We start from the raw sequence: 72,089 nt of genomic DNA on the forward strand, positions 1-72,089 counted from the left end.
ATAGCCTTTGGACGAAATTTATGTAGTGGCATCTTGTATATTTCGTCCAAGGCTTCATGCACTCATTATGGTGGGTTCGAAGTCCTGGAATCATCACTGGTAACTCTGTTCTTGTTTCCCTTGCGCATGCCATCATCTCCATGCTTAAACTTGCTCCAAGGTTCATCTTTTGTGTCCAAGTTAGGCCCTTAATTTGTAAGCAAAACAAATGTACCCAATTTAGGCAGCATCATATTCTCAGGAACATTAGAATCGTTACCAAGAAATGAAAGTATTTGGTAATTCAATTGGCGTGCGCGAGCTCTAGTAATTGGTCCAGTATGTATAGCTGCAGGGGCTTGGGGTGTAACAATGGTATTGATGTCCTCATCATCCCACGCATAGGTGCATCCTCCGAGAATGTGCTCAATATTGTCTTCCTCTTGCAAATAAAGGAAGCATGATGATGGTTGCTCATCTAGCCTGTGTCTCGCCCTTCTATCCGAGGTCCATAGCCGATGTTGTGGTGCGAGCCAAACGAACAATTTGCACTTAAGCGGTGCCCAACTCCTCCAGGTGCAAGCCGCCGTGTTAGATTTCTCAAAGTTGATGAACAAGTTGTTGTAGAGTGATTTCGCCGTATAGACTCCCGATTGCGAGCATGGCCAAGAGAACTTGTCTGGCCTGCTCGGGTCACGCTCCACTGTGGCAATAGCTTGTGACAGGTGCATTTGTTGTACCAAGGCTAGGTATGAGTGGTCCACCTCACAATCAACCCTCCATTGATCATTCTTCAACTCCTGCTGCACCGTCTTGGTATTGACTATGCGTTTATGCACCGTGGCCACTAACTCGGGGGGCAATGTCCTTTGCCGAGCAGCCGTGGATCCACTTGTCCCTCCAAAAGAGCACCTTGTCTCCAGAGCCTACATTGATATGCACTAGCGTGTCAAATACCAGGCAGGCATCTTTATCTTTGATCATCGGCGGGCCTTGCCACGACCTTTGTGGATCTGTCCTTCGAAGCCACTCCCACCGCACCCGGAGAGCTAGGCCTTGCGTTTTCAGGTTTATGAGCATAATTGGTTTGGTGCCAAAAATTGGCATGCCAATGTTTGGCATTGTGCCAAATATTGGCTACTAATTGGTTGGTTACCAAGTTGTCTTGCCTATCTCACATAAAGTTGCAAATATTTGGCAAGTCGTGGTATTGCCAATATTTGGCAATGCCAACATTTGGCTAGCCAAATATTGGTAGCAAACCAATCATGCTCTATAACCCCAAGTCCACCCACGCTCTTAGGCCTGCAGATTATGTCCCAGGCCACAAGGCATTGCCCTCCATGAACTCTGTCTTTGCCCGCCCAGAAAAAAGTTGGCATCCATTTGTTGATGTCCTCGAAAACCCAGTCCGGTGCGTCCATGACCATGAAGTGGTGGATAGGTTTAGCTGCTACAACTGACTGCACCAGGACTAAGCGGCCGGGCCTTTGAGTCAGTCCCTGTTGCCATGCAGGGACGAATCTACTGACTTTATCAAGCATCGGCTGCCACTCCGCTCTTGTCAGGCTTCGGATTGCCCGCATGAGCCCCCGATATTTACAGGGGAACTCGGCAATGTTGCATTGAAGCATGCCCGCCACCCTAGCTCTGTCCTCCTCGCTTCCTCTAATCAGGATGGCCGAAGATTTCTGATAGTTAATATGCAATCCTGAAGCTTCACTGAAGTTAAGAATGTTCCTCACTCCATTCAGGTCCTAGCTCGACGGCCTGATGAACATGGCCACGTCATCCGTATAGATAGATAGTCTCTTGATCGTCGAGATGCCCTTCAATTTTCAAGAGGGGTGTATAGCTCTCTCTTCAATTTTCTCTGCGAGAAGGCTCGCCCATGCAGTCGTGATGACTGGCCCACACGAGCGCCTGCCTAGTTAAATCTCTCGATGCAAATATTGTTCCCAGTCCGAGCCCATGGCGCGTACGTTAATGTGTTCGATAGGACAAACAAACAGATGTCATCATGTATAAGAAATTGTTTCGCTTCGCTCTTCTCCTCCCAGTGGAGAAGAGGCAAACTGTTCACTGACGTTGTCTCCAGCGGCTCTCCTCCCCTGATCTGGTAGGGAGGGGGGGTCACTAGACTGTGCGCGTGCTGTGTAGTAGCAGCTTTATAGGGCTAGTTTGCTTAGAATTTCAGCCTTCCATGGTCTCCACTTTGGTGGATTTGCGGCGGGGAATAAACTGTCTCCAGATCCTTCTCTGATGTAGCATCCTCTATACTCGGTGCTGGATCGGGTTGGTACCGTGTTCAAGCAAGTTTGGCGTAAGGGCGGCGACTACTTTGTGGAGGATATGTGTGCTTCAATCCCGCCACCATGAGGACATCTGCTCCAACGATGTGGCCGAGGTCGATGGCCTTGTTCTGGATGCAGCTAATGTCTCGCTCGAGCATGATGGTAACAACCTCATCTAGAAGATTGATGGTTCCGCACATGATGTATGGTTGCTGGATGGCATCTTCTAATCTCCTCTTCGACGGTTTGTTTGAGGGAGGCAAGGCCGTGGGCCAAAGAGCGTGGCGATGATCCCCGACCAACGAGCCACCACCAGGTCTCGGGTCGCGCAGCGGCCCGCTTCATCAACTCGCAACACAACACTGTTTGCTATGGCATTTGTTTGGTTCTAGGCAAGTTGGTGACTCCTCTTTGTTCGGCAAAGCTTCGGCGACAATAAAGTATGACAACGATGGTTGGTTGTCTTGCATTTGGGTTCCCCAAAGTTGTACTAATTTTTCATGGGGTCCTTTCTGCAAGATGTTGTGCAATGCTCTTCTAGTTGTCTTGGGGGTTTAAATATCTCACGGGAGGAGAAAAAGCATAGCTGATGATGAGCCTTTACATAGAACAAATCTCGAGCATAAACCACGGAAATAGTAGGCAGACATACGGTAAAAAACAAAGGAACAACTCGGTTAAACTTTGTCATCCAGAGAAAATGATGGATTTACAAGTGTACCAAAACATCTATTGATGCGAACTACAAGAAAAGGTATAGGCAAGTAATACTAGATCTAAGGATGAAAACGGAGCGAAACGGTCGGAACTAGGTGCCGCCACTTTTGTTTTCATTTTTTACGAAAGCGAAAACTAATACAGAAACCCTGAAAACAAATACAGAAACGAATACTAGCGGAAACAAAAATGGAGTGAATATAGCACGGACATGTCCACAAAAGCGGAGTGTTCATCGGAACTAAAGATCCCTTAAACCAAAGACAAAAAGAAACAAGAAACCATTAATAAGGTGATTACTAAATATTATGAATATATCATTGACTATATAATAGGATATATGTCAGCAAATAAGATGATTACTAAATATTATGAATAAGCCGTATAGAGTAAGAACAGAGATGCAATGAAAAAAGATTTGTTTTTGTCATGAAGAAAGTACAATGGTTAAACGTCAAATGAAAAATGTACAAGATACTACTCCCTCCTTCCCATAATATAATACTCCCTCCGTCCGGAAATACTTGTCATCAAAAAAGATAAAAGGAAATGTATCTACATGTATTTTAGTTCTAGATACATCTATTTTTATTCATTTTGATGACAAGTATTTTTGGACGGAGGGAGTATGTTATTACATCCAATATCATGCCTTGTGAAACATATAAAAAATATATAACTCCAGGGTGACATAATGAATCACAGAGAGGAACATTCTGCACGATTATGATTGCATAACTAACCATTCTGAATAGCCTTAAAAAAACAATTCTGAATAGACAAAGAGGAACATTCCAGAGATAGTAGCATTACAACTTACAATTTTCAAACAGTTAATCTGAATGTCCACAGATGAGCACGAGATCGAAAATCAAGTTCTAGACAAGGGTTTACGCAATAAAATAAATAGATCAGAACATTAGTACACAGAAAATTGGACCAATAAAACTGCAAAAATGAAAGATTCTAACAGGTAAAGGGGGGTAAAGATTGCATCATATGACTGCTGTATCTAGCTCCATGGATCGTCCCATCCTTTGGGTCCCTCCCTCTTAACAAAATCTACAATAACCTCGACAGCCTCTTGCACCCTGTTGGAAAGAGCATGGTTTCCCCATTTTATTTCAACTTTCTCTGAATCTCCAAGTGCACGACAGAGTCTGCAGTGAAACATGTAACTTGATTATGTTACCATATTGGATCTGTATTTGCTCCATTTAGGTTTAGATTTTCACCTGTCTACAAGTGCCTTCTTATCGACGTATTCAGGGACATACTCATCCGCCATTGAAAAAATAACCTGCGGATAAAACACTTACAAGATGTAAAATTCAGCAGCCATAAGAAGTCGGAAACTCGAAACTGAATTCATAATGCAACCATGCACAACACCAACGAAAGTAAGTCATTTTGTGCACTTTGCAGCATACACTTAAATTCACAACATGCATTGAGGCAAAGAATTGAATTTTCAGAACACCGGTTCATAACCATTTAATCCAAATGCAGCTTAATTTCTAGTATCTTTGCATTGTGCCTTCATCTTATCTTAGAAATCAACTGTCATCTTTACATGTACACTGGTACCAATCCCTACAGATTCTAAGCTCCGTACGAAGGGAGGCTTCTGGTGCATTGGGGCTGTGGTTAGCGCTTGTGGACCCACCTGTAAGTGGCTGGCTCATTCTGCTTTGTCAGGTCAGTATGTTGAGCGGTGAAAAATCGAGTACAAATGCCAAACTCCATACAAAGGGAGCTTTGTGGTGCATCAGGGCTGGACGTATCGCATGGCCCTGGCTGTCAATCCGTGGAGAGCTTGTGTACATCTGATGGGCCCACCTGTGGGTATGAGTGGCGTGCATGTAAGGCTTTGTGTATTATGTGTTGTCGCTCGTGGGGTTTCGGTTCCGTGGGGCGTGGGGAATAACCCATGTGGTTGGCTCATGGGCATAGGGCTGCTCTTTGTGGCATTGTGATTGTGCGGGAGGGCTGTAGAGGTGCTTTGTTGCTGAAGGGAGCGGTTTCCGCTACGCCGTTGACCTTCCGTGTGTCAGCACTACCTCTCATGTCCTGCTTGCTGAGGAGAGGGATCCGTTCATCAGCTGGGCAGGCCTAGGGCTGCATCGTCTTCTGACCTGAGGTTTGACAGGTAGAAGCGCAAAAAAAGAAGTGGACCCTATTATCGAAAAGCGGCTCGGCAAAGCGCACGTCCGCTTCTAGTATAAATGCAAGCATCCAACTGTCCATGTCATAAAAGATAAAGCAGGGACGAACATGATGTTCAATACCTGATGAAATATTTTCTTAGCAAATGACTACTTAGTACTAATTTCCAAGATATTCATTTCTTATCTCCACAGAAGTCATGAAGTGCTTAAGAAAAGCACCATGGTATATTTGTGTTGTTTATCTACCAATAAGTCCAGCTATTTGAAGTCCCAGATACTGTCATCGCACATAAAAAGTCAATGACATGCAGAGATTGTGTAACTTCGTATAGGAATACTGATAGGTTCTTTAATGGAAAAAAATCCCCAAAAAATCTTTGGCGATATGGATGGTGAAAACCATTGATCAGCATAAAATTAAGGTCAAAAATCGTGAAAGAATCACAAAGCTCCCTGCCATCAGAAGAGAATGGACAACTTGAATATTATGTTTACTATCATTCTTGGCAATGAGATCACTGAAGAACTTCCTGTTTTTAAGTGATTTAACAAGGTCAAATAGTAAAGAGTAACAATACCAGGCACTGTGTGGTTGACATATGACCAAGTCTCTGCTTCAGCTGATCTTCACTAAGATCAGAACTGAACATATCGTCATCACCCATGTATGCACAAAGGGAGTGGAACCTACAGAATTTGTATGTATAATTAGAATAAAAGTCAATGTAAAAATCCCTATAGAGATCATATTAACTACTGCCAGATAGATCCAAAAAGATAAAAGATATGCAACCAAAATGTTTCGAGTTTGTGTCTCTCTTCCCTCTTCTGCATTGGCTTTTAGGGTCTGTCGCAGGTGATGTTTCTTAAGCTAATTGGCATGTTTCTTGGTCGATGGTTGTGGATTTCTCAAGACATTACCATCGATGAGTCTTGTTGACGTTCAAAAATGAACTTTCAACTAGGGATATCCTTCGCAACGTGGTTACGGATGAGTCGGAGATGGTGCGTATGGCGGCCTTATAGCGAAGATCACCGTACACTCAACAAAGTGACACGACGATGTTTTTTAACTAGGTTCAGTTACCTTGTGGGAGCCCGACCTACGTCCTATGGGAGGGTCGTCGAGAGTGGTGCCGGCCGCACGGAACACTTGTCTCCGCTTTCGAGTCCCACGACTCCTGACTAATGGGACTTTCAACGTCCCTCGAACTCCGCATCTTGGCCTTCCTAACTCTCCTGAGAGAGCTAGACAGGGAGAGTGGCCTTCCTCTTGAGTTTACTCAAGACAGGAGTGACTTTTACATGCTCATGGGAGGCCATATAGAGCCTAGAATCCTTGACAAATGACCAAGGCTACCCTTGAAGTAAGGAGGGTAGAACTACATAATTTTGCATCCTTTGGCCCATATGCCTCTAGTTGGGCTAGGAGGTGGATTGTAGCACACTAAGGAGAGAATCCATACACTATTTGGAGGCTTCCTTGGTGTAACGCCCCGTCCAACCCACGGGTCACCCACCGTTGCCAACCACTACGCGTGGCTACACCTAGGATCTAGAGTGGCCCCACAGACCAACACTAGTCTTTCCTGCGCACTTTGTCCTCACTCGTGCGCACCCCGGATCAACTTCCTAGTCGATCAGCCATCCTCAAATTGCCCCAAGCCAAGCACGCTTGACTTTGAGGTTCCTTTCAGATGGGTTCCCAGAAAAGAAGGTCCACCTTATTGATATTAGTTTATCATTCCTATTAAGCCGAGATGTCACGAATACCCCCACTCAAAGGAATCGACATCCCTGTCGACCCAGTAGGAACATTCGCTCTTGGCACACATCTATGCGTCCAGTCCAGCACATGCGTCATGCCATGTGCCACGACGGCCACACGCACCATGCACCACTGGCCCGCGTAGCTGACCCGCACACGCCCGTGTACCTGAGAGGGTCATCTATGATACCAGTTGTAACACCCCAGTTCCTGGTCGTTGCGCTTGGCTACCACCTAGGATCTAGACTAGCCCCACAAACCAACACTAGTCTTTCCTGCGCACTTTGTCCTTACTCATGCGCACCCGGGATCAACTTCCCAGCTGGTCAGCCATCCTCACATTGCTCCAAGCCAAGCACGCTTAACTTTAAGGTGTTGAAGTCTATATGTGGATTGCCTAGCCCTTTCCATCAGTTCAGACTTTTGGTTGCGTTGGTTAGTGCATTAAGCTTAACATGGTATCAAAGCCTAAGATCTTGAGTTCAAGTCCTGGCTTTCCCAATTTATCAAAAAAATGTTGTTGCCCCTCTCGCTGTCCACGTATAGGCCTCTTGAGCCATACCTCTGAGTCTATTCACGTGTTGACTTCCCCACATCACACGTGAGAGGGGGTGTTGAAGTCTATATGTGGATTGCCTAGCCCTTTCCATTAGTTCGGACTTTCAGTTGCGTTGGCTAGTGCATGAAGCTTAACATAAGGTTCCTTTTAGATGGGCTCCCGGAAGAGAAGGTGCACCTTATTGATATTAGTAGTCAATCATTCCTATTAAGCCGGGATTTTCATGGAGATATATTCGTCCTCAGAAATATTTGTGGGAATGCAGGCCCCTTCCGCAAGTTTTATAGCCATATTTGACTAGAAAATACCTTGCAGGAATTTTACATAATCGGATTGGATTCCCAAAACATCTTGTGGGAATTCGGGGCATCTTGGAAATTTTTATGGAGTCAAGAACAACTCCTAACATACTTTGCAAGAATTATTGACCCATCTACCACATATTCCCATCTTTGAAGAATATGCTATGGGAACATGGAGCTCGACCATGGTGACCCCGCGCTTGGCATAGTCCAGTACTATCAGGTACAGCTTGGTGATTTCCTTGCTGCCGGCCGGGGTGTACTTTGAGCTCCAGGAATTGCGCTTTCTTGGTGGAACCAGGGTGAAGGCCTCGATGAGTCAGGATATTGGCAGATTGCCGAGCTTGATGTGCCACTTCTTGTTGGATTCGACCAACTCTCCGTCGAGGTAACTGGATCCGGCCACCTTGGTGATGGCGGCACCCCCGCACTCGCAGGTCTCTGTCACAATGGTCTGGAGCTTGACCGAGGAGTAGCAGCATCAAAGGCCGAAGGGCGGCTCGCAGCCAAGAAACAACTCGCACAGGGCCATGAAACATGTTATATGGAGGATGCCATTCGAGGTCAAATGGTGGAGTTGGAGGCCGTAGTAAGTGGAGAAAGTTCCCTAAAGAAGGATGAAGAGGGAACACCAAACCGCGAAGAAATGGGATAAAGCATACGTGCTCGCTGCCATGCGGGCGTGGAACAACCTCGGTGACGCCTTCCCCGTTCGCGTTGGTCGTCACAGCAAGCGACACTCAACGACTTCGGACAGCGGCAACTGCCCAGCTCGATGAGGTGTGTGAGATGCCCTTCGGTGGCAGTGGACGTCATTCGCTTGCGCTTGGTGTCAGATGCAACCTTCAACTTCCCCTTGTTGTCTCGACACTCTTTGCCGGCGCTTACCTTGCCCACGGAGGTGCCCCTCGGCCTCTGGGTCTTTCCCTAGCTTGGGAGGCATGGGGGCAAGATTGCGTACGTGGGCGGTGCGAGATGGAATGAGTGGAAAGCTTGGAGATTGAGCAGCAGCAACGACGACAACAATGGAAGCGGAGCGCTTAAAAGCAAGATGGAGAAGAACAAAAAGGGCCAAGTGCAGAAACCCCTTGGTGGTTTTCCCTTATAAACACCAGACGAAAAGGAAGCGGTGCGACCTTGTCGTGACACGCAGCAGATTTAGCCTCCCAATTCCCAATTATCCCACGCTTGATGCGCGCGGGGATTGAGGCATTTAATAACGCCGGCGTCCGAGACGTGTCATCCAATACGAGACGTGTCATCTAGTCACGTCATAATGACTGATGGGACGTGGCTCAGATGGGCACCACGATCCCACACGCATGTCACGTTGACTGACGGCCAACCTGACAATGGTGGTTCGGTTCGCCCTGTTGGACCAGCGCCCGGTCCGGTCCCTCCATAGGACCTGACCTCTGGCTTCAAATAGATTTCACAAGTACTATACAGGAAATCGGCCTACGGAAGCCAGCTTCACGAGAAGACTTCACCGTGGACGGCTACATACACCGACAATTCAAGAATAGGGGAGCTTCATGAACCGACTTCCACTCTGACAAGCTAATAAGGCCAGTGCCAGCAGATCGACCCCAACCAAGAGGCAGTCAGATTTGAAGACTAGTTTCGGGGCTACTTACGATGTTACGGCCTAGGGGTGCCTCACCTTACCGGAAGCTGGCCTGAGTAGGCCAGCCTGGGCCCCCATAGGCCGGTTATGTCATGAGCAGATCATCCCGACCTAGGGCTCTACAATCGTAATGGGCCCAGAAGGCTTGGAGTACAAGACAAGGCAACCGACATCCAGTGGACTCCTTACCGACTTAGATCATGTAACCCTAGACCATGGTACCCATATAAGCTAGGGCTAGGCTAGTCAAATAGACACAACAGAACCCTAGAGCTTTGTTCAATCCCTCGATCTTTGTAACCCCTATACACAGATAATATACGCAAGCAGGAGTACGGTATTACCTCTTCTACGAGGGCCTGGACCTAGGTAAAACTCTGCCCTTGTTACCATCGGATCTACTCTTCTGGCCGAATACCCTATCAAGGAATCTACCAAAAAATACTCCAACAATGCTGCAGTTGCTACTTATGAGCACGGGTCTTGGACTATCAACAGGCTCTTCTCACTTATCATGATGAGTTGTTTGTCTAGACTCGGTGCTTTGATAATGATACTCATGCTGCAATTGTTCTCAGGGCCAGTGCTCTACCTTAGTTTTCCTCTGAGTTTATGGCCTCACTAACGTCTTCAAGATGTGGACCCATCTTCGATAGTGCTATTAGCCCTCTGGTGATGCCCAATACTAGTAGGTGGATCGCCACGAGCATGCTCTTAAGCAGGGTGACTCCACTATTGATGATTTCTACCCGCATTACTGGTTGTGCTTCATGCAAATGCTGCCATGTCGTTAGGTTAGACTTGGAGTTTCAGCCCGTCTACTAGTTTCATAAGGAGTTTGAACCGAGGCACGCTCAACTATTTGCTCATGGTCGTGTTCTCTTATGGGGGCGCTTTCTGAGATTCGTGCTAAGGAGACTCACCTAGATGGTGTTGGTTTACTTGAGCTCCTGCTACGCCGCCTGCTGCACCAGCTCTTTCTCACTCTAGTGCTCCGTCGCTCCTACCCACTCCTCCTGGTGGTGAGGGTCGCTCTCGTACTAATTGCGGCTACTGTAACAGAGATGGTCTCCCTGGGTCAGATTGCTTTAAGAAGCAGTTGCACCTGCGCAATAGGGAGCGCAACTCTTCTTCTGGGATTCGTGTTTTTACTCTGACACCCTCGGTTGTCTCTCTGACTGAGCAAGATATCTTTAATTAGCATCTGTTGCCGCTTCAGGTTCTTCTTCGATGGGTGCTGCAGGTTCTATGGCAAATGTTTCCGACACTAAGGGATCACCATCTACACGGTCAGGTTTATCCCCGTGGGTTCTAGATTCTAGAGCTTCCTTTCATGTCTTTTGATTCTTCCACCTTGTCCTCTATTAGATCTCTCGATTCTCTTGTTCATGTTCTCACAGCTGATGGTACACTTCTTTCTGTTGCTACTCGAGGCACTCTTACCACTTTTTTTTTCCTAATGGCATGTCCTGCCGTATTCTTCATTCTCTGTATGGCCTTAAGCAAACCCCTCATGCCTATTTTGAGCATTTCACCTTTGTGGTGATTGTTGTTGGTTTTCCGGCAAGTGTTCATGATCTTGCACTGTTTGTTCACATTTCTGCTAGTGGTTGGACTCTTTTTCTTCTTCCATATGTTAATGACATGATCATCACCGGTGAGGACTTGAGTACATTGCCTTTGTGAAGACATGTCCTAGTGAGCAGTTTCTTATGTCTGATCTTGGCCCTCTTTCCTACTTTCTTGGGATTGAGGTTTCTTCTACCTTTGATGACTTCTTTATTTCCCAAGAGAAGTATAGAGACTCGGATGGGGCTCAATGTTCACCTCCGTGCTTCCGATGGTGACCCCTTGTCTAATTCGACGTGTTATCGGCATCTTGTTCAAAGTCTTGTCTATCTAGTTGTCACTCATTCGAATATCTCTATCATGTTCATATTTTGAGTCAGTTTGTTTTTGTTCCTACTTCGATTCACTATACTCACCTTCTTCGCATTCTACGATGTGTTCATGGCACGATCTCTCATTGTATTTTCTTTTCCCATTCTAGTTCGTTACAGTTTCAGGCCTATTTATATGCTACATGGGCTAGTGATCCTTTAGATCGCATTCACTTTCTTCTTACTGTGTTTTTCTCAATGGTTCTCTCATTGCCTGGAGAACGAAGAAACAGAGTGCAGTTTCCTGGTCGAGTGCAGAGGCTCAGTTGCAAGCTATGGCTCTTTTGACAGCAGAGGTGTTTCTGTTATTACACCTACTCCCCTCTTGCCAGACAGTACAAGTGATATCAATATTGCATCCGACCATGTGAAGCATGAGCTCACCAAGCATATTAGTGTCTTGATGCTTCTTCCGTGTGCGCTCGTGTGCATGATCAGGTTATTGCTCTTCAATATGTGCCTTTCGAGTTAAAGTTGGCGGATTTTTCTTTATGAAGGCCCAGACTACATCACATCATGGATTTTCCCTCTCTGAACTTAGTGTTGTGGATCCACCTTGAGTTTGGGGGGGGGGGGGGGGGTGTTAAGAGTTATAGTATGTTTCCATGTGTTGAATCAAAGAGGAGCTCACTCAGAGTTGTGCTTAGTGGCTAGGTGGTACGATGTGTGTGTCGCCTTGACTCCAAGCAACGCCGAGCTCATCTTCTAGGTCTACCACATGGGCTGGACCCTATGGGCCTCATCACTGGAGATGGGCAGGGCCCCTAACAGTTCAACACTCCCCTCAAGATGGGTGGTAGATATCTATCAACCCCATCTCATCACATGCCAAGTTACAGTCCTTTGTTCCTAGTCCCTTTATCAAGCAATCTACATTTCTGCTGGCCAAAGCTAATATAAGCAAGGCTGATGATCCCAGCATCAAGTTTCTACTTAATGAAGAAGCGATCAATTTCCACATGTTTTGTTCTATCATGTTATGGGATATTGGCACAAAGATATTCACTTCTCTGTCTAGGCCACCTCTATGCCAAGTAAGTTTTAGATTGCCCAAATCCTTTACCTCAAATTTCTTGCCCGGACACACCTTCATCCTCTTCATTTCCCCATCATCTCCAGTGATGATAATATCGTCAACATACACTGCAAGAATGGTGATCTTATCAGTGTGTCTATAGAACACCGTGTGATCACCATTACGTTGACCATATCCCATATCACAAATTGCTCATCTGGCATGCCCTCAACGATTGCTTCAGTCCATACAAGGATTCCTTTAGCCTGCATACCTTCCCGTAGTTTGTTCCATACCAACACCTGGTGGTATCTCCATGTATACATCTTCATACAAGTCACCATGTAAGAAGGCATTCTTGACATCCAATTGGTGCAATTTCAACCCAAAGTTTGCAGCATAGGAAACCAATATCCTTACCGTGTTCATCTTTGCCACCAGAGCAAATGCCTCATCATAGTCAACTCCAATAGTTTGACTATATCCTCCCGTGACCAATCTAGCCTTATACTGTTCCGCCTTCCCCTCAGGATTATGCTTCACAGTATAAATCCACTTACAACTCACTCCTTTCCTTTCTGCCGAGAATGTGGTTAGCACCCACGTCTTGTTTTTCTTCGGTGCTCCCAACTCCTCTATCATCGCTTCACGCCACCTCGGGGCTTGCTTTGCAGTCATCCAATCCTTTGGGATTGACACGGTTTATAGAGAGGCAACACATGCTCTATAGGAAGGAGACAAAGCCTCATAAGACACAAAATTACCTATGGCATGGTCATCAAAAACATCCTGCAGTAGAGCCTTCCTTGCCACTTTACCCTTCCTTACTACTTCACGTGTCCCCTTTCACAACGCAATAGGCAGTTCCACTGTGTCCTACTCCCCTGCACTTGTGGCTCATGACTGCCTTGTTGCTCCCCCTGCAGTTGTAGTTGTCGTCGTGAGTACACCAGGGGATTCTTCTGCCACCGGTACCAAACAGGCACCTGGAGAGTACCAATCAAAATTGTACCCACTATTGGCTGGACCTGAACATGCACATCATCATCAGTTAGTGCCCACAGAATCACCCTATGAGATGTAGCCTTCTCCCCCTCTTGACCATATTTCACAGAGTGTAGGTAGTCAAGCTCTCCAAACAACAAACCTATCAGCTCACAATAGAATGGCTCAGACTCCCTAAAGGTGACATCAATGCTGACAAATATGCGTTTCTCAGAGGTACAACAGCATTTATACCCACGCTAACTAGAAGAATAGCCTAGAAAAACACACTTCATTGCCCGCGGATCTAGCTTCCCAATAGAAGGTCGGTGATCTCAAACAAAACATATACTACCAAACAACTTTGGGGGAACAACAAACCTTGTTTCTCCAAACATCAACTCACAAACATTTCATGCCTAGTATCCTTGATTGTGTCTGGTTGATCACGTATGTGACTGTCATAACGGCTTCACTCCACAAGAATTTGGGCACATTCATCGTATACAGCAACGACTAAGCAGCCTCAAGAATATGCCGACTCTTCCTTTCTGCCACTCCATTCTGAAGGGGAGATGTCTGGACATGAAGTTTGATGAAGAATAACAAGGAGACCCAAAAGGTGTTGTTCACATACTTTGTGCCATTGTCAATCCTAATCACCTACACCTAAAATTGATTCTTCATAAGGACATGGAAATTCTGAAAACAGCTAAACACCTCATTCTTAGGGCACATCAAATAAATCCAGGTCATACAAGAATAACAATCGATAAAGGTAATACAATATTTTATTCCATTCACTAACACGACTGGGCAAGTCCGTGCATCCGAATGAATAAGCATAAAAGGAGATATGCTCCAAAGCCCCTTACTCACATATGAGGCTTTTGTGTGTTTAGCATATTCGCAAGCATCACATGTCAACTTGCCCTTGCCTATTCCACACATAACATCCGAAAATATTCTAGTCATCTTGTCGAAAGATACATGCCACATCCTACAATGATGGATAATGATCTGCTTCTTCTTGTCATCCATGGTCGCAGCTGACACCCTAGTCCACATACCAGAGCCCCCCAAGCCTGGTGCTAGTCCAGATCGTCTGCCTCATCTATCACTCTTGAATCATGCAACCGAACTTGTTAAGAATCACAAACAATCTGTCTGATCAATCAAAGCACTCATCAAGAACGAATTGACAGGAAAAGATGGCACATGTAACGCCGAGCATAGGGAGATGGTCTTGCACTTTAGTGTTCCAACCCCTACGACCAGTTGTTTTGTACCATCGGCAGTTTGTATAGTGCCTATGTGAGTAGGCAGATGCTTGTTGTAAGACTCAAACACCGAATTTACCCTTGACATACCTAGATGCTCCAGAGCCTAGAACCCACTCCGAATCAGTTATATGAAGCAGCAATTGTGGCCTTTTCAGTGTCACCTTCATTTGTATAGATAAAATGAGCTGAACTTGGTGCTGCTTGGCATTCAGTGGTAGCAACAGTTGTTGTTGTCCCTCTACCAATTTGCTCTACTTCCTTGCTAGCCACAACATTCCTAACCTCCTCAATGACCTCTACATCTTTGACATCCCTGATGAATGTTGTCGTGTTCATCATGCGAGCCACCCATGCCGGCGCAACGTCAAAGGACACTTCAGCGAAGGCCAACGTGTACGCAACATAGCTTCCTCCTTGATGGCAGCAAGCAGGGCATCCTCCAAGTCTCTGCTTGCCGAGGCACGCGGCCCCCAACACCTGCACCGAACTACACCTCCGCCTCCTCTTAGCACTTCATCTCCTACGTGCCTTCCTCCTTCCTCTGCGTCACACGAACATCCATCGTTCGGCCGCATCGAATCCATGACACTGGTCTTCTCCACCAAGTCGTTGAACATTGAACACATACATGACCTCACCAACTGCCATCTTCCTTGATGCGGAGCATCCTAAGGTCATCCCCACGGACATGTCATCATCACCCAAGACACCAAGTGGACCGATGACAAGAGCTCGTGCAAGAGCTATCACAACCGAGGTTAACTCTCTCCTTGTCGAACTTCCCTTCGAATCACATGAGACATGGCTACTATCTCAAATGGAGACACTTTGTGTGCTCAGGTACCAAGGAACCAACCATGGAGAAGCTAAGGAACAAGGCCAAGCAATGGCGGAGGAAGATCGCGAAGGAGAAGAAGGAAACGGGACAAGTCTGCACTTGCCCGGATGATCAGGACCCTGGTTCGGATGATCTGGCCAATGCCCGGACGATCCAGACCTCTGTCCAGACGATCCGGTTACGCGTCCCGAAGACACAGGAAGGCCAAGCCCGAAGTCGGATCATCCAGGACCCCGCATGGATCATCTGGAAGAAGCATGGACGTCCGGACAAGGTCCCAGACATCCAGCCTAACGACTGCTGATTCAACCCTGCCGGACCATCCGGGTGACTACCCAGATCATCCGAGTACCCACCCTGACGTCCGGCCTTGCCCGCGCGCAAACCGGCCATGTGGCCATGCATCTCCCCAACTACCTCTATTCCGTCCTAGACTATAAATAGACCTTCCCCTCCTTTTTCTAGGGTTAGCAAAGCATATGAGATGAACTAGAGAGTTTTGCTCCTTACCATACCTCTCCCATGGAGACCAAGGCCTCCTAGGCGAAGATCCTCCAAGTGGATATCAAGGCCTCCCTTTGTGGAGAAGACTGCCCCCTTCAAGACCTCAACACTCCCAAGCTGGGAAGAACTATCTCCCCTTTTACTTTCCTCTTGTTGGATTTGGATCTTGAACCTTGTATGTGTGTGCATTTAGTGGATGTGTGTAACACCCCGGATATGACTTTCCCAATATGTATTCCAACTCTTGCCGTTTCCGGTCTTTGTCTCCGTGTGTTGTTATCATTGTCATGCTTCTCATATCATGTCATCATGTGCATTGCATTTGCATATGTGTTCATCTCATGCATTCGAACATTTTCCTCGTTGTCCGTTTTGCATTCCGGCGCTTCGTTCTCCTCCGGTGGTCATTTCTACCTTTCTTTCGTGTGTGGGGATTAAACATTTCCGGATTGGACCGAGACTTGCCAAGCAGCCTTGGTTTACTACCGGTAGACCGCCTGTCAAGTTTCGTACCGTTTGGACTTCGTTTGATACTCCAACGATTAACCGAGGGACCGAAAAGGCCTCGTGTGTGTTGCAGCCCAACACCCCTCCAATTTGGCCCAAAACCAACCAAAACCCTCTCCATCATCTAGAGCGTTCGATCACGATCGCGTGGCCGAAAACCGCACCTCATTTGGACTCTCCTAGCTCCTCCTATGTCTATTTAAAGATCCCCCGAAAATCTCCTTCCCCCCCCCCCCCCCCCCCCCGAAACCCTAAACTCCGCGCTCCGCCGACCGAACATGTCTGTTTCCGGCCGGACAAAGCCGCCGCCGCCGTCCGCACCAACCGGCGCTTGACACCTGTCCCGCGGGTCCCCAGTTCGCCGCCGGCCCGCCCGGGCCCAAGGCCGGCCCCCTCCTCCCGCGACCGGGCCCGAGCCGCCGCGCCCCGCCCGCCGCTTCCTTCTCCAACGCCGGCGACAGAGCCACCTCGCCATCCGACGCCTCCGGCCACCACGGCCATCGCTGGAGCAGCGCGCCGCCAGCGCCCGGCGTCTCCTTCGCGACCCCTCGTCGCCCCCTCGCCGCCCGGCGACGGATCCGGCCACCCCGCCGCCGGACCTCGCCGCCTAGACCCGGATCCGGCTGCTCCGCGCCCTTACATCTCGCCGGAGCTACAGTGCGTCGCCGGAGACCTCGGTCCACGCGCCGGCGTGAAACCCTGGATCTGAGAAGGGTTGACCTCTCTTTTCCACTAAGTCTCTAGTGATTTTTGCTCCTGTTCATCGCATCGTAACTTTGCATCCGTAGCTCCGTTTTGGGCATATAGCATATCAAAATGTTCGTCTCAGAAAATACATCATTTCATTCCATTGCATCATTTTCATTTGAGTTCATCTTGATGCCCGAAATGCTGTTAGAAGAGTGCTACTTAAGATAATTGTCAGATCTGCTACTCCATTTAGATATTTGTCATTTTTGCCATGATTATTGTGTGCATGATATGCCCATGAGCTCTACATGTGTTTTGTTAAGGGTTTTGCCATCTTTCCAGAGGTGCAACCCATGTATTTTTGTGATGTGTGTGGTGACTAGCACAAGCTTGCAAAGTGAGGCACTTGGTAATGCTGATTTCAGGGACTTAGCTTTTCAACTAAGTCCTTGACCTGTTTATCCCATATGGCCACATGTTCATGTTGTTTCCTAATGATCCGTGCCTCTTTTGAGGATAATCAGTAAGGATGTTTTGTTAATCTTGTAGTGCTCTATCCATCCATGTCTTTGTTTACAATTATGGAGCACCCTAGCTTGAGTCAATCGAGCTCTACTTTTATTACTTCGTGAATCTGGGCAGATTGTCTACTTGTTAGCGATTTTGCCGATGATGTTGTAGTTGATCCTTGCATGCTATGTTATTGTTCTTGCCATGTCTAGCTTGCATTTTGTGTATTCTTGATGGGTGTATGCTTAGATTGTCATGCCTTGCTCTGTAGTGAGTGCATCGAGCTTGTTAACATGCCTACTTGATATCTGTTTTCAGCATGCTCCAGTTTCACTAAGTCTGAGAACTGATTATGTTTTTGCCATGTTCACATGCTTGCAATTGTATTTTCTGATCCCTTTTGGCTCAAGGTCACTAAGGGACTTTTGTTAAGCTCTTTGAGTAGCTCCATGGCATGTTTTACTTTGCCATGTTCAGGTCCTGTAGCATGTAGTTTTGCTGCTCCGAAGAGTGCTACCTGATCTGAATTTCCAGACAAGTGTTAATTTCACTAAGTCTGAGATCTGTTTACCATATGCATTTTTGCCATGCTTGTTTAAACCTGTTAATGGATGAATTGGCCGTAGCTCAGTGCTAGACTTTTGTTAAGCTTCTTGAATGCATCCCTGCCATGTATTTTGTTGTCATGTTTGAGTGATGTAGCATGTTCATCTCATTGCATTTAGATGGCTACTTGCTGTAAATCGCAGACCGGTATCATATTTGAATCGCTTGCCATTTTCAAACCGTAACTCCGATTCCGGTGTTCTTTATATCGTTTTCAAGCGATTTCATCTCATCTTTCCAGTGGCACACTTGGATTTCCAAGTTGAGGCCAGGTTCATGCATTCCTTGTCACATCTTGCATATGCATCCCGCATCGCATCCCGCATAGCATATCATCCTTGCATCATATTGTTTGAGCTTTGCACGTGGTTGATTGTGTCCTTGTTGCTTGTTTATCTTGTTTGGGTAGAGCCGGGAGACGAGTTCGCTAACGAGGAGCCCGTTGAGTTTGCTTTCGAGGATCCAGTCAACTCTGACAACTTTGCAAGCAAGATGATCATACCCTCAAAATCACTACTATCTTTGCTTTGCTAGATGCTCGCTCTTTTGCTATGCCATGCTACGATGCCTACCACTTGCTTTCAAGCCTCCCAAATTGCCATGTCAAACCTCTAACCCACCATGTCCTAGCAAACCCTTGATTGGCTATGTTACCGCTTTGCTCAGCCCCTCTTATAGCGTTGCTAGTTGCAGGTGAAGATTGGAGACCGTTCCTTGTTGGAACTTTATTTACTTGTTGGGATATCATTATATTGCCATGTTATCTTAATGCATCTATATACTTGGTAAAGGGTGGAAGGCTCGGCCTCTCGCCTAGTGTTTTGTTCCACTCTTGCCGCCCTAGTTTCCGTCATATCGGTGTTATGTTCCCGGATTTTGCGTTCCTTACGCGGTTGGGTTATAATGGGAACCCCTTGATAGTTCGCCTTGATTAAAGCTTTTCCAGCAATGCCCAACCTTGGTTTTACCATTTGCCACCTAGCCTTTTTTTCCCTTGGGTTTCCGGAGCCCGAGGGTCATCTTATTTTAAACCCCCCCGGGCCAATGCTCCTTTAAGTGTTGGTCCACCTCGTCAGCCGCCGGTGGCCACCAGGGGCAACTCTGGGCTGGCCTACCGGAAGTTTGGACAATCTGAGTGTGCCCTGAGAACGAGATATGTGCAGCTCCTATCGGGATTTGTCGGCACATTCGGGCGGTGTTGCTGGTCTTGTTTTAACCTGTCGAAGTGTCTTGAAGAACCGAGATACCGAGTCTGATCGGAACGTCTCGGGAGGAGGTCTATTCCTTCGTTGACCATGAGAGCTTGTCATGGGCTAAGTTGGGACTCCCCTGCAGGGATTTGAACTTTCGAAAGTCGTGCCCGCGGTTATGGGCAAATGAGAATTTGTTAATGTCCGGTTGTAGATAACTTGAACCTTAACTTAATTAAAATGAATCAACGGTGTGAGTTACCGTGATGGCCCCTTCTCGGCGGAGTCCGGGATGTGGACACGGTGTTGGAGTAATGTTTGCGCAGGTTGTCCTCTAGTTTCTCGCTCGCGCTTTGCTTTCTCTTCTCGCTCTTTTTTGCGAACAGGATAGCCACCATATACGCTAGTCGCTTGCTGCAGCTCCACATATTTACATTGCCATACCTATTAAGCTTAAATAGTCTTGACCGCGAGGGTACAAGATTGCTGAGTCCGTGTGGCTCACAGATTACTATTACACCAGATGCAGGGCCTGATGATTCCGCTCCAGGTGACGCGCTCGAGCTCAAGTGGGAGTTCGACGAGGACTCTCAACGATACTATGTTTCCTTTCCTGATGATCAGTAGTGGTGCCCAGTTGGGGGTGATCGGGACCGTGTCGCATGTTGGGTTATCTTTTATTTTGGCGCCGTAGTCGGGCCATGAGTGTTGGCATGATGTAATGTTATTTATGTACTTGATTGACGTGGCGAGTGTAAGCCAGCTATGTTATCTCCCCTTTTATTATCTATATATTACATGGGATGTTGTGAAGATTGCCTAACTTGCGACATATACCCTCAATGCGATTATGTCTCTAAGTCGTGCCTCGACACGTGGGAGCTATAGTCGCATCGAGGGTGTTACAAGTTGGTAATCAGAGCCTTCCCCGACCTTAGGAGCCCCATTGCTTGATCGTTTTTAGCAGCCGAGTTGTGTCTAGGTTGATTCACATCTTGGGAGTCAAATCACCCCCCACACACACTTTGTAGCCTATTTTTGTTGCTTTTTGTCCCAACTCGAAAAACCCACCAAAAATAGCCCTCCCATTTTTTTTGTATTTTGTTAGTTCTTATGAAACTCCGCCTATGTTGACTCCACATAGCCGGTCCCAAGCCCGGGTAAAGGAGGAGGGTTGTGATAGGCTTGGCGAGCCAACGTAAAAACTCAGCCACTCTTATGGAGATGAAACCCAAAAGATTTTCGTTGGGGCGTAACCCTCTCAGCGACGCGCCACATCGGAACCCGGGTGTGGTGGAAAGTGGGCAAGGGCCGGGCTGTCACCCCCCAAGTGGCGCGCCGTATCTTGATCCGAATACGGTGGCAAATGAGCGAGGATCGGGTCGTCGCATCCTTAGTGGCGCGCTAAATCGGCGCCCGGGTGTAGTGGAAAATGAGCAAGGGTCTTCGCATTTGACTCGACGGGTGCGAAGGGTAAGGAAGCTAGCCGAGCCTAGGAGGATTCGCTTAGGTAGCTGGAACGTAGGGTCTCTGACAGGGAAGCTTCGGGAGCTAGTTGATGCAGCGGTGAGGAGAGGTGTTGATATCCTTTGCGTCCAAGAAACCAAATGGAGAGGACAGAAGGCGAAGGAGGTGGAGGATACCGGCTTCAAGCTGTGGTACACGGGGACGGCTGCAAACAGAAATGGCGTAGGCATCTTGATCAACAAGAGCCTCAAGTATGGAGTGGTAGACGTCAAGAGACGTGGGGACCGGATTATCCTGGTCAAGCTGGTAGTTGAGGACTTGGTTCTCAATGTTATCAGCACGTATGCCCCGCAAGTAGGCCACAATGAGAACACCAAGAGGGAGTTCTGGGAAGGCCTGGAAGACATGGTTAGGAGTGTACCGATTGGTGAGAAGCTCTTCATAGGAGGAGACCTCAATGGCCACGTGGGTACATCTAACACAGGTTTTGAAGGGGCGCATGGGGGCTTTGGCCATGGCATCAGGAATCAAGAAGGAGAAGATGTCTTAAGCTTTGCTCTAGCCTACAACATGATTGTAGCTAACACCCTCTTTAGAAAGAGAGAATCACATCTGGTGACTTTTAGTAGTGGCCAACACTCTAGCCAGATTGATTTCATCCTCTCGAGAAGAGAAGATAGGCGTGCGTGCCTAGACTGTAAGGTGATACCTGGAGAGAGTGTTGTACCCCAGCATAAGCTGGTGGTTGCTGACTTCCGCTTTCGGATTCGTGTCCAGCGGGATAAGCGTGCCAAAGTCGCTAGAACGAAGTGGTGGAAGCTCAAGGGGGAGGTAGCTCAGGTGTTCAAGGAGAGGGTCATTAAGGAGGGCCCTTGGGAGGAAGGAGGGGATGCGGACAATGTGTGGATGAAGATGGCGACTTGCATTCGTAAGGTGGCCTCGGAGGAGTTTGGAGTGTCCAGGGGAAGGAGAAGCGAAGATAAGGATACCTGGTGGTGGAATGATGATGTCCAGAAGGCGATTAAAGAGAAGAAAGATTGCTTCAGACGCCTATACCTGGATAGGAGTGCAGACAACATAGAGAAGTACAAGATGGCGAAGAAGGCCGCAAAGCGAGCTGTTGGTGAAGCAAGGGGTCGGGCATATGAGGACCTCTACCAACGGTTAGGCACGAAGGAAGGGGAAAGGGACATCTATAAGATGGCCAAGATCCGAGAGAGGAAGACGAGGGACATTGGCCAAGTCAAATGCATCAAGGACGGAGCAGGCCAACTCTTGGTGAAGGACGAGGAGATTAAGCATAGATGGCGGGAGTACTTCGACAAGCTGTTCAATGGGGAGAATGAGAGTTCTACCATTGAACTGGACGACTCCTTTGATGAGACCAGCATGCGTTTTGTGCGGCGAATCCAGGAGTCTGAGGTGAAGGAGGCTTTAAAAAGGATGAAAGGAGGCAAGGCGATGGGCCCTGATTGTATCCCCATTGAGGTGTGGAAAGGTCTCGGGGACATAGCAATAGTATGGCTAACCAAGCTTTTCAACCTCATTTTTCGGGCAAACAAGATGCCAGAAGAATGGAGACGGAGTATATTAGTACCAATCTTCAAGAACAAGGGGGATGTTCAGAGTTGTACTAATTACCGTGGAATTAAGCTGATGAGCCATACAATGAAGCTATGGGAGAGAGTCATTGAGCACCGCTTAAGAAGAATGACAAGCGTGACCAAAAATCAGTTTGGTTTCATGCCTGGGAGGTCGACCATGGAAGCCATTTTCTTGGTACGACAACTTATGGAGAGATATAGGGAGCAAAAGAAGGACTTGCATATGGTGTTCATTGACTTGGAGAAGGCCTATGATAAGATACCGCGGAATGTCATGTGGTGGGCCTTGGAGAAACACAAAGTCCCAGCAAAGTACATTACCCTCATCAAGGACATGTACGATAATGTTGTGACAAGTGTTCGAACAAGTGATGTCGACACCGATGACTTCCCGATTAAGATAGGACTGCATCAGGGGTCAGCTTTGAGCCCTTATCTTTTTGCATTGGTGATGGATGAGGTCACAAGGGATATACAAGGAGATATCCCATGGTGTATGCTCTTTGCGGATGATGTGGTGCTAGTTGACGATAGTCGGACGGGGGTAAATAGGAAGTTAGAGTTATGGAGACAAACCTTGGAATCGAAAGGGTTTAGGCTTAGTAGAACTAAAACCGAGTACATGATGTGCGGTTTCAGTACTACTAGGTGTGAGGAGGAGGAGGTTAGCCTTGATGGCCAGGTGGTACCTCGGAAGGACACCTTTCGGTATTTGGGGTCAATGTTGCAGGAGGATGGGGGTATTGATGAAGATGTGAACCATCGAATCAAAGCCGGATGGATGAAGTGGCGCCAAGCTTCTGGCATTCTCTGTGACAAGAGAGTGCCACAAAAGCTAAAAGGCAAGTTCTACAGGACGGCGGTTCGACCCGCAATGTTGTATGGCGCGGAGTGTTGGCCGACTAAAAGGCGACATGTTCAACAGTTAGGTGTGGCGGAGATGCGTATGTTGAGATGGATGTGTGGCCACACGAGGAAGGATCGAGTCCAGAATGATGATATACGAGATAGAGTTGGGGTAGCACCAATTGAGGAGAAGCTTGTCCAACATCGTCTGAGATGGTTTGGGCATATTCAGCGCAGGCCTCCAGAAACTCCAGTGCATAGCGAACGGCTAAAGCGTGCGGAGAATGTCAAGAGAGGGCGGGGTAGACCGAATTTGACATGGGAGGAGTCCGTTAAGAGAGACCTGAAGGATTGAAGTATCACCAAAGAGCTAGCTATGGACAGGGGTGCGTGGAAGCTTGCTATCCATGTGCCAGAGCCATGAGTTGATTGCGAGATCTTATGGGTTTCACCTCTAGCCTACCCCAACTTGTTTGGGACTAAAGGCTTTGTTGTTGTTGTTTGTTGTTGTTAGTTCTTATGAGATTTTGTTGTTTTTGATCCATGAATTTGTTGTTTGGCAAGTGGATCTAACCTTCCCTCACCATCCCTCACCATCCCCACCACGAAATCCACCCCAAAATCTGTCCAAAAAATTTGTGTTCATCCCAAGCCCAAATCTACCACGGTTGACCCCGGACTATCCAGACACACTCCCAGACGATCCGGTCATTTACTCGGATGATCCGGAACTCCACCCAGATCATCGGCTTCGGCTGACGAAACTGCATTTAGAAAAAAACAAAGATCAGCCACCACAAATTCTTCCGCATCCTCAGCCACCTTTCCACCACCATTAGCCTTCCGTAAAAGCCCCACTTCGACCACACCAACCACATCTTCCGCTACCAGCCCAATTTGACCCATTTTCTTTGAGATTTTGAGTTGCGTTTCCGTTTCCTAAGATGTTTCGGCTAATTAGGGATGGTTCGACATCAACAACACCGCCACTCATCATCACCACAGATACGACGTTGACAACGACCCCTTCACCACTTGACACAACAATCGTAAGCAATGGCGGTAACTTCGACGACTTCATTGTACATTTTCTTGCCATTGCATTGATAACCCCGAGCCGTTTGCGAAGCTTGCCCACCGGGACTAGCCATTTGAGAATTGTCGGGCCACGTTACTTGGGCACTTTAGTGATACATACGCCGCATAGCTTCCTAGCGTGCTCATATCTTGTTATCATCTCTTGTGTCACAAGTTACTCCCGTGCATATATCATTGCTATCTTGGATCGTGCATTTCGCATAAGTGGCAAAAACACCATACATAAAAAAACAAGCTTTTAAGCAAAAGAAAAACAAAGCAAAGAGCTTCTAAACAATAGCATCGAGCCACATTGCATGCCATTGATCATCACAGACCATATATACATTAGCATACTTGGGATAGAAAGACGACACGTTTTGTTTCTCATAGGTTGTGCACAAGTACGTATCTCGCCCATTTGAGCAATCGTGCTACCGTCTCTTCTAGTATTCATGCAACACAAGCTTTTTCCATGGTAACACATTTTGTGTTCATTCCTTGGTTGTGCAAATCCCATTTACCTTCCGTGTGTTAGTTCTAAGTGATATCATAGGTTTTGATCTATTTGCTTTGCATGTAATTTGTGAATCTTTTTCAACATTATCAATATCTTGACTAACACTTGCTTCAATTTTGTGCCACTCATCCTAATCAAGCTCCTTGATAAGCATTACTTGTGTAGGTGCGAGATTGATAAGATCCGGTACCAATTTTACTATTTCTACATACACACATCCGGTGCTTAAGAGTCCCCGCGTCGCTCATGCCGAGCGACTCGGGGGAAACCCCAGCCGCCGCCGGCTCGGCCCCCACCTCCCGCCCATCCCCGTGTCGCCGTCGCCGGAGGGCCGGCCGGCAAAGCCGCGCCGGGCCCTGGGATGGCAGCGGCGGGGCCTTTCTCCACCAACCCTCCCTCCACCAGCACCCCCACCCCCGGATCTGGTGCCTGCGGCGGCGGCGGCCTCCTCTGGCGATGCGGGCGTCCCCTCCCCCGATGGCTCCGGCTTGCTGGCCGCGCTGGTGCCCACCCCCTGCCCCGCGGGCCGCGACTTCCTGCGGCTGCTCTGTCCGGCCCCAGATCCAATATGGGGATCCACTCCGGCTGGCTGTGGTGCTCTCCGGCCGGGCGCACTCTGCCAACTGCGTACCCCCTCCTCCGACCCCCTCCCTTCGAGCTCCGGGTCGGCCTCCTCGTGAGGCAGTCTTGGAGGCGGCTGGCTGCGCCGGCGGTGCCGGTTTTTTGCTGCGCTTCGTCCAGATTTTGGCTGTGCGCAAGTCCCCCTCGTCTTCCACCCGGCAAGAGCGGCTTCAGCCCGGTGGCCATGGACCTGCGCCTCCTCCTGTGCTCCTGGCAACCGGCGCGGCTTCGGACCCGGCGTGCCCTAGGAGCTGCGCTTTCCGACTCCCTTGGCTCGCTGGCTCCTCGGCGTCTCCGCTTCACCACCACCCTGTCGGTACCTGGTTGGCCGTCCATCCCGGTGCATCTTCGCCTCCGGTTTGCTTCAGGAGCTGCGTCCCCTTCCGGCTCCTTTGGCACGCTGGTGTCCCTGCTGCTCTGGTCCCGGCGGCCTGTATCTGCGCTCCCTTCCAGATCATGGCTCGTCCGGGGCTCCGGCCACCGTCGCATCCCCGCCACCTTTCACTCCGCTCAGCCTCGCAGCCTTGTCCTCCTCCGAAGCTCGCGCGTCCAGCGGCGCCCGGTGCCTCCTTCGTCGTCGGGTGCGGCTCCCCCTCCTGCGGTCGCTGCTCTGGCGTACGCCTGACTGCCTCATTTCCGATATGTGCTCCGACGGCTTGGGATTGCTCGGAATTTGGCCAGGGCGAAATCCCTGCAGGTTATGCTGGCAGCGACGACATCCGTGGATGTCGTGCCCTTCTTGAAGGCGCTGCCATGGCCATCTTCTGCGCCCCTCTTCGAGCTTCAGGGGAAACTCTAGGTCCGTTTTTCCGGACCGGACGACGACAGCGTCTCGGTGTCGTTCTCCTTCGTGAAGGCGTTGTCTTGTTTTGCTCGGTGCGTCCTCGGTGCTAGTTTTGGAGAATTGGTAGTATGGTTATTAGCTGGATAGCTTCTCTAGTCGAAGAGTTTTGCTGTGTTCTTCTTTGTTTGGGTCGAGCATCTCTTGTCTTTACTCATCGGGCACCCATGTTCACGCCCATTGCGTTCGTGTCATGTGTTGTACCACATCATGTACTTATTCTATCTTCTTCTATCAATGAAATGATACGCAATCTTTGCGTGTTCACCAAATTTTTTTTTACTATTTCTATAATACCATATTGAGTGATCATTGATCCATCTTCAACATCGGAAAAGGTAAATTTGGTATTGTTCTTCTCAATTTTTCACTCACATTTGCTCGGGCCTTGTGATGGATAGCCCAAGCACGTCAAACCCGCCCTTCGACGACAACGAAGGCGCTGACAACTTCGTCACCAAAACTCACCACTTTGCTCTACTACAACGAGCCATGCATCAAGCAAATGAAGCCTTGAGTGATCGCATTGATTAATTCGCAACCGACTTGCGCCAATCCGAAGCAAGAAATCGGGACTATCTTGACGCGAAGTTGTCCACTCAAATGGAAGAGATTCGTGCAATCTTGGTCACACACACCTCTTCAACATCTTCATCATCAAGAAGGCAACATTCAAGCCACCACTCTTCAGACACCTCTTCCGATGCAAGTCTACCACGATCTCGTTCTCATCTTCGAGATGACCATCAGGCTTCACAAAACCCATTCCATGGCAATGGATTACAAGACCACCTCCGTGAGCGCGAACGACGTCGTCGACAAGAACAAGACGCCCTTGAACAAGAGCAAGAGTGACAACGTCAACGCCATAAAGAGCAAGACGACGACGTCCTACGGCAAGAACAACAACGCCATGAGGACCAAGCGCTTGAAGCACAATGAGCTCTAAGCGAATCCACTTGCGCCATGAATGAGCGCAATAAAAGAGTGCGTGAACAAGAACAAGCTCTATGACAAGAGCGACAAGATGAAGATGTTCGCAATGAGGAACGCCATGAAATGAGGCAAAGAGCAAGAATCCCTCGGCCCCGACATCAAGCTAGTCATGAGAAGCAAAGTTCAAGAGCCTCCTCCACGCCAAGAGCGACATCACCATCGCAACCATCATAATGAGGAGCAACGCTATGACAAGCTCAAGTTCACCATGCCTAAGTTCTCCGGAACCACGAACCCGGAAGACTATCTCTAATGGGCCTTAAAAGTGGACAAGATATTTTGTCTTCACAACTATGAAGAGGAAAAGATCGCAATGGCCTCCCTTGAGTTCCAAGGCTATGTTCTAATTTGGTGTGAACAAGTTGTTGAGACGAGAAGGGAACAAGGCGAGCCTCCGATTTCTACTTGGAATCAAATTAAGGAAATCATGAGAGCTCGCTTCGTGCCTACACACTACAACCGTGATCTCTTCAAGAAGCTCCAACTTCTCAAACAAGGCACAAAGTCAGTTGAGGACTACTACCAAGAGATGGAGATTGCCATGATACGAGCAACGTAAAGGAAGACGAGAAGCAAACAATGGCGAAACTCTTGAATGGCCTCAACCACCAAGTCAAGAAAATTGCGGATTTCCAACAATATTCCAACCTCCTCGGGCTCGTGCACCAAGCAACCAAAGCGGAGCGACAGGTGCAAGATGACTACAAGTACTCCAAGTACTCATCAAGACCTTATGGCTCCAACATTCAAGCTTCTACAACTCCGGCGCCTACAACGACTCGAGCTACACCCACTAGCAGTGGAACCTCAAGCTCCAAGCAAACCTACGACATCTTTTTGAGTTGTCCCTCTACAGGCAACTACAAGCCAAGAGCTTCATCATCTACAACTCCTCCAACGGATGCTATCGCCGAGACAAGCTTCATCTAATGTTTCACTTGCAAACGCCGTGGCCACAAGACATTCGAGTGCCCCACAAGACGCACCATGATCGCCAACGATGACGGCACCTATGACTCTATGAGCGATGATGAAATGGAAGCCTTTAGCAATGTCCACATTTCTCCCAGGTAGCTACACGCAGCAGTTAGCTTTTCTCCTCGAACAGCCGCCCGCAGCAGCAATGTCCCCTTCTTCTCCCCCGGGCAAGCAGCTGCACACAATAGTAGCTCCCAGCCTATGTTTTTAAGGCGGTAAAGCGTCATAAGGCGGAGGAGGGCCGCTCTGACGCCTAAGCGCCAAGGCGAGGCGGTAAGGCGAGGCAAGGCGACGCCTTAAACATTGCAGGAAAAGAGTCATCAATAGGTCTGCACATATTAATACTAGAAAAAGAGCAATGGCTGAGAGATGGGCCACTACTTATGCACCTCCTAGTGGCCCAAAAGCCCATCTAGCGGCCATATACACCCCCGTGACCTAATTCCACTATCTCTTCCCTTCTTTCCCACCACAGCCGCCACGAAGCCACACCCTTCTGGTCCTTCCTCCCTCCTCCAGTCCCCTCTCCTCTTCATGGCCCCACCCTTCTCCCTCACAGCAGCAAGCCCCAGGAGCCCCCAGTCCTCCCTCCTCTTCATGGTGCCGGGAGACAGCGGGGCCGTCATCTCCAAGCCCCAGGAGCAGCCAGAACTAGGGCAGCCACAGCCGTACACTTCATGTCTGTCTAAGGCGGGGTAGACGCCTTGCCATCCTGGGGCGCCTTGACGCTTAGGCGACGACTAGGCGACGCTTAGGCGACGCCTTAAAAACATAGCTCCCAGCAACAGCAGCAGCTCAAACCGCTGCCTCTCTTCCCTTCCCAATCAGCAGCAGCCAGCAGACACAGGAGCAGCACCCCTCAGTGGCAGCAGCAACGGCAGTAGCAGTGCATTCTAGCGAATTCAGCAGCAGCAGAGCCGCATCTCATCTTCCTCCTCTGTCGCGCAGCCACAGAGGTACCAGCAGGCAGCAACTGCACTTGACACCCGTACCAGCCAGCACTTTTCCTAGCTCCAGCACCGCCGTCCATGCAGCTCCCGTGCATACAGCCGCGCCCACGACTTCCCCGCTTGCAACAAATCATCACCGACAGCCAAGTCAAAAGTACAAGAAAAAACATCTCCCCATACACTACCACAATCCAAATTCTTCCTTACCCAACGCATCACCCTCCATGCCCCCACTGCCGGTGTGGTTTTCATGATCTGCACCAAGTTCCTGACAGATGTCAAGTGGGATGTGCTGATGCTCAGGTGGGCGCCTGCTGCTGCTGCTGCTCCTTCGTCTTCCCCGGCACTGGCCCAAGCTCACAGCAGTCGTCTGATCCAAGATGTGCTGCTCTTCTGGCCACCATCAGGACCAAAGCTTGAAGTGGTGAAGGGAGGAGGTTGTAGGCTGTAGCCTTCTTCAGGCCACACACTGCGCCATGAGGCATTTGCTTTAGTCAGTCCTGCTGGACAAGGCCATCTGTCATGGATCAAGTGATCACAGAAGTGCCCATCCAGCTCCCGACAGAGACAATGACAGCGGCACCCCTCTCTCTAGCTGTGCCTTTCGGTCTCATCCAACTGTGGTAGTTGGCGGGTTAAGGGTTCGGAAAGAGAAATTGTTTTCTACTGCATGTGACCGGCCACAAGGCTGAGGTTGCCCTTTGCTGAGGTCAGCCTTAAGACTTACCCTTACGCCACAATGAAGATAGCTGGCATAAAGCCCTCATGGTTGGGCTTATTTTTGCCTTGGGAGATACTCAAAGTATGACATGACCATGGTCATTAACTCATGCTCATCTAACTCTTTATGCAATTCTTGAGCATATATAGCTGTCATATGTATCATTAACAATAGTGGTACCTCTAGTAAACTTTCATAATTACCTACGGGTACAGAGTACTGTAACTATGAACTTGTGTAAATTGAGCATGAAAATTAGTACCTGTAGGCAGTAATTGGAGCATCTGAATTTGCTTCTCTGGGCATCAAATCCATTCCACGGCCCGCACTAATCATTTTCGCTGCCAGATCTATCATTTCTCCTGTTTCTGGAAGAGTTGCCCTATACTCCCTGTCACTTACTGGGGCCTGAATAAAAGATCATTGTAGAATTTCTATCAAGATACTATTAAGGTGTTAAATTAATTACAGCAAAAGCAATTATTATCAACACTTTACAAGCTAATCAGTTGCTTCTGTCCTTAGGGGTGAGAATATCATGTGCAATACTCGGGGAACAAGAATATGGACAGGAATACTCGGAGAACAAAAATCCTTCTGTGCAATACTCGGAGAACAAGAATATGGACAGGAAAATTATACCTGCAAAATTACCCCAGAAACTGCTTTGGAACATGCAAAGTTTGTCTGCATGTAATGTATAATATCCTGGCATTCATAAAAGTGTCTATGTTATCTCATACTGTAGACCATAAAATAGTGCAGTATCTACTGTAACAGCATACCTGGCAACCAGTGCTGTGACCGAGCAGTATTACTCCTTCAGAATTATCTTTATTTATCAAGTAGCCGATGAGCTGATCAAGTTCCAATGCATCCTTGCAAAAGAAAAAATACAATCAACACATAGACTAAATCAAGCAAAGAGAAGCAAAAAGGAAAAATCAATCAAACGTTAATCCAAGCAAAACTGGTTGTATCACTACTGCCATTGATTGTCCTCATGTATTCTTATCATGCTGCATTGCACTAAAAAAGTCAAAGGTAAAATCAGAAGGTTTGATGAATAATGCAGTATGTCATCAACGCAACTGTCATACAATGCTTTTAGTTCATACGCCAAAATAAAAGGCATCTTCTATTGCAAACATGACCAGGGAGCGTTCTCCCCACGATAACAGATTTCTATTTTTACAAACGTCCCACCCATGGTTCTGAACTGAAATTCATATTCAACCAAGATTCAGGAAATGGCAGGTAAGATTCAGGAAATGGCAGGTAAGTTCTCCCCACGATACCCGAGTATAAACATTTTTCGGTTTAAGAGAACAGCTCATAGGTAGGCTCTGACCACCTAGCCTTCCAAAACTATTTACAACTTTATACAGTGAATCCTGGTTGAAGGGGAGCCTTAGCGCAGTGGTAAAGCTGCTGCCTTGTGACCATGAGGTCACGGGTTCAAGTCCTGGAAACAGCCTCTTACAGAAATGTAGGGAAAGGCTGCGTACAATAGACCCAAAGTGGTCGGACCCTTCCCCAGACCCTGCGCAAGCGGGAGCTACATGCACTGGGGCTGCCCTTTTTTATACAGTGAATCCTGGTTGAAAGAACATGCGGTGCCCCCATGTTTGGTTTTGGTAGTTAATGACAATCTCTATGGTTGCCTTGAGTTATATTTGAAGGATTTGTCCATAAGCTTTTCTTAAGTCCATGTGTTGGTTTCAAGGAGTTTATGTGATGACCAAAGTGTTATTCAAGGAATTGTCCAGAGATTGGTCATGTAGAAGACATGATACAAGGTTGATCAAGACCAAGTCAAAGAGTGAATCAGGTTGATGTACCGAGAGGGATCAAGTGATCCCATGGTATGGTAAGCATTGTCCATTACGCTTTGTGTACTAACCCATGGTCTACGTGAGAGTTTTTATGTGGGGTTAGGCATGTTTCCATGGGCTTGCGTCAAGAGGAGTTCTCATACAACCCATAGAGGATGACATGAAGTGGTGATCGTCATCAAGATTGTAGTGTGCAAGTTCAAGTGGAGCATCACGAAGAGATCATGCTTGAAGCTTGTCGTCCATTGTGGTGACAATGGACTTGTGAAGATGTTCCGAAGTGTGGCTCACCCATAGTGGAGTATGGGGGAGCAATCTACTAGTCTCCATCGAGCCAACGCAATCAAGAAAGGTGGTCCAACTTGAGAGAGTTAAGATCGTCATCATCTAGCTCAAGTGAACTATGTGCAAGGCAAAGGTTTGCCCGTGATAGGATTTCTATTTTACCGGTCTAATGGTGGTAGTTGGGAGACCGGGTTATAGGATCGATTGCCGTACTATCAAGGGGGGCTCTCAAGTTGGTAGCTTGATCGTATCGTTCGTAGAGAGCTCAAACCATTGCATCCTTGCATCATCTTTCTTGGTTCTTGTTTGGTGTTTCTCTTTGTGAGTTTTAGAGCTTATGGTCATCTTCATGACAAGCTTGAGTTCATCGAAAACGGAGTTCATATATGCATCGTCTATGATGTTTCAGGTGTTGGAGTTTCTGCCGGTTCTTCATTCATAGAAGTTTCACATCTCTATATCTTAGGCATACTCCCTCTACCACTTCTTACTATAACCGGTCGCTGTTGGATAGTATTTTTCGTCATCTATCCAACAAGCTTGAGTTTGCTCAATTCGGAGCTCATTTACAGAAGTTATGGCAGTTCAGGCTTTCCCGCATCCATCTGTTTTGCTTAGGCCTTTTGTTGCTCTCTAGCGGTAGTACCACCCTGGACAGCGGTAGTACCACCCTGGACAGCGGTAGTACCGCTTGCGCGGTACTTCCGCGGTTCCAGTGCCGTTGCTTAGGCCTTTTGTTGCTCTCTAGCGGTAGTACCGCCCTGGGCAGCAGTAGTACCGCTTGCGCGGTACTTCCGCGGTTCCAGTGTCGCGGGCACTACCACTTTTTTCGGCTTCTGGACTCTTTATCGCTTCAGCGGTAGTGGCGAGCGGTAGTACTGCTCTAAGCGGTACTACCGGCCAGCCACTACCGCTGCTACTTCCACCTATTTTATCGCCTCTGGACTCGTTTTCCTCTCTACGGTTGTAGGGCGGCTGTAAGGGGCGGTAGTACCGCTTCTCCCCTGTATACTGCAACCTCAACGGTAGTACTGCTCCGGCGGCACTGCCGCCTCCGGATGCTTCTTCTGTGCACTATACTCCGGGTACTTCCACCCGAGCGGTAGTACGGCTTCTGCGCGTCCAGTGCACATAACGATTGGATTTGGGGAGGCCTATAAAAGGGGGTCTTCTTCCCAATGATTCTTATCCTTTGAGCTCGTGTTCTTCCCCCATTGTTGAGCTTCTTCGAGCTTGCTATCTCTCAATCCCTCCTAGTTTTGGGGGAAAAGAGAGAGGAGATCTAGATCCACATTTCCACCAATCACTTTCTCCTCTATGTGAGGGGAACCCCTTGGATCTAGATCTTGGAGTTCTTAGTGTTCTCCTTGTTCTTCCTCTCATTTTCCTCCATAGCTTTCGTTGCTTTGGTGGGATTTGAGAGTGAGGGACTTGGGCACTCCGTGTGCCCTTGCCATTGCATTAGTTGCATCAGTTTGAGTTCTCCACGGCGATACGTGGAAGTGAATAGTTGAGAAGCTTATTACTCTTCGGTGCTTGGTACACTAGAGCTTGTTCCTCTTGGGTGCTTGGGCGCCCTAGACGATTGGTGGTGTCTCGGAGCTCGATCATTGTGGTGTAAAGCTCCGAGCTTGCGTCGGGGTCTCCAATTAGGTTGTGGAGATTGCCCCGAGCAATTTGTACGAGTTCCGGTGACCGCCTCCAAGAGTTGTCAAAGTGTACGGGTTCGGTGACCGCCCCCAAGGGTTGCCATTTGTACGGGTTCGGTGACCGCCCTCAAGGGTCCCTTAGTGGAATCACGGCATCTTGCATTATGCGAGGGCGTGAGGAGATTACGGTGGCCCTAGTGGCTTCTTGGGGAGCATTGTGCCTCCACACCGCTTCAAACGGAGATTAGCATCCGCAAGGGTGTCAACTTCAGGATACATCGTCGTCTCCGCATGCCTCATTTATCTCTTAACCGAGCCCTTTACTTATGCACTTTACTTTGTGATAGCCATAGTGTTTCATGTTATATATCTTGCGGTCACTTAGTTGTCTGTCTTGCTTAGCATAGGTTGTTGGTGCACATAGGTGAGCCTAGTTGTTTTAGGTTTTGTGCTTGACAAATTAAACACTAGTTTTATTCCGCATTTGTTCAAGCCTAAACCGTAATTATTTTTGAAGCGCCTATTCACCCCCCCCCCCCCCACACACACACACCCTCTACGCGACATCCACGATCTTTCACCGGTAAGTTTCACAGTACCAATGGTACTTTGTGTTTCTGCTAGTTATTTTTATGTGTGTGAATTTTGAAGGTAATAATGTGTCAGGCTGTAGAAGTGTGCCATGCTGACTATGTAGTAACCTTCCCCTGTTTCTTCGTGCCAGATCTAGTTTAAACCGTCGATTGCCTATCCAGTGGCTCTCCCTTGATGATAACGGTTCGCCACTGGTGCCGCTGCTCACCTTTTGATGCTTCATCCTAGGGCTCCAATCCTTCGACCCATCGTTGTTTACTTTCCGACAAGCGCATGTGCGCAGTGTTGCTTTTCTTCAGTCTTTGTGTTGTAATGGCTATAAAGCCTCCCCTCTTTCTCCATTTTGGACACGCTGAATGAAATCGAGTATAAACCCTAGCCGCCTGTGGCGTGCTTCTCCTACTTTCCCCTTTTTCAAGGAATACACCCTAGGTTGATTTCCTCCAAATTCTCTCTGAAATTGCTTGGTTGATTGTTAAAATTTAGTTAAGTCTAGTCCAGGTCTTGACACAATGAAATGTTGATTCTCCTATGCATAAAATTTGTAGCTGACATTTTTCCATGTGATAGAGTTCATACAAAAAACCAAGGGGGCTTCAAAAGGCTCTCAAAGGGTCAAGTTTCAAGAAGCAAAAACAGGTTACACTTATAGAGTTGTATAACTTAAGAGCAACTCCATCGCATAATTCAAAATCCGATTATCAAGAATATCTGCTGTACTGAAGGAGTAAAAAGGCTTTTAAAACACAGAACCTCAGATCCTCTTTTATCATGTAATAATGAGAACACCTCAAGGATATTGGTCTATTGCATGCTTTGCTACAATTCAGAAAATGTTATTCTATTTGATACAAGGATGAACAAGCTGATGTAATTATTGACTAGTAAAGAACATACTTGCTCCAAGCTGGAAATTCCGTATCCAGTATATGATGAAGAAAGTAATGGTTGAACCAGTGACCATTTCTCAACCTCCAACGCAAGTGACAATGGTTCCAAGTAACTGTTAGGTTTTCGAAATGGATTAGTGCTATAGAATCAGACTTAATTGTTATATAAATAATCAAATAAAACAGATAAGTTTTGCATTATGATAATATATTTCTGAAAGCGTGTTATGATCAATTTGTTCCATCAGTCCACCACCACCTCGTTGAACATGCATAAATTTGCTGACACTTTGCCGTGGTTTTGAGGCTGTCTCACTTTGAAAGATTTCTGTTAACCGGGACCAAAACAAATTCTAATACTCCCTCCATTTTTATATACAAGGCCACAATCAAAATTATAATTTGCAACTATACAAGGCCACAAACACTAATCGAGACAAACTGATGGTATTTGCCTCGTACTAGCAAAGGGGGCATTAATTATCCCTTGCATGCATGTGGGTGTGAGAAGGTTGGCTTGCATGAGCCTCATTAATCAACCAAAAGGAGTGAGAGCATTGGTTTGTTGTAGGTGGGATAGAAAAATATGCATTAATTAACACGACAAACAAGGAGACAAGCTAGCTTGCTAGTATATTGCCTTAAGCACACATTTACTTTTGCCTTGGTACCTGTAATATGGGTTTGTGGCCTTGTATACAAAAATGGAGGGAGTAATTATCTTTGGTTAGACTGACAGGGCATTAGGCATAAACCCCATACCACGTGTGATGCTTGGAATTTCTAGCACCTTGAGCAACACATATTTTGCCTTAAATGTTGGGACAAGGTCAGCATTGTAAAGAGTGTTTTTAGTTGACAGAAGGCAGCATTTAGATAACGCAAGGCCAGAAATAAGAAAAACCAAGAGATAAGTAAAGGATGCTAAACTTATTGAAGCATAAAAATGACCAAATGAACACATACTTTAACAGAAGCTTGCCCATTACATGCAGTAGTTAAGTTGAGGGCACAGTTATCAGAGATGATGATTAATACGCTAAAATGAACTACTTGCAAATAAAAAAATTGTTTTATGTCAGCAGTACAACAAATAATGGGGCAAATACAATTTAGCATAACATGGCTATGCTTGGTGTCAGGCTTTGATGGACAGCATGTGCCAGTAATAATTAAGAAAACAGAATCATATATTTATCACTGCCAAGACTAACAGAGGTGAACATAGTAGAACACAAGGAAGAAAGAAAGTTACAAGAATAATGTTTTCAATTATAAGCATGTATCATCGATTAACAATTGGCATGGAGCCAATCATAAAATGCATAATTGGGACATGACCCTGGATGGTACCCTATACCCAATGATTGGGTTAGAAATATCTCTGCTTGTAATGACCTACCCCCTTGGGCCAACAAAATGGAAGAATCTACTACTGACCTAACCCTATTACTGAAAAGTAGATAAAAGTAAACGACAATATTCTTCTATGCTTTATTGAGGGGTCGGCCCCTTGTATAGTAGACAAGACATGACCAAAAGCCGGTAAATCTATTGATCTATTCAAACTCTAATACAATCTCTAAACTGACTGGACTCTTTCCTAATAAAGATGCTTAATCAACTAGGACTCTAATTAAGGGATAAGACTCCATGTTTGATGGACTGGTCCACATAGCATCTCTCCCTTCCTTGAAAAACAGCTTGTCCACAAGCTGTAGGTTGTCAATTGCCTCCCAGGGGATCTTGGCCTCTGATGTAGGGGTGGGCATAAAAACCGATGAACCGAACACCGAACCGAAGCCGAAACTGACAAAACCGAATTTTCAGTTTTTATAATAGTATAAATAATTTTGGTTTTTATTTTCAAAAGCCAAAGTAAGTTCGGTTGATTCGATATTTATCTCGGTTAGCCGAAATCATGCCGAACTATACCTGAGACAGAACACAGACTAACGTGGAACACTCACCCAGATCGAAGGAATGTCGCTCTCCACTTCTCCCGTACCCAACCACTTCGCTACCATCAAAGCCATGGCGACAAGCAGAAACTAGGACGCCACTTTTTTGGATCGTGGGCTGGGCACTTATATGAAACTGCCCCCTTGCATGAAACTGCCCACGTACGAGAATGCAAATAGCCAATCGGAAACTTTAGTCCAACCTCGCATCGCTGAGGAGATAAGGCAGGGACATCCTGCTATATATAAGAGGTTGCTCTCAGCAGATTTGGTAAAGGCAAGGTCTGTCCGGTAGAAACCAAAATCACACCAAATAAGTTCGTTAACCAAACTTTCAGTTAGTTATTTTCAATTCCCATTTTCCGTTTCTAGCTTAGCTAACCGAATTTGAAAATAAACAGAATGATAGAAACCGAATTTTCGGTTTATACCAAATGCCCACCCCTACTCTGATGACTATGACCAGATGTGGAACTATCTTGGTCGTAGTCATCAGCCACGATTAAGAATAGTCGCGCACACCGGTGACCCCGAACATAAATCTCATCGCTGCTGAAGCAAAGATCCTGACGACGACGTTCTACTAACTCAGCTGGAGTGAGGCGCCGAACCAGCCGTGGCAGGGTTGGCTCTGCAGTGGTCGACGGCAAAACAGGTGCTAGTGGCGGTAGCCGGGACGGTATTGTAGTTGCATTGACCACGGGAAGATCGGAGGGGCACAAGGGCCCTGTAGAACCAGAAGCCTGGTTGGTGATGTTGTTGGAGGGAAATGCCACTGCTCATAGGCCTTCGCAAAGGAGATAGCGGTGTGGAGGTCAGGTGGATGCTGAAGCTCGACATCAATGCGAAGACCCTTGGGCAGCCCTGTTGTGTATGGAAACCGTTGTCGGGACGGTGTTAATGGCACATTGTTGCAGCACATGAGCGCTGTTAAGCTTCATGCACTAGGCAACGCAAACAAAAGGCCGAACTGATGGAAAGGGCTAGGCAATCCACATATGCACTTCAATACCCCCTCTCATGTGTGAAGCGGGAAATCACCGAGGATAAAGGTGCAAAATCCTGTGACAAGCGAGGTGAGGAAACCATGGGAGATGGCGGCGGCAGATCTGCAACAAGCGCTAGAAACCTGCTGGTGTAGTCTGCACCCGAGGAAGTGAATAGCAGACATGCCAACTCGCCCAAGGGATTGGCATGGAGTGACGGACCAAACTAAACGTGGCAAGCTTCCTTGAACCACTCCCATGCCGGCATGCCGAATTCGTGCTTGAGCTGTAAGTACCAGAACTGAGCGCCGTACGTGAGGTGGTAGGCTGCAGTCCAGACCTTGTTAGCCTCGTCTGTGCGTTGTCCATGAAAAAACTGCTCGCACCTATTGAGCCAACCAAGTGGATTGACTAAACCGTCATATGTCAGGAAGTCAAGCTTGTGGAAATGAGGCACGCCTGAACCAAAATCTGGTCTGAGGTGATTGTTAGGTAGGGGTGGAAGGGAGCTGATGGGCGTGGTTGATCCATAGATGGGTATCCATGATCTAAAATCCTCTGGATGTGCATGGAGAATGTGATGGTTATGGCTAGCCAAGACGCCACCGGATAAGCCATAGAGTGCTTTCTCTATACAAGTTTATGACTCAGTTCGGGCCTACTTCTCCACTGCCATGATGACAATTGTGGGTGACGGTAACTCTACTTCATTCTGAACCGATAATTGGCTAGTAGGGAGATGGAGGCCCATTGCTGGCTTGGCCCCTAATCTTTTTGCTCTACTCCCTAAGCGAACCATACAGTGAAAGAGGTTGCTGGTGACCTCACGATTGCAGCCCTGGCTGAGTTCATAGACATTTGGGAATTGATGCAAGTTGTGCAGCAACAACCGGATGTGCAAGATGAACACCGCTGAAAATTCAGAGTCTGGCCAGTTCTCAACCAGTTCGGCATATAAGGCCTTATTCCATGGGGTTGTTTATTTTGAGCCATGGAAGCTTATTTGGAAGTCTTGGGCGCCAAAGCAGTGTTGGTTTTTCCTCTGGTTTGCGCTTTACAATAGATGCTGGACTACCAACAGATTAATGCGAAGGGGTTTAACCCACCCGAGCCAATGCCCTATTTGTGATCAAGAGCCAGAGACGATCCAACAGCTTTTAACAAACTGTGTCTTCTCTAGACAAGTTTGGTGCATGGTACTTCCCTTCCTGTTGCTAGACAAGGCACACTTAGCACTTCTTTTTCCTCGCCTTATAATGAACTTGTTTTCTGCCGGTCAGCTTACCAACTTTGGTTGTCACGTCATTCTTGGCGTTGACTCTTGTACTCATCAGGATCAGCGCACGTGTACCATGGTTGGGGCTGGCCCTCGCCGCTGTGATTCTCAGTGGCTTTGGGAGTTAGACTGGCTTCACATTTCTTCCTCTTGCCACCACTATCGCCGGTCCCTCTGCTACCGTCGCTTCAGCTACCGGCTCCTTCCATCAGCAGCATCATCTACTCGGTCATCTTTGTGGTTCTCGGCAGGGTCTGCCTCAGGAGATGTCTCTTTAAAGTGTCAGGGTTGTAGGCTTGGCAAACAGATTCAGCTACCTTATCATACTAGTGAGTTAGTGTCTCAGCGTCCTTTTGATTTAGTTCATTCCGATGTAGGGGGTCCGGCTGCCTTTGCTTCGAAAGGGGCCCATCGATAGCATATCATTTTTTATACTCCCTCCTTCCATCTATATAGGGCCTAATGCATTTTTCAAGATAGCCTTTGACTATTCGCAAATTTAATCATACATGAGATGTGTAATATGAAAAATATATCATTGGAAGCTCCTTTCACATACGAATTTAGTGGTATGCTTTGTGTAAGTTGCATGTCATATATTATTGCTCTAACATTTAGTCAAACTTAGCCTCGAAAAGCGCATTAGGCCCTATATAGATGGAAGGAGGGAGTAGATGATTTCTCTCGCTACACTTGGCTGTATTTTATGTCTTCTCGCAGTGTTCTTTCTATACATAAGTGTTTTGTTGCCGTGGTTCATACTCAGTTCTCTATGCCTATTCATGTGTTTCATGCTGACTCTGCTGGAGAGTATATCTCCAAGATGTTGTGTGTTGTACTGTTGTCCTTGCTGAGCAAGGTACTCTTGCTTGGCTTTCTTGTCCTGGTGCTCACGCCCAGAATGGTGTGACCGAGTGTAAGCATCATCATCTTCTTGAGACAGCTCGTGCCTCTCTTCCGCCTCACTTTTGGGCCGAGGTTGTTTCCACTTCTACCTATCTCGACATCACTATTCAGCTTCCCACTGCTTTGCAGGGTGGGTTTCTTTCGGGCGCCTTTTTGATCGTTCTCCTGATTATTCAGCGCTTTGTTTGGTTGTGTCTAGGTTCTTCTTCTGAACGCACCAAACTGTCCACTCAGTCTGTCAAGTGTGTCTTCTTAGGATACAGTGGTGAGCATCTGCTGTTGGGATCCTGTCGGTCGTCAGATGCGTATTTCTCCAGATGTGACTTCTGATGAGCCTCGTCCCTTCTACCTGCGTCCATCTTCTTTAACCTTTTCAATGGAGGATATCTCTTTCCTCACTTTTTCCGACACACCTATCACTCCTGTTGAGCCCTTGTTTACCCATGTCACTACTGCTTCTCAGACCGTTGAAGATCTGCCACACCCATCTCCTATGGTTTCCTCACCTTGCTTATCACAGGATTTTGCACCTTCATCCCCAGTGGCTTCCTCGCCTCCATCACCCGAGTATCCCAGTGGTTCCTCCTTGTATTCTTCCATCTTTTACTCACGGGTATACCCGTCGCTGCCTCTTGTGGATGAATCTACTGGTGCGCCATCTACTTCTGATGTGTCATCTTCCTCGTCAAAGCCTACTTATGACTTACGTGCTCGTCTACTCCTCATGTTTGACCGCCTTGGTTTTTCTAGCGACGACGCTGCTGTTCTTGAGCCAACTTCTTATTGTGATGTTGTTCATCCTAAATGGCAGCTTGCGATGGCAAAGGAGATTGCTACTCTTGAGCGCACCGGCACGTGGGATCTTGTTTCTCTTCCTCCTGGAGTTTGCCCATCACTTGTAAGTGGGTCTACAAGGTTAAGACTCGCTCTGACAGTTCTCTTGAGCGCTACAAAGCTCGTCTTGTGGCTCGTGGCTTTCAGGAGCTCGTGATTATGATGGGACTTTCGCTCATGTGGCCCATGTGACACTATTCGCAGACTTCTTGATGTGGCCTCTATTCGCCATTGGTCTGTATCTCAGCTTGAAGTTAAGAATGTCGTTTTCTTAACAGTGAGTTGCGTGAGGAGGTCTACATGCAGCCACTACCTATTCTGTTCCTAATGGCATGGTTTGTTGTCTTCGTCACTCCCTCTATGGCCTTAAGCAAGCCCCTCGTGCATAGTTTGAGCGTTTCGCCTTTGTGGTGATTGTCGCTGGTGTTTTGGCGAGCGCTCATGATCCTGCGTTGTTTGTCCAGCTTTCTCCTCGTGATCGAACTCTTCTATATGTTGATGACATGATCATCACTAGCAATGACCCTGAGTACATTGCCTTTGTAAAGGCGCGTCTTAGTGAGCAGTCTCTTATGGTTGTCTTGACCCTATTTGCTACTTTCTTGGGATTAAGGTTTCCTCTACCTCTGATGGCTTCTTTATTTCCCAAGAGAGGTATGTGTAGGATCTTCTTGCTCGTGCCGCTCTTACCGATGAGTGCAATGTTGAGACTCCCATGGAGCTCAATGTTCACCTCGGTGCTTTTGATGGTGATCCCTTGTCTAATCCGACACATCAGCTTGTGGGGAGCCTTTGTCTATTTAGCTACCACTAGTTCGGATATCTCCTATCTTCTCCATAGTTTGAGTCAGTCTACCGCAGCTCCCAGTATGGTTAACTATAATCCCTTCTTCGTGTTCTACGATGTCTTCGTGGCACGATCTCTCACAGTCTTTTCTTTCCCCGCTCCAGTTCATTACAGCTTCGGGCCTATTCTGATGCTACATGGGCTAGTGATCCCTCAGATCGCCATTCACTTTCTGCTTACTGTGTTTTTGTTGGTGGTTCTCTCACCTGGAAGACGAAGAAACAGATCGCAGTTTCCCATTCGAGTGCGGAGTTTGAGTTGTGGGTTGTGGCCCTTTTGACGGCGGTGACTTGGTTACGGTGGTTACTTCAGGAGTTTGGTGTGTTACTACACCTACTGCACTCTTGTCTGACAGTACAAGTGTTGTCAGTATTATGTGTGACTATGTGAAGCATGAGCTCACCAAGCATATTGGTGTTGATGCTTCTTTTGTGTACACTGGCATGCAGGACCAGGTGATTGCTCTTCAGTATGTGCCTTCCAAGTTACAGTTGGCAGATTTTTTACGAAGGCCCAGACTGATCCGCCCCGTGTTTGAGGGCGGTGTTAGAGTTATATTATGTTCCATGTATAGCATGTGTATTTTCCCCGTTGTATGAGGGGTTTCCTGCGTATTTACCACCTTTCTTTGGCACAACAACACCCACCCTGCATTATATTAAAAACAGTGGGGCACATCCCGCCCCACAAAACATTACATTGTCAGAGACTTGAAAGTCCCATAAAACTAAAGCAAGCTTATACATGATCCTGAAAATACACGTGTACACACTCCTAATAGGATAAATGTTGAGGATATCACTTATTGTTAGCATTTCATTCCGCTGGGGATTAGAGATTAATTGGAAATCGGTCGATTAATTGATTTTATCTGTTGACTACTAATCGGCCTGTTTTTGCTTGGAATTCCTAGGTTCCAAGCACTAATAAGGTAAAAATGGAAACAACCAGTCACTGTGCTCTATGCTTTTAAATAGGACAACACTACATCAATGCATAACTACATATTACATGTCAAACAATGAGTCAATGACAAATGGAATAGGACAACACTACATCAATGCATAACTACATATTACATGTCAAACAATGACTCAATGACAAATAGAATAGGACAACACTACAACACATGTCCTATTGAACGGGTGATGAAGTGTGACGTGCGGGAGGCTACCGAAGGGGAGCCCTATTTTGGGATTTCTAACCACATGGCCCAGCCTGATTAATCGCTAGATTCCTGATTAGTCGCTTGTCAGAGCGATAAATCGGCCCAAATGATAAATAGCAAAGATAAGGTATAATCTTAGCGACCACCCACCGATAAGCAATAAATCGGTGAGTTGGACGATATTTTGAACATTAACATGTGTCTTGGATAACTCCGCAGCTTGCCGTGATACATGCACACGCGTCTGCTGACGAGCTCCTCCGCGGACCAACTCCAAGAACGGGCTCGAACGGTGGCCACCACCAGCTGGAGAAAGCATCTTGCAGACAGAAGGGCCTCCACTAGATCCGATTGGATATTGGAGGTTGCAGAAGTTGTTGATGCCTGAGAAGATGGGGATGCTCATGCACCAGCTGACGACAGTGTTGGACATGTAGAATACTGATGAAAGAGTTGAATGAGAAGGAAAAAAGCACTTGCTAGCGATCTGGGAGACACCCCTGAAATGGGCAGTGGATGTCGGATGCAACGCCGTTCAATACTAAGAGCCACGCCAGCCACTCAGATCCGAAACCCAGAAAGGGGCCTCCACTTATGGAGGTTGAAGAGATCTCAAGCAGGAGACTAGCAAGAGACACGGCAGGGATAGTCTTATGGAGATGCATAGATAGCACAAGGAAAGCATCACCCCCGAAAAGAAGATCAGATGGCAAAGATTGCAAGAAAACACCGGCACCTGACCTGATCTGGCCTGAACAGATTGCTGGACACCCATCTGTGAAGCACCACAAGCAGAATTTGGACATCGGAAGAAAAGGATGGGGTTAAGCTAACCCGGTGAACTAAACAAATGGAACCAGCAGCAGGGGCATGGGAAATTGTTGAAAGGGAGAGACCACGACTTGCCGACGGAAAACCCAACTCTCCAAAATTCAACCGCGAGGCAAGGGAATTGAAGGAGGGTTAGATCCGGCAAAGACAGTATAAGGGAGGTTATTTGAGAGGGCTACAACCAAACGTACCATGGAAAGGCCGAAAATGAGGATAACCACGGTGGCTGCAATGCCATGGACGTCAGAGAAACGAGCTCGAAGGTGCCTCCAAACCACCAAGAGGAAGCCCAAACTAACCATAAAGGATGCAAACCAAGTGGATCTACAAAGGGGAGGGTGGCACCGAGCTCCTCTCCCCTCCTTCTCCAGCGAGACAAACCAGCGGAGGAGAAAGGGAGAAGAGGCGATGGGGGAGAAGAGGCGATGGGGGAGCGGAGGTGGAAGACCGGAATAGAGGACTTGAGGAGAGAGAAAGAAAAGAAGAGAATGAAAGCGTCATGGAGTTGTTTACATATTTACCACCTGTACATGTACTATATATATTAGCCCTTGGCCCCAATGGAATACAAGTTGCTATTTCCCTAACAATGGTATCCTTTGGAGGAAAACAATGCTATGATCAAATATTTAATGGAACTATATAGCTAATAAGAGTGGCTGACTCTGCGTGAGACTTAAAAAGAAAAGCAACTTACTCAGTTGCTAAGAGCCCATCTGCCAAACCACCAATGAAAATCACCTGACGGGTGAAATCACGAGTCCTGAACGCAACCTGAAAAAGGGATGTCAAGTTATCACACAAACGCTGCAACAATAACAATAAACATAAAACAATTCATGAAGAGAATTTGTAGATGGAATCATGCAAACCACAATATGATGAGGGGTATCGAGAAATCAAAATAATATTAACAATTCATGAAGAGAATTTGTCGATGGAATAATGCAAACCATAATGTGATGAGGGGTATCGAGAAATCAAAATAATATTCTTTTTTTCTAAATCCCAGATAATATAACAAAAAATAAATAATGGACATGTGTATATGCTAAAAAGATAAAGGCTTCTAAGAGATTTCAGGTAGACACTGCCAGATGTAAAAAGTTCTTGTGCTTGAAAAAATCTACTATGTCATATGTTTACGACCAATCCTTTGTACACTATCATACCTCTTTTGTACAGGATAACTATCAGTTATGTTCTCAGAAAAAATACAGAGCATTGTACTCAAATGATAATCTGACCATTAAATATTTTTAACAACAACAAAGCCTTTAGTCCCAAATAAATTGGGGTAGGCTAAAGCTGAAACCCATAAGACATAAGCTGGAGAAAACAAGAAAAGGACATGCATAAAGGGTCTACATTGTATATTGAGTAGGCTTTCTTCCACAAGAAATGGCAGACACTAATGGACAAATCAACAAAAGGCATGACCATGCAATATCAGCAAAGGAATTAGGGCATCTCCAACGTGGACCCCTACTCCGGCCTCAAATGTCCGGACAGGATTATCCGGACACTTTGAAGCCTCCGACATGGACCGTCAAGACGTCTTAAATCCCCCAGCCCGGCCCAAATCAAAGGGCTACCACGTCGGATCTAACAGTCAGAACCCATCGATTATGACCGCGGATCGCCGCCCCGCTCCCCAACAGGATTTCCCGCCGTCGCGTCGCCTTCCCAAAGCGATTTCCCTCCCGCACCCTCCACTTCCAGACATGGTTTCACTCCCCTTAAAACTGGATGTCGCTCCCCTCCCCTCGCCGCCCAGTCTCTTTGAAAGCCGCCATGGTGCCCCGCAACCATCACAATGTCAATCTCTTCATGTGCCCATCATGTCGAAGCCAATGGAGTGTGAGCCTACACAAAGGCGTGTGCCGCCCATCACGGCACCCGTGGCGCTCGCCGCCCATCATTTAGCCTACGCCGAGTATGAGAAGTGCAAAGTTCGTGATGCTCTCGATCGGGCGGAGCGGCACGAGACGGTCACTTAGGGAGAACTGCCACAACACCCACTTATATGCCGCGGAGGAGCCTGTCGCCGCTCCCACGCCAGTCACCGCTCCAGCCGCCTCCAGTGATGCCCTCTCCGATGTGTCCGAGGAGGTAGCTTCCATGGCTTTGGACGTGATGATGATCGATTAGTCATAGTTTATTTTACTATCTATTTGTATCGCAAATATGATGTTGAACATCTAATTATATTGAAGATGTTGCATTTTGAGGAAAATTTGGGTGCTAGCGTTAGATGGTTGGCACCCGTCGGACTTGATTTTTACCAATTACACCAGAGCGTTTCCAAGGGTGAATCCACTTTGTAGTCATCGGAAGGTTTATAACTCTAGTTCTAGTGTTTGTTGTTGCTTGTTCAGAGGATAAAACAGGTTCTAAGATGTTGTTCCTGAGTCCCGGGATGACACCATCCGTTCGATGTTTTTGCCCTGCCCTTAGTCAGGAATAAAAAAGAACATAATGGCTAAGTCGGGGCCACCAAAAGCAACCGAAAGCAAAATCACTCACCCATGTGGGTCGTGAAAGATTATACAAGCTTCCTTTTTCCTACAGGAATCAAAGAACCACACGCATCAACGTAGAATCCCACGAGCTAAAAAGCAGGACGCTGCAAATCCAAACAGGAGATCCCGCATCTCGAACACTAGGGGGAATCTCGAGTTCCAAATGCCACGCAGGTAAGAGGTACCATTCTAGAAGCATCCAGAACATCCGATCCAAAGAATTCCCACGCCAAAGGAATTGCGAAGCACTTAAGAGCATGCAGCTGATGAGCGGAACTGAATCCAACACCCCTGGGAAAAAGAAAAGAAAAACTCGAAACCGTCCATAGATCATCACTGCGAGCTACGACGAGAGGCTTGACGCACGAGAGAAATAGGCCCGTACCTGAGCGGACTTGGGCCCGTACTTGAACAGCGTGCCCTGGAGCTGCTTCCTGCGAGCGCATACGCCTGTGGTGGCTACAGGGGCAACGACGCCACCCTTGCCGCTCACGGCAGCAGGGGTGTCGGGAAGGGAGACGGGGGCGGAGGTGACGCCGCCGGCGGGAGGCATGGCTGAAGAAGGGGGATTACCGGATGCTGTGCGCACGATTCCGGAGAACCAGGAAGAGGTGGAAGCCGGCGAGGTCATAGCGGCCGCCGGTGAGGTCACGGCGAGGGCATCACGGGGACGGGAGGTGCAGCGAACTTGACGACTTGGGATCGGGGAGCAAGGGCATCTCCGAGGCGGGCACCATTCCGAACCTATCTGTCCGGGATATCTCGAGTGGGCACGATCTGAACCAGGGGCATCTGCACCCACTTGCCAAAAAATGCATTTTAAGTACGTTTTAAAATCTTAAAAAACAAAAGAAAATTTCATGCATACATATTCATAAATGTGTGTGCGCGATGACTCTATTTAAATATCGCCTTTATCTTTAGTGTGGTAAGGTGGAGCACTGTAATGGCGGGCGACACACGCGACTCGGGCGGCGACGCGGGCGGCGCGGGCGGCGCACACGCCTCACGCGGTGGCGCGAACGGCGCTCGAGGCGGCGCTGGTGGAGCACACGGCGGTGCGACCCGCGCGGGGGGCTCACGAGGGGCGGGTTCCGCAGGAGATTCGCGCGGCGCAGGCGATGCGCGGTGGCGGGTCTGGTTCGCATCGGATCTCGTGTCGGCGAGGCGGATCTCGCTGGATGACGGCGTACTCTGACTCCGACGTGAGGCGCTACGCATCGTCCTCCTTGACGATCGCGGGGAGACGGTGGATGCGCGGTTCCTCCGGGAGGGTGAGTCCTTCGACATCGGTGATATCATCGCGTTTCCCTGCCATTTTGCTCGTGTTCGTGACAGGATTCCGGCGCCAATCGCGGTGGTTGCCGGTGCGAGCTCGTCGGCGGAGGCACCCACAAGTCAAAAGGGAGCGGGCGCTCGCGGTGGGGGCCGCCCCATCCGCCTGACAGGAGGGCCGGGGATTTTGGGGTGTGGCCCGGGCCACCATTACCCCGATGTTCGACACGTGGGGCGGGGGGGATCGGACCGCCATGGATCTCTTGACCCTAGGGTTTCCCTGTGCACCACACATATAAAACAAAGCCCCGCCCCCTCCTCCCAAATTCCGGATCTCGACGAGAGCCTCTCTCACTTCTGGGGCGCGCCGTCGCCCCCTCGATCTAGGGTTCCTCGTTCTTTCTCTTGGTGGGAGGGCAAAATCCGGGGCGACCCTCGTTCCTTTGCTCAAGTTGTTAGTTCTCCACCACTTTCACCCACCCCTGCTCCGATCTGTGAGGAGAACACCATGAGAGAAGAGGGCTTCGGTGCGGGGCGACATGGTCGGGGGGCTGGTCGTTTCGATCGGGGCCGGGGTCGCGGCCGCGGCTTCGACTACAACGTCTGGAAGCGCAAGACGGATTCGGGAGGATCCTCGACTCAGAAGGCTTCTGGATCTGGTGATGCTGGATCCAGGAAGTGGGATGAGGCTGCTGGAGACAAACACGCTGCTCCGCCTCGGCAGGGGAGGTGGGGAGATGATGATGGGAACACGAGCGAGCCACGCGCGGTGGAGAAGAATCCTGCATCACCTCACGCGCGTGGGCTTCCTGAGCATACTGGTAACATCGCTCCCTTCCCCTACCCATGTCAGATCTGTAATCTGACTGGGCACCCCACTGCTAGATGCCTGCAAGCGATATGCGAGCGGTGCAAGAAGAAAGGACATCTATCTGTTTTTTGCACTGAGTTCTTGCCTTGGGAATTTTCTCCTGCTATGTGTGCTTTTCAAAGCAAAGGGCAAGGTTTCTTCTACATTCCTGATTTCAGTATCGATAGGCAGCCTAGAGAGAGGATTTACAATATTGTAGTCACTATCACCGAGGGGGCTGCACTGACTAAGGATATAGAGCATGAGCTTAGTGTGTATGTGGGGCAGGGATGGCGTTGCTCTGCTAAATTTTTCGCTCCTCGGATGTTTGTGATGCGTATGCCTAGTCCCAGAGAAGTTGATCGCGCTCTGTTTGTTGAACATATTAAGTTGAAGCAGTGTGGAGTTTCGATCAAGTTTTCCCCTTGGTCCGAAGATATTGATTCAGAAGGGCTCCTGGAAGTTGCTTGGGTGAGAATTGGGAAGATCCCCCCTAACAAACGCTGCGATAAAATTGTGGCTTATGTGGGCGGGCTTGTGGGCATAACCCTAGAAGTGGATATGTCCACTATGAATCGCCCATCTTCAGTTAGGGCCAAAATTGGGTGCAGATCTGTGAAGCAGCTCCCTGCCACAGCTGAAGGGGTCTTGGGGGGGCGTTTTTACAAATTCACATATGAAGTTGAGGAAATCCTGGTGATAAATCATGTACATGAGGAGACTGTTCGTGTGGATGCTAAAGATGCTCCCACCAAAACTGACCAGACTCCTAAACGTAAACGAGATGATCAGGGATTGGAGGGAGAACAATCTAACCCTAAGAATGGGGAGAAAAGAGAGTCATCTGCTCATGGGGGCAAGACCTGTCGTCTGTCACCACAAGAGCAAGAATCGTCCATGTCTTCTGACAGTGATGTTGATTCTTCTCTCCTAATTGAGACTATGGCTAAAGAGCATGAACTTGCGGTGAATAAGACAGATTAGGAGGCCTCCAATTGGATGGTAACTCTAAACCATGCTGGGGGCTGCGCTCTGGTGGAAAAATCTGTTAACCAGGGAGTGAAGGTAAATGCACCATCTATAGCTCGTCGATCTTTGTCTTACACCGATGTGGTTTCTAACTCTACTCGGATTGTGGAAGTGGAAGGTGACGTTGACTCAAGCCTGAAGGACAATAGTGACTACGTGGTACAACTTCCACCTTCTGAATGCAGTGATGAGATTATCCTCACCCCTCCTCTTGCTCCTGAAGCAGTTATTAAATTCAGCAAGCGCAATGTGCAGAGGATGCAGGAGAATATTGAGACAAAAGCCATTCATCTTGCTCAGAAACGAGACCTGGGAGGTAATAATCACACTTATTGCAGTAACTCTTTTGATACTCTTTCCAACACTGAATTACTTAGTAGAGTTGCTTGCATGGGAGTGGATATACCTGATAATGATTTCTCTTGCATTAATATTCTTAGAGAGCTAGAGAGGGTGAGAGAGAACCTGGATGAGAAAAATAGGATGGATGAGAATAAGGAAAATAATGCTGATAATGGGGATGATATTCTAGTTACTAATGGGTTGGGGAAAATTGTCCCTGTTAATCTTACCTAGCTTGACCAAGAAGATATCTTGCATGAGCAGGTCTCATCTGATAAGAAAACTAGGAGACTTAGGAAAAAAATCTGCTGTTAAGCTACCTAGACCTGTGACTAGGAGCCAGAAAAAACACAGCTCTAATGAAGAACTTGTCTGTAGCCCTGCAAAGCCTCCTGGCAGGGCTACTCGATCCCAATTCCACAAAAAGTGTTCCAAATGAGAGGTCTCATTTGGAATTGTAGAGGGGCAGGCAAGAAAGGAATGGCCACCTGCCTCTCAGACTTGATTAGTGACCATTCCCTGGATTTCATCGGGCTGCAGGAAACTATGAAGAAAAAAATTACTCCTAAATGCATTAGGAGGATTGATCCCTTTGGTCTGTTCCATTGGGAATGGATTCCATCTATGGGAAAATCTGGGGGCATCCTGGGTGGTGTGAGACATGATACTTTTGATATCGTCTCCTGTAGCAAAGGCAAATATATTCTGCAAATGGTTATACGTGACAAGAAGAGGAAAGTTGCCTGGGGCATGTTGGTAGTTTACGGGTCTGCTCATGAGGAGTACAAAGAGGAGTTCCTAGTTGAGCTTGCTACCATGTGTAGTAATATGAATGTCCCCTACATTGTAGGCGGTGACTTTAATATCCTGTGGAGCTGTGATGAGAAAAATAAGAAAATGAGTAATAGTAGATCCACTGATCTCTTTAACTCTATTATCAATGCCCTAGCCCTTAGAGAGATTCACACTAGCGGGGGGAAGTGTACCTGGACAAACAACCAAGCCCACCCCACTCTAGAAAAACTCGACCGGATTTTGATGTCTGAGGACTGGGAAAGTCTATTTCCTTTGGCATCTGTTAGAAAATTGGTCCGGGAACTTTCAGATCACAACCCCCTGCTGCTGTCCAGTGGGGAGGGAGGGCGTGAAGCTCCTAAACCTCGTGAGTTTCGTTTCAATCTTGCCTGGATCAAAGATGATAAATTTATGCCCACTGTTGCTAAGATTTGGGCAAGGAAAGTTTTCTCATTTGATCCTATTGACATCTTGAACATTAAACAGAAAAGATTCAAAACTTACTTCAAAGGTTGGGGTTCGGATAAATATGGTCACGATAAGAAAAGGAAGGAAGAACTTAGGATGGAACTGGCCATGCTAGAAGAACTAGAAGAAAATGGCCCCCTGTCCCCTGAGCTATATGGCATTAAGGTAGATGTTGGCATTGAGCTGCATGAGCTGTTGGTGAATGAGGAGATCTTTTGGCTCCAACAATCTCATGAGCGTTGGCTCCTAAAAGGGGACCTGAACACTGATTACTATCATAAAATCGCCAATGGGCGGAAAAGAAAAAACACAATTTATTCCTTGAAGGCTGGGGGATTGAAATTGAAGGTACGGATAAGCTAATTGCTCATGCTACATAATTTTACAAAAAACTATTTGGGCCTGAGCCGGGTAATTTGTTCCACCTAAGACCCGACACTTGGGCTGATGAGGAAAAACTTAGTGCTGACGATAATGCAGATTTATGTAGTGAGTTCACTGAGACAGAAGTTAGGGAAGCATTATTTTCTATGGCACACAATAGAGCCCCTGGTCCGGATAACATCCCTGTGGAATTCTATCAGGTGTGTTGGGACATAGTTAAAGAAGATATCATGAGGCTTTTTGAGCATTTCCATAAAGGGACACTTGATGTCCAACGCCTCAACTATGGAGTGATAACCTGTAACACCCCAAATGTAATTTACCTAATATGTACTCCAACTCTTGCCATTTCCGACGCTAAGTTATTTTATTTCCTCGGGTTCGGGTTTTTGTCTCCGTGTGTTGTTGCCGTTGTCATCCATCTCATATCATGTCATCATGTGCATTGCATTTGCATACGTGTTCGTCTCATGCATCCGAGCATTTTCCCCGCTGTCCGTTTTGCATTCCGGCGCTCCTATCTCCTCCGGTGGTCATTTCTACCTCTTTTCGTGTGTGGGGGTTAAACATTTCCGGACTGGACCGAGATTTGCCATGCAGCCTTGGATTACTACCGGTAGACCGCCTGTCAAGTTTCGTACCATTTGGACTTCGTTTGATACTCCAACGGTTAACCGAGGGACCGAGAAGGCCTCGTGTGTGTTGCAGTCCAACACCCTTCCAATTTGGCCCAAAACCCACCAAAACCCTCTCCATCATCTAGAGCGTTCGATCACGATCGCGTGGCCGAAAACCGCACCTCATTTGGACTCTCCTAGCTCCCTCTATGCCTATATATAGTTCTTCCCCGAAATTCCCGGGCAAACCCTAGCCCCCTCCCTCTCCTCGCGTGCCGGACAAAAATCCAGCCGCCGGACACGTCCGCTTCCTCCGCCGCCGCCAACCGGGAGCCGACACGTGGCAACCGGCGCCCGCCGCCGTCGCGGCCCGCGGAAGCCCGCGGCCGGCCCTCTCCACTGCGCCACCGGGCCGCGCCCCACGCCGATCCTCTCCGCCCGCGCGCCGCCCTTCTTCCCCCACGCCGGCGCCGAACCCCGTCGCCACCGCGCCAAACATCACCGGCCGGAGCAGCTCCGCCGCGGCTGAGCCGTCCCGCCTCCGTCCTCCTCGTCGTCCTCACCGGCGACCGCACCGGCCTGCACCACGCCGGCCCTCTCCGACGAGCCCCTCGCCCCGGATCCGGCTTACCTTCCTCCGGTGACCTCGAACTCCGGCAGCTACAGTAACTCTGGCGGCCTCGGTTTCCGTGCGATCTGGATCTGAGATCTAGACTCGGTTGACTCTCCCTGAAACCCTAGTTATTTTGCGTTTTTCATCATGCCGTAACTTTGCATCCGTAACTCTGTTTTGCGCGTGTAGCATATCAAAATGTTCGTCTCTGAGAGTACATCATTTCACCTCATTGCATCATTTTCATTTGAGCTCATCTTGATGCCCGAAATTCTGTTGGAAGAGAGCTATTTGAGATAATTGTCAGTTCTGCTGCACCAAATAGCTAATTGTCATTTTTTGCCATGATTATTGTGTGCATGATATGCTCCTGAGTTCTACATGAGTTTTGTTATATGTCATACCATGTTTACAGAGGTGCTTACCATGTATTTTTGTGATATGTGTGGTGACTAGCACAAGCTTGCAAAGTAGTGCATTCGTTAATGCTGATTTCAGGGACTTAGAATTTCACTAAGTCCTTGATCTGTTTTTATCAATATGCCATATGTTCATGCTGTTTCCTAGTGATCCGTGCATCTTTTGAGGATGATCAGTAAGGGTGATTTGTTAATATTGTGGTGCTCTATCCATACATGTCTTTGTTTGCATTTATGGAGCAACCTAGCTTGAGTCAATCGAGCTCTACTTTTGCTATTTCGTGAATCCTGGCAGATTGTTGACTCGTTAGCGATTTTGCCAAGGATGTTGTTGTTGATCCGTGCATGCTATGTTGTTGTTCTTGCCATGGCTAGCTTATATGATATGTATTCTTGATGGTTGTATGCTTAGATTGTCATGCCTTGCTCTGTAGTGAGTGCATCGAGCTCGTAAACATGCCTACTCGTTAACAGATTTGCATGCTCCAGTTTTTCTCTTAAGTCTGTAACCTGATTATGTTTTTGCCATGTTCACCTGCTTGCAATTGTATTTTCTGATCCCTTTTGGCTCAAGGTCACTAAGGGACTTTTGGTAAGTGCTTTGAGTAGCTTCATTTCATGCCTTGTTTTGCCATGTTAAGTTCATGTAGAATATAGTTTTCATGCTCCAAAGTGTGCTACCTGATGTGAAATTCCAGACTTGTGTTAATTTCACTAAGTCTGAAACCTCTTTATCATTTGCACTTTTGCCATGCTTGTTTGAACCTGTTAATGGATGAATTGGCCGTAGCTCAGTGTTCATCTTTTGTCAAGCATCATGAGTGGATCCCTGCCATGTATTTTGTTGTCATGTTTGAGTGATGTAGCATAATTATCTTGATGCATTTAGATGGCTACTTGCTGTTTATCGCAGACCGTTGCCATATTTGTTTTGCTTGCCATTTCCAAACCGTGCATCCGATTCCGGTGATCTTTATATCGATTTCAACCGAAATCACCTCACCTTTTAAGTGTCACTCTTGGATTTCCAAGTTGAGGCCAGGTTCAATCATTCCTTGTCAAATCTTGCATATGCATCACATATCGCATCCCGCATAGCATACCATGTTTGCATCATGTTTGTTTGAGCTTTGCATGTGGTTGATTGTGTTCCTTTTGCTTTTTGTCTTGTTTGGCTAGAATCGGGAGACGAGTTCGCTAACGAGGAGCCCATTGAGTTTGCTTACGAGGATCAAGTCAACTCTGACAACCTTGCAGGCAAGATGATCATACCCTCGAAATCACTTCTATCTTTACTTGCTAGATGCTCGCTCTTTTGCTATGCCTATGCTACGATACCTACCACTTGCATAGCATGCCTCCCAAATTGCCATGTCAAACCTCTAACCCACCATGTCCTAGCAAACCGTTGATTGCCTATGTTACCATTTTGCTCAACCCCTCTTATAGCGTTGCTAGTTGCAGGTGAAGTTTGGAGATCGTTCCTTGTTGGAGCATTGTTTATTGTTGGGATATCACTATATTATCTTGTTATATTAATACATCTATATACTTGGTAAAGGGTGTAAGGCTCGGCCTTTTGCCTAGTGATTTGTTCCACTCTTGCCGCCCTAGTTTCCGTCATATCGGTGTTATGTTCTTGGATTTTGCGTTCCTTACGCGGTTGGGTGATAATGGGAACCCCTTGACAGTTCGCCTTGAATAAAACTCCTCCAGCAATGCCCAACCTTGGTTTTACCATTTTCCACCTAGCCTCTTTTTTTCCCTTGGGTTTCCGGAGCCCAAGGGTCATCTTTATTTAAACCCCCCCCCCTGGGCTAGTGCTCCTCTGAGTGTTGGTCCAACTGAGCTGCCTGCGGGGCCACCTCGGGGAAACTTGAGGTTTGGTTTTACTCGTAGATAGTCTCATCTGAGTGTGCCCTGAGAACGAGATATGTGCAGCTCCTATCGGGATTTGTCGGCACATTCAGGCGGTGTTGCTGGACTTGTTTTACCATTGTCGAAGTTGTCTTGTAGAACCGGGATACCGAGTCTGATCGGAATGTCTCGGGAGAAGGTTTATCCTTCGTTTACCGTGATAGCTTGTGATGGGCTAAGTTGGGACTCCCCTGCAGGGATTTGAACTTTCGAAAGCCATGCCCGCGGTTATGGGCAGATGGGAATTTGTTAATGTCCGGTTGTAGATAACATGAACCTTAAATTAATTAAAACGAATCAATTGCGTGTGTAACCGTGATGGTCTCTTCTCGGCGGAGTCTGGGAAGTGAACACGGTGTTGGAGTAATGTTTGCCGTAGGTTGTTCTATAGTTTCTCGTTCGGCTTCGCCTTCTCTTCTCGCTCTCTTTTGCGAATAGGTTAGCCACCATATATGCTAGTCGCTTGCTGCAGCTCCACATATTACCTTGCCTTACCTTTAAGCTTAAATAGTCTTGATCGCGAGGGTGCGAGATTGCTGAGTCCCCATGACTCACAGATTACTTCCAAACCAGATGCAGGGACCGATGATTCCGTTCCAGATGATGCGCTTGAGCTCAAGTGGGAGTTCGACGAAGACTCACGCCGTTACTATGTGTCTTTCCCTGATGATCAGTAGTGGTGCCCACTGGGGGCGATTGGGACCGTGTCACATGTTGGGGTTGATCTTTTGTTTTGGTACCATAGTTGGACCATGAGTGTATTGGATGATTGTAATGCTATTTATGTACTTTGTGTGACGTGGCGAGTATAAGCCAACTATGTACCTTTCCCCTTATTATCTATTTACATGGGTTGTTGTGAAGATTACCTTACTTGCGACATTGCTTTCAATGCGGTTATGCCTCTAAGTCGTGCTTCGACACGTAGGAGATATAGCCGCATCGAGGGCGTTACATAACCCTTTTGCCCAAAACTGCTGATGCTGATAAAATTCAGCAATTTAGGCCTATATGTCTCCTGAGATGCCCGTATAAGTTGATTACCAAAGTTCTGGATCGTCGTGTTGAGAGGTATGCTGACAAGTTAATTAGCTCAACCCAAAATGCTTTTGTTAAAGGGAGGAGCATTATGGATGGCGTGCTCTCCCTACATGAGATTTTGAACTATACTCATGTGAAAAAAGGGTTGGGGTCGTCCTGAAGCTTGATTTTGAAAAAGCCTACAATAAGGTAAACTGGGATTTTCTCCTAGAATGCCACAAGCTTCGAGGTTTCAATGACACCTGGTGTGGGTGGATTAAACAAATCTTGCTTAATGGGACAGTGAGTATAAAGCTGAATAATGAGGTTGGCCCATATTTTCAGAGTGCCAAAGGGGTTCGACAAGGGGACCCCCACTCCCCTTTCCTGTTTAATTTGGCTGCTGACTGCCTTGCGAAAATGATCACTAATGCTCAAAAAAATAAAATGCTGGTAGGTCTGGCGCATGATCTCATCCCAAATGGAGTTGCGGTGCTCCAATACGCGGATGATACTATTATCTGCTTGGATCATGATGTGGATAAGACAGTGAACCTGAAGTTACTGCTTTACACTTTTGAGCTTATGTCTGGGCTTAAAGTCAATTACCAAAAGAGTGAGATCTTTACCGTGGGTGGGGATGACAACACTGTTAAATACTACGCTGAGTTGTTTAACTATGACATGGGCAGTTTTACTTTTCAATATCTTGGTATGCCCGTTAGCTATACTTTCCTTAGAGACTCAGACTGGGATTTCATTGTGGCTAAATACCTCAAGAGGTTTGAGGCTTGGATTGGTAATGCTGCCTCCATGGGGGGAAGACTTACCCTATTGGATTCGGTTGTGACACAAATCTCACTGTACCATATGTCTATGTGGTTAATGAGCAAAACCTTCATTGAAAAACTTGACAAGCACAGAAGAAAATTCTTTTGGCAAGGGTGTAACAAGAAGAAATGATATCACCTTGTCAGGTGGGGCAAAATCTGTAGATCGAGAGAGAAAGGCGGCCTAGGAGTTAAAGATCTTCGGAAACAAAACATTAGTTTGATGGTCAAGTGGTGGTGGAAGCTAGAGACCCAAAATGGGCTTTGGCAAGACATTGTGCATGCCCGATATTTGAAAAACAAAACTGTGGCTACGGTTGAACCCAGATTCACTGATTCGCCGTGCTGGAAAGCTCTCCTTAAAGTCAAAAGTTTTTACATGGCTGGTAGGAGAATTAATGTGGGATCTGGGAACCTCACTAGGGTATGGAAACACCCCATTAATGGGTCAAACCCTTTCCAGGAGAGATATCCTTTGCTTTTGGATATTTGCACTAACCAAGATTGCACTGTTGATGAGTTCAAAAATGTGGAAATCAATACCTTCTTCAGGAGAAGGCTCACTCCTGACCTCCAGAAGCAATGGGAGGAAATGAGAAACAGCATTAACAAATTGCAACTTAGCCCCGAGGGGGATCGGGTGTATTGGGGGCTCAATGGGAATGGTAGATTCTCTACCAAATCCATGTATAAATGGTTGGAAAACCCTCTTAGTGGCTGTCACTACAGATGGATTTGGAAGGCCAAAATTCCTCTAAAAATCAAAATCTTTATGTGGCAGTTGTCCCAGGATGCTGTTCTTACCAGGCAAGTTACGAAAAAAAGGAGATGGCCTGGGAACCCTAGGTGCTCGTTTTGCAATGAGGTTGAGTCCTCCAACCATCTATTTTTCGCCTGCCCGGTTGCTAGAGTAATTTGGAGATGTGTTGGAATGGCCCTGGGAACTGACTTGTGCCCGAACAATTACTGGCAATATTTCTCTTGGTGCAACACTTTCCTCCCTGCTGGAGGAAGGTATTATACTGTGGGTCTCGTTGCTGTTTGTTGGGTGATCTGGCTTGCTCGAAACCGAGCAAACGTTTGAGAAAAAATAGATTAAAACTCCTTTTGAGATTGTTTCTCCATGGTTTCCTTTTTGTTGTACTGGGCAGGTTTGCAAAAGGAAGAGGGGCGCAAGGAGCTGCGAAGCGGGGCAGAGATGGTCAGGGCGAGCACAGTGCGGCTGATGAAGATGTGCGAAGCGGTGAGGAGGCCAATCGAGGGAGAATGATTGCAAGCATGGCTCTCGAGATCTTGCTTTTGTTGGCCCAAGTTCTGGCTTTTCGTACTTTTGCCTCTGTGCGTTGGTGCCTGGTTGTAATAGACTTCTTAGTGTTGGATGAACTATGGTGCTGTCAGGTTTTCGCCCCATGGCATTCGTTACGATGACGAGCGAACGCAGTGGGTTTCCTGGCAGTGCTCGAACTCGTTGTACCTCTTTCCCTTTCCTCCTGCTGTTCTCGGTACTTTGTATTTCTGTTCATTTGCAATGGAAAGGGGTCATGCCCGGTTCGAAAAAAAATGTGTGTGCGCGACGCAAAGTTAACCACAATAAACTCATCAAATGTCCAGAGACAAGTCCGAATGTATCTACCCTATTTGGCTTGCAGGCATAGCCATCCAACTCATCAAATAACCGCCTCCATTTAAAATTGATCATTTAAAAAAATGCAGTTCATGCTAATTGAACAATATTTGTTAATTTTTTATATATGACACATAAAAAGGACAAAACTTAACAATTTTTCAACAAACAGGGAAATTTAAAGTAAAAAAACTAGGTGAGGCACCGGACATGACCTTGTAGGCACGGACTTCGAGGCTGCCGACACCTCTGTCACCATCCGCGCACCCACATCGTCGTTGTTGTTGTCCGAGGCGTTATCGACATCCTTCAAGTGGTGGAAGGCCTCCCAGGTGTCACGGCAACCCTGATCGACCTCCGTTGTGAGCTCGCGTCGCAGCCGCTCGGCTGCCTCTACCTGACCCAAGCACTCGGCCACCTCTGCCTTGGGGCGACGGTCGAAGGCGGGGTCCGGCTTGCGCTGCCTATTGTCACCTTTGAGTCGGGCCAACTGCTCGGACTCCTCCTGCTTTGAGGAGTTGGTCGGCAGCGACGGCTGTTCATGCCTGCAAGCCAAATAGGGTAGTGTAGAACTTTCGCAGAAGTATCCCAATGAGTAATAGTCCCAACAAAGAGCGGAGGAGAGTATTTATAAGTAAGACTTCTGTTACACACAAGGCATCACAGTTCTTATGTGAAGTAATTGCGGGTGCTTCTACAGATATGGTTACTGTCCCGAATCACGAATAAACCAATTTGACAAATATAAAGAGAATTGTAGTAACAACCAAGAGAGCTAGTAAATGTAAATGGCATGAATAAAATCTACGGTTGTATTTCCTGCAATGAAGAGATTAGGTGCGGAGAGATTTCGGCTCATGGTAAAGAGTTTATAAAATGTGCCAGTGTGAGGGTAATACTAGTTACCTTGTATTGCACTCATAGCATTTGATATAAGAGTTATGTAGGCGGTTCTCTCTAACATAATTAAACTCCTTCTCTAGGGATTATATTTCATTCTCTGATCCTGCTTCTCCGTTGCCACAAAGTGGTCGTTTCCATAATTAAGGTCCTTAGACCAAAGCCAAGCATTCAGTTCAATGGATCACCGTTATATCAAATTGTCTTCGGTCCTCCTAGATATCTCTACCTGTCGTGTCAGAGGTCACATATTTCAGTCACATGCATTGACATTTTGAGACCAGATGTTGCTTATAAAAAGGAGGAATAAAGTGTTAGTTGTTGTTTTTTGCTTTTCAGGAAATCCATATAAAATAGAGTCCACACGGAGAAAAAACTTTGGATTGTTTTTTCTGGACTAGAAGGCACCCTCGAAGGTTAGGAAGAAGACCTGAGGAGTCACAAGAGAGCGACAAGCTCATGCAGGGGCGCCCCTAGGCTTGTGGGCCCCTTGTGGCACCTCTTGACTTGATTCCACCTCTATAAATTCCCAAATATTCCTATTATACCATAGAGCCACCCGAAACACTTTTTTGAAGGAAATATGCCCTAGAGGCAATAATAAAGTTGTTATTTATATTTCCTTATATCATGATAAATGTTTATTATTCATGCTAGAATTGTATTAACCAGAAACTTAGTACATGTGTGAACACATAGACAAAACAGAGTGTCCCTAGTATGTCTCTACTTAACTAGCTCGTTAATCAAAGATGGTTAAGTTTCCTGACCATAGACATGTGTTGTCATTTGATGAACGGGATCACATCATTAGAGAATGATGTGATGGACAAGACCCATCCGTTAGCTTAGCATAATGATCGTTAAGTTTTATTGCTATTGCTTTCTTCATGACTTATACATATTCCTCTGACTATGGGATTATGCAACTCTCGAATATCGAAGAAACACCTTGTGTGCGATCAAATGTCACAACGTAACTGGGTGATATAAAGATGCTCTACAGGTATCTCCGAAGATGTTTGTTGGGTTGGCATAGATCGAGATTAGGATTTGTCACTCCGAGTATCGGAGAGGTATCTCTGGGCCCTCTCGGTAATGCACATCACTATAAGCCTTGCAAGCAATGTGACTAATGAGTTAGTTGCGGGATGATGCATTATGGAACGAGTAAAGAGACTTGCCGGCAACGAGATTGAACTAGGTATGATGATACCGGCGATCAAATCTCGGGCAAGTAACATACCGATGACAAAGGGAATAACGTATGTTGTTATTGTGGTTTGACCGATAAATATCTTCTTAGAATATGTAGGAACCAATATGAGCATCCAGGTTCCGTTGTTGGTTATTGACCGGAGATGTGTCTCGGTCATGTCTACATAGTTCTCGAACCCGTAGGCTCCGCACGCTTAACGTTCGATGACGATCTGAAACAATGTGGAATAGTTTTGCAACTCACGCCACCTGGAACACCACAGCGTAATGGTGTGTCCGAACATCGTAACCATACTTTATTAGATATGGTGCAATCTATGATGTCTCTTACCGATTTACCACTATCGTTTTGGGGTTATGCTTTAGAGACGGCTGCATTCACGTTAAATAGGGCACCATCTAAATCTGTTGAGACGACACCATATGAACTATGGTTTGGCAAGAAACCTAAGTTGTCGTTTCTTGAAGTTTGGGGCTGCGATGCTTATGTTAAAAAGCGTCAACCTGATAAGCTCAAACCCAAATCAGAGAAGTGCACCATCATAGGATACCCAAAAGAAACTGTTGGGTACACCTTCTATCACAGATCCGAAGGCAAGATATTCGTTGCTAAGAACGGATCCTTTCTAGAGAAGGAGTTTCTCTCAAAATAAGTGAGTGGGAGGAAAGTAGAACTTGATGAGGTAATTGTACCTTCTCACAAATTGGAAAATAGTTCATCACAGAAATCAGTTCCACTGATGCATACACCAATTAGTGAGGAAGTTAATGATGATGATCATGAAACTTCAGATCAAGTTACTACCGAACCTCATAGGTCAACCAGAGTACGTTCCGCACCAGAGTGGTATGGTAATCCTGTTTCCGGAAGTCATGTTACTAGACCATGATGAACCTACGAACTATGAGGAAGCAATGATGAGCCCAGATTCCGCGAAATGACTTGAGGCCATGAAATCTGAGATGAGATCCATGTATGAGAATAAAGTATGGACTTTGGTTGACTTGCCTGATGATCGACAAGCCATGGAGAATAAATGGATCTTCAAGAAGAAGACTGACGCTGATGGTAATGTTACTGTCTACAAAGTTTGACTTGTTGCGAAAGGTTTTCGACAAGTTCAAGGAGTTGACTACGATGAGACCTTCTCACCCGTAGCGATGCTTAAGTCTGTCTGAATCATGTTGGCAATTGCCGCATTTTATGGTTTTGAAATTTGGCAAATGGATGTCAAAACTGCATTCCTTAATGGATTTCTTAAAGAAGAGTTGTATATGATGCAACCAGAAGGTTTTGTCGATCCTAAATGTGCTAACAAAGTGTGCAAGCTCCAGTGATCCATTTATGGACTGGTGCAAGCCTCTCGGAGTTGGAATATACGATTTGATAGTGTGATCAAAGCATATGGTTTTATACAGACTTTTGGAGAAGCCTATATTTACAAGAAAGTGAGTGGGAGCTCTGTAGCATTTCTAATATTATATGTGGATGACATATTGTTGATTGGAAATGATACATAATTTCTGGATAGCATAAAAGGATACTTGAATAAGAATTTTTCAATGAAAGACATCGGTGAAGCTGCTTATATATTAGGCATCAATATCTATAGAGATAGATCAAGACACTTAATTGGACTTTTACAAAGCACATACCTTGATAAGGATTTGAAGAAGTTCAAAATGGATCAGTCAAAGAAAGGGTTCTTGCCTGTGTTACAAGGTGTGAAGTTGAGTCAGACTCAATGCCCGACCATTGCAGAAGATAGAGCGAAAATGAAAGTCATTCCCTATGCCTCAGCCATAGGTTATATCATGTATGCAATGCTGTGTACTAGACCTGATGTGTGCCTTGCTATAAATTTAGCAAGGAGGTACCAAAGTAATCTAGGAGTGGATCACTGGACAGCGGTTAAGAACATCCTGAAATACCTGAAAAAGACTAAGAGCATCTCCAGCCGCGCCCCCAACAGACCCTCCCCAGGCGTTTTTGTCGCGCCGGCGCCGAAAAAACAGCCCAGTCGCGCCCCCAGAAGCCCATTTTTTGCTGGCTCGGGCCGAAACTGGTGCCGGCGGACCCAAGCCGAACTCGGCTTCTTGGGGGGGCGCCTGGGGCGCCGGCACAAGCGAAAAGAGCGCGTGGGTCTGCCCTGTCGGCGAGGTGAGCGCCTCTTCCCGCCGTTTCTTCCCGCGTTTTCCCCACTTCCCTCCCGCTCCTTCCTCCTGCCAATCTTCCTCCCGCTCGCCTCCCTCCGAGCCGGCTGCCATGCCACCGAAGAAGTACGTCGCCCCTCGCGCGGCGGCAACCGTGACCGCCTCCTTCGCCCAGCCGAAGGAGAGGAAGCCGAGGGCGCCGCCGGTCAAGCCACCGGGCATGTGAAATGCCGAGTGGAGGGCGGAAGTGCAGTGGCGGGAGGCTGTCACCACCGACCGTCGGAGAGCAGCGCCAGCGTCGAGGATTAGGTATGCCATGCCGGCCTCCCGCCTCTCTTCGCCGTGTACGCGCGCCAACTGTTTGTTCCTCCGCGTAGTTGCTGCGCATGTTCGCCCTGTACCGACAGAGCAATAGCGACGCCGAATTCAAGTACCTCCACGTCTACAAGCGCATTGACAAGTGCGAGAAGTGGGCAGAAGTCCGGCGCACCCTCGACAAGGCCAAGGAGACCTACAAGCCAGACGCGCCGACTCCTAGCGCATCGGAAGGGCGGCCGGAGGGCAACAAAGTTGCCAAGAAGGGGAAACACACCGACGCGGCCACCGCTCGAGTGCAGGAGTCCATCGAGCACTGCCTCGCCAACGCGTAGGCCCAGGCCGTCCTTCGTGAAGAGAAGACCGAGGCGCGATGGTCGGCATTGATGTCGAGCAGCGCCGTCAAGCTCGACCTGCTCCAGGCGAACGTCGCCGTGAGGAAGAGAAACACCGACCTGGCTTTCTTGCTGGGCGGGGCGAACATGCTCCAGAGCACCGATGAGGTGGTCAAGGCGTGGTACTTGGCGGAGCGCGGCCTCATCCCGAACCAACTTCCCTCGACAAGGCCGCCGACGCCGACGCCGGCGCACACGCCAAGCCCAAGTGACGACGCCTCCACGACACCGCCCAGCAGCACTGAAGTCGCGCCGACACCGCCCAGCACCAAAGCAGCTCCGACACCACCGAGCCCGCGCACGCCGACTCCGCCGACGCCTGAAGCCGACCCCGCCGAGTGATTCGTTGCGCACGCAAACTTGCAACACTCTGTTTTTTGTACGCCAGACTACATCCGATCGCCGAACTATGACTTGTGATCGCCGGATTTGTGGCGTCTTTTGTGATGAGAGGGAACGACCAAGTTCGAATTTTCCGCATCCTGGGGCCGGCGCCTGGGGGCGTGACTGGGAGCTAGGTCGCCCCCAGGGGCCGAGCTAGCGCCGGTTCGCCCCCAGGCCGCTCTTTTTAGGCGCCCTGGGGGGCCGAACGGCTGGAGCTGCTCTAAGGACATGTTTCTCATTTATGGAGGTGACAAAGAGCTTGTCGTAAATGGTTACGTCGATGCAAGCTTTGACACTAATCCGGATGACTCTAAGTCGCAAACCGGATACGTATTTGAAGGAAATATGCCCTAGAAGCAATAATAAAGTTATTATTTATATTTCCTTACATCATGATAAATGTTTATTATTCATGCTAGAATTGTATTAAATGGAAACTTGGTACATGTGTGAATACATAGACAAAACTGAGTGTCCCTAGTATGCCTCTGCTTGACTAGCTCATTAATCAAAGATGGTTAAGTTTCCTAACCATAGACATGTGTTTGAAGGAAATATGCCCTAGAGGCAATAATAAAGTTGTTATTTATATTTCCTTATATCATGATAAATGTTTATTATTCATGCTAGAATTGTATTAACCAGAAACTTAGTACATGTATGAATACATAAACAAACAGCGTGTCCCTAGTATGCCTCTACTTGACTAGCTCGGTAATCAAAGATCGTTAAGTTTCCTAGCCAAGACATGTGTTGTCATTTGATGAACGGGATCACATCATTAGAGAATGATGTGATGGACAAGACCCATCTGTTAGCTTAGCATAATGATCGTTTAGTTTTTCTGCTATTGCTTTCTTCATGACTTATACATGTTCCTCTGATTATGAGATTATGCAACTCCCGAATACTGGAGGAACACCTTGTGTGCCATCAAACGGCACAACGTAACTGGGTGATTATAAAGATGCTCTACAGGTGTCTCTGATGGTGTTTGTTGAGTTGGCATATATCAAGATTAGGATTTGTCACTCCGTGTATCGGAGAGGTATCTCTGGGCCCTCTCGGTAATGCACATCACTATGAGCCTTGCAAGCAATGTGTCTAATGAGTTAGCCACAGGATGATGCATTATGGAATGAGTAAATAGACTTGCCGGTGATGAGATTGAACTAGGTATGATGATACGACCATCGAATCTCGGGCAAGTAACATAGCGATGACAAAGGGAATAATGTATGTTGTTATGTGGCTTGACCGGTAAAGATCTTCCTAGAATATGTAGGAACCAATATGAGCATCCAGGTTCCGCGATTGGTTATTGACTGGAGATATGTCTCGGTCATGTCTACATAGTTCTCGAATCCGTAGGGTCCGCACGCTTAACGTTCGATGACGATTTGTATTATGAGTTATGTGATTTGATGTATCGAAGTTTGTTCGGAGTCCCGGATGAGATCACGGACATGATGAGGAGTCTCTAAATGGTCGAGACATAAAGATTCATATGTTGGAAGGTTACATTCGGATACCGGAATGGTTCGGGTCGTTTCAGACGAGTTTCGGAGTACTGGGGGTTACCGGACGCCCTCGGGAAGTTATTGGGCCTCATGGGCCTAGTGGTGTAAGAGAGGAGGCAGGCCAGGGAGTGGTGCGCTCCCTCCTAGCACAAACTGAATAGGACTAGGGTTGGGGGCCCCCTTTCCTTCTCTTCGCCTTCTCTTTCCCCCCTTCTCCTTGTGGGAATAGGAAAGGGGGGGCGAATCCTACTTGGAGTAGGACTGCCCCCTTGGGCGCACCACACCTTGGCCGGCCTCCTCCTCCCTCCCCCTTTATATACGTGGGAGGGGGGCAACACACAAGTTGATCTTTTAGCCATGTGCGGTGCCCCCCTCCACAGTTACACACCTCGGTCATATCATTGTAGTGCTTAGGCAAAGCCCTGCGTTGGTAACTTCATCATCACTGTCATCACGCTGTCGTGCTGACGGAACTCTCCCTCGGCCTCAACTATATCAAGAGTTCGAGGGACGTCATCGAGCTGAACGTGTGCTGATCGCGGAGGTGCAGTGCATTCGATACTTGGATCGGTTGGATCACGAAGACGTTCGACTACATCAACCGCGTTACTAAACGCTTCTGCTTTCGGTCTACGAGGGTACGTAGACACACTCTCCCTTCTCGTTGCTATGCATCTCCTAGATAGATCTTGCGTGATCGTAGGTAATTTTTTTGAAATACTGCGTTCCCCGACAGTGTTGTCATTTGATGAACGGGATCACATCATTAGAGAATGATGTGATGGACAAGATCCATCCGTTAGCTTAGCATAATGATCGTTTAGTTTTATTGCTATTGCTTTCTTCATGACTTATACATGTTGCTATGACTATGAGATTATGCAACTCTCGAATACCGGAGGAACACCTTGTGTGCTATCAAATGTCACAACATAACTGGTTGATTATAAAGATGCTCTACAAGTGTCTCTGATGGTATTTGTTGAGTTGGCATAGATCAAGATTAGGATTTGTCACTCCGTGTATCGGAGAGGTATCTCTGGGCCCTATCGGTAATGCACATTGATGTCTACTACACAACCTTCTTCTTGTAGACGTTGTTGGGCCTCCAAGTGCAGAGGTTTGTAGGACAGTAGCAAATTTCCCTCAAGTGTATGACCTAAGGTTTATCAATCCATAGGAGGCGTAGGATGAAGATGGTCTCTCTCAAGCAACCCTGCAACCAAATAACAAAGAGTCTCTTGTGTCCCCAACACACCCAATACAATGGTAAATTGTATAGGTGAACTAGTTCGGCGAAGAGATGGTGATACAAGTGGTATATGAATAGTAGATAAAGGTATTTGTAATCTGAAATTATAAAAACAGCAAGGTAACAAGTGATAAAAGTGAGCGTAAACAGTATTGCAATGATAGGAAACAAGGCCTAGGGTTCATACTTTCGCTAGTGTAAGTTCCCTCAACAATACTAACATAATTGGATCATAAAACTATCCCTCAATATGCAACAAAGAGTCACTCCAAAGTCACTAATAGCGGAGAACGAACGAAGAGATTATGGTAGGGTACGAAACCACCTCAAAGTTATTCTTTCCAATCAATCCGTTGGGCTATTCCTATAAGTGTCACAAACAGCCCTAGAGTTCGTACTAGAATAACACCTTACGATACAAATCAACCAAAACCCTAATGTCACCTAGATACTCCATTATCACCTCAAGTATCCGTGGGCATGATTATACGATATGCATCACACAATCTCAGTTTCATCTATTCAACCAACACAAAGGACCTCAAAGAGTGCCCCAAAGTTCTACCGGAGAATCACGACGAAAACGTGTGCCAACCCCTATGCATAGGTTCATGGGCGGAACCCGCAAGTTGGTCACCAAAACATACATCAAGTGAATCACGTGATATCCCATTGTCACCATAGATATCCACGACAAGACATACATCAAGTGTTCTCAAATGTTTAAAGACTCAATCCGATAAGATTACTTCAAAGGGGAAACTCGATTCATTACAAGAGAGAAGAGGGGGAAAAGAAACATCATAGGATCCAAATATAATTGCAAAGCTCGCGATACATCAAGATTGTATCACCTCAAGAACACGAGAGAGAGAGAGAGATATCAAACACATAGCTACTGGTACATACCCTTAGCCTCGAGGGAGAACTACACCCTCCTCATCATGGAGAGCACCGGGATGATGAAGATGGCCACCAGGGAAGGATTGCCCCCTTCGGCAGGGTGCCGAAACGGGTCTAGATTGGTTTTTGGTGGCTACGGAGGCTTCTGGCAGCGGAACTCCCGATCTAATCTCTCTTCTGGAAGTTTTAGGGTATATGGAGTTACATAGGCAGAAGAAGCACGTCAGGGGAGCCACGAGGGCCCCACGAGGTAGGGGGCGCGCCCTAGGGGGGTGGGCGCGCCCCCTACCCTCGTGAGCTCCTCCTTCCTTCCTTGACGTGGGGTCCAAGTCCATCGGGTGGCTTTCGTTCCAAAAATAACTTCTCTAGTTGATTTCGTTCCGTTTCGACTCCGTCTGATATTCCTTTTCTTCAAAACACTGAAATAGGCATAAAACAGCAAATCTGGGCTGGGCCTCTGGTTAATAGGTTAGTCCCGAAAGTAATATAAAAGTGGATAATAAAGCCCAATATTGCCCAAAATAGTAGATAATATAGCATGGAGCAATCAAAAATTATAGATACGTTGGAGATGTATCAAGCATCCCCAAGCTTAATTCCTGCTCGTCCTCGAGTAGGTAAATGATAAAAAGATATTTTTTGATGTGGAATGCTAGTTGGCATAATTTCAATGTAATTCTTCTTAATTGTGGCATGAATATTCAGATCCATAAGATTCAAGACAAAATTTCATATTGACATAGAAAATAATAATACTTCAAGCATACCAACTAAGCAATTATGTTTTCTCAAAATAACATGGCCAAAGAAAGCTATCCCTACAAAATCATATAGTCTGGCTATGCTCCATCTTCACCACACAAAATATTTAAATCATGCACAACCCCGATGACAAGCCAAGCAATTGTTTCATACTTTTGATGTTCTCAAACTTTTTCAATCTTCACGCAATATATGAGCATGAGCCATGGATATATCACTATAGGTGGAATAGAATGGTGGTTGTGGAGAAGACAAAAAGGGAGAAGATAGTCTCACATCGACTAGGCGTATCAACGGGCTATGGAGATGCCCATCAATAGATATCAATGTGAGTGAGTAGGGATTGCCATGCAACGGATGCACTAGAGCTATAAGTATATGAAAGCTCAACAAAAGAAACTAGTGGGTGTGCATCCAACTCGCTTGCTCACGAAGACCTAGGGCATTTTGAGGAAGCCCATCATTGGAATATACAAGCCAAGTTCTGTAATGAAAGATTCCCACTAGTATATGAAAGTGACAACATAGGAGACTCTCTATCATGAAGAGCATGGTGCTACTTTGAAGCACAAGTGTGGTAAAAGGATAGTAGCATTGTCCCTTTTATTTTTATTTTTTATTTGGCCTTTCTTTTTTTATTTGGCCTTTCTTTCTTTTTTTTCTTTTTTGGGACAATGCTCTATTGAATGATGATCATCACACTTCTATATATTTACAACTCGATGATACAACTCGATACTAGAACAAAGATCACTCTATATGAATGCCTCCGGCGGTGTACCGGGATATGCAATTAATCAAGAGTGACAAGTATGAAAGATTATGAACGGTGGCTTCGCCACAAATACAATGTCAACTACATGATCATGCTAAGCAATATGACAATGATGGAGTGTGTCATAATAATCGGAACGGTGGAAAGTTGCATGGCAATATATCTCGGAATGGCTATGGAAATGCCATAATAGGTAGGTATGGTGGCTGTTTTGAGGAAGGTATATGGTGGGTTTATGGTACCGGCGAAAGTTGCGCGATACTAGAGAGGCTAGCAATGGCGGAAAGGTGAGAGTGCGTATAATCAATGGACTCAACATTAGTCATAAAGAACTCACATACTTATTGCAAAAATCTAGAAGTTATCAAAGAAAAGTATTACGCGCATGCTCCTAGGGGGATAGATTGGTAGGAAAAGACCATCGCTCATCCCCGACCGCCACTCATAAGGAAGACAATCAATAAATAAATCATGCTCCGACTTCATCACATAACAGTTCACCATACGTGCATGCTACGGGAATCACAAACTTCAAGACAAGTATTTCTCAAATTCACAACTACTCAACTAGCATGACTCTAATATTACCATCCTCATATCTCAAAACAATCATCAAGTATCAAACTTCTCTTAGTATTCAACACACTCATAAGAGAATTTTATTATTAATCTTGTATACCTAGCATATTAGGATTTTAAGCAAATTACCATGCTATTTAAGACTCTCAAAATAATCCAAGTGAACCATGAGAGTTCATCTATTTCTTCAAAATAAAACTACCACCATGCTCTAAAATATAGCTCCAAGTAAAGTTACCGATGAACGAAGACGAAAGAGGGGATGCCTTCCGGGGCATCCCCAAGCTTAGGCTCTTGGCTATCCTTGAATATTACCTTGGGGTGCCTCGGACATCCCCAAGCTTAGGCTCTTGCCACTCCTTATTCCATAGTCCATCGAATCCTTACCCAAAACTTGAAAACTTCACAACACAAAACTTAACAGAAAACTCGTAAGCTCCGTTAGTATAAGAAAATAAATCACCACTTCAAGGTACTGTAATGAATTCATTCTTTATTAATATTGGTGTTAAACCTACTGTATTCCAACTTCTCTATGGTTTATAAACTCTTTTACTAGCCATAGATTCATCAAAATAAGTAAACAACACATGAAAAACAGAATCTGTCAAAAACAGAACAGTCTGTAGTAATCTGGATCAAACGTATACTTCTGGAACTCATAAAATTCTCAAATAAATTGCTGGACCTGAGGAATTTATCTATTAATCATCTGCAAAAATAATTAACTAAATAGCACTCTCTAAATAAAAATGGCAGCAATTCTCGTGAGCACTAAAGTTTCTGTTTTTGACAGCATGATCAACAAGACTTTCCCAAAGTCTTCCCAAAGGTTCTACTTGGCACAAACACTAATTAAACACATAAAACCACATCTAAACAGAGGCTATATGAACTATTTATTACTAAACAGGAAAAAAGCAAGGAACAAAAATAAAATTGGGTTGCCTCCCAACAAGCGCTATCGTTTAATGCCCTTAGCTAGGCATGATGATTTCAACGATGCTCACATAAAAGATAAGAATTGAAACATAAAGAGAGCATCATGAAGAATATGACTAGCACATTTAAGTCTAACCACTTCCTATGCATAGGGATTTTGTGAGCAAACAACTTATGGGAACAAGAATCAACTTGCATAGAAAGGTAAAACAAGCATAACTTCAAAATTTTAAGCACATAGAGAGGAAACTTGATATTATTGCAATTCCTACAAGCATATTGTGGGGACCCCGACTCATAAGACATGATCACTGAATGCACGTGTACAGTGATCCCAGAGATCAATGCTCACTGAACACACAGAAGCTGAATAACAAGAGTCTTACATCCGTACATACCGTCTTACATAAATTATGACCATTATGGTCAAGTCTTGAGTATAACTTCGCAGCAGAAATCTTCGTCGATAACTTGGACCCATGCCATCTGCCTTAACCCTATAGGCATTCTGACTGGGAAGCGTCCTAGCTCGCATGTTCGTCACGGAAGTATTCTTCCTCATATCATGATCTTTCATGCCTGGCCAATAAAATAACCAGTGGCAAGCCAATGAGTACTTTGAATGTACTCGCAAGCAACCCATGTTTTGGCTCAAGATACAACAATGCATGACCTAGGTAAATTTTTGCAGAAAGCTGGTTTTGAGTGCAATGACATGTTCAACAACTTGTAAGACATGCATCAGGAGAATTCAAGTAACCGTGAGGACAGGTTACAGATATCAACATAAATAGAGTGGGCATCAACCCAACTCAATCATGTCATGTCCTTTGACTTGACCCAAGTAATTCTTCCCACTTATCCAAACACATACACTGGTTTGTAAACATGTGGACGTAGCCCAAGAGCGGTTACCCAACTGTCCTTGACCGTGGACTCGGCTATTCGAATAGTTTTACACTCTGTAGAGGTTGCACACTTTACCCACAAGATCCGGGGATCTTCCGTGTCATCCACGACCCGCGGTACCTCAAGTACCCGGGGTAAGCACCCGATCACTATCTTTCCCTAGACGACACTAACATGAAGTCCACTCGATTGGTAGTAACCCCCTTGCCCAA

General features: G+C 46.8%; 1 protein-coding gene across 1 annotated transcript; it reads right to left on the reverse strand.

The window, feature by feature from the left end:
* Positions 1–3,742: 3,742 nt before the first annotated feature.
* On the reverse strand, positions 3,743–47,471 carry LOC123188555 (UPF0613 protein PB24D3.06c). Its single transcript, XM_044600718.1, has 9 exons — positions 47,072–47,471; positions 44,862–44,938; positions 35,363–35,468; positions 30,888–30,980; positions 30,745–30,810; positions 30,365–30,510; positions 5,737–5,845; positions 4,226–4,290; positions 3,743–4,150 (listed from the first exon to the last, which is right to left on the reverse strand). The coding sequence occupies exons 1-9, from the start codon at positions 47,315–47,317 to the stop codon at positions 4,003–4,005; spliced, it is 1,056 nt and encodes a 351-aa protein (XP_044456653.1). The 5' UTR covers positions 47,318–47,471; the 3' UTR covers positions 3,743–4,002.
* Positions 47,472–72,089: the final 24,618 nt, after the last annotated feature.

The sequence above is a fragment of the Triticum aestivum genome, chromosome 2A (genome assembly GCF_018294505.1).
Source record: "Triticum aestivum cultivar Chinese Spring chromosome 2A, IWGSC CS RefSeq v2.1, whole genome shotgun sequence".
Lineage (NCBI taxonomy): Eukaryota > Viridiplantae > Streptophyta > Magnoliopsida > Poales > Poaceae > Triticum > Triticum aestivum.

Coding starts and splice junctions, on each gene's coding strand:
- LOC123188555 (XM_044600718.1), bottom strand. CDS start 47,317: ATGACCTCGCCGGCTTCCACCTCTTCCTGGTTCTCCGGAATCGTGCGC. Junction 35,469..44,861: donor GATGGGCTCTTAGCAACTGA/GTAAGTTGCTTT, acceptor AAAACCTAACAG/TTACTTGGAACCATTGTCAC. Junction 30,511..30,744: donor TTTCTGGGGTAATTTTGCAG/GTATAATTTTCC, acceptor TCTTTTATTCAG/GCCCCAGTAAGTGACAGGGA.